The following is a 72,089-nucleotide window of genomic DNA, read 5'->3' on the forward strand; positions in this document are numbered from 1 at the left end:
CTTCTTATATATTCATCTTCCATCATCTTAGCATCTTGATATGCACACATCCAACTTTGTAACCTCATTCTCTTAGCATGACCATCACCTTCAAAAGTAGATTCTAATGTTTTCCAAATTTCACAAGATGTTTCAAGTGACTTTACCTAATTGTATTCATTCTTTGGAAGGGTTGATAGTAGAGATTCTCTTGCTCTCATGTTACACATGAAAAATCTCTTTCTTCTTCACTACAATCTTCTAGCTTTGTTTCTTCAACAATTTTCTTCTTTTCCTTTGTCAAGATCCAATATCCCAAACCCATGCACAATAGATGAGTCTTCATCTTCTCCTTCCATCTATCATAGTTGGCCCCATGAAATCTAGGACTATCTTTTTTGAAAAGATTTTTCATCGATCTCCCAAAGCTATTAAGATTATCCTTCAAGGACCAAGTGCTTTGATACAAATTATTAGAATATATAGTCCACTAATATAACTGGGGGAGGGGGTGAATCGGTTATACAACTATTAAAATCAATACCAACTTTAAACAATCTTAACCATATGAATAATGTAAATAGAAACCACAACAAGATACTCATACACAATAAAACCAGATATGTTAACTAGGGAAATTTGATCAAAGGGAAAACCCCGGTAGGGATGGTACCCACAAGATAATGTACTAATATAAATATTCATGTTAGAGAATGGACCCTATTAGGGATCTATGAATATATTTAGTACATATGAGTCCCTATTAGGAGACTTTGAATCCCTATTAGGAGTTGTGCCAATCCTATTAGGAGTTGTGGAAGGCAACTGGACCCACTACCCAAATAGCTTCAAGTGAAAGACCAATGAACTCGCTATCCAAATGATCTTTGTATTATTCCTTGTAGAATAATATAACTAAATTGTACTTCCTTTCTCTTTCTTTTCCCTATCAACCAGACTTCTGCTCGTGACCAAATCACAAACTGCACATCCAATAATCCCTTGGATAGCCTATACGCATTCAATCAACACTCTACTCCTTTTTGCACTTCGAAAATACAATGCACAATAGATATTTGATCCACTTAAAATCAAGGAAAATATCTTTCGTTTATACCATATCTTCATAATAATTCCTTGAGTTGGTCTTAGGGCTTTCCCATTTAATTATAATAAGATATATAATTAATTACAATTATAATAGTACTATCAGCTCACAATCTATACAAAAATTTATAGGTATGACTCTAGGTCTTACACACTTATAGATGTCATCACCTAATTTTCCTTTTTCACTATTTGACTATGCATCACCTCTTTATATCTTGGCTAAAAGATATAATGTAAACATCAAAAATTGCCAAACAGATGCTTTATTTTTGTGTTGCTCATAGTAAATCAAACACAACTACCATGCATCTTCAATTATAACTTCATCCTCTTAACCACATCATTAGGAAACTCTTAGGAACATATCCTTAACTACGCATCACTTAACTCTTACTCATTTACTATGCGACATAAGATTTTATACTATTATTCTTCCAGTCTCTAATAGAAACATTGCTATGTTGACATCAATGACAAACAAAGTCATGAATGCAACATATCAATACTGTCCAATGCTTAGGATACTTACCCAATATGGTATCATCAACATTCATACTAACAATTTTCCCTAATGTGCATTGTTAGTGTAAGTTATTATTTACACTTTACTTAAGTTTACTTAGGATAACTGCATTATTTATTAGTTGCCATCTAGGAGTTAGCATACTTTTACATATTGACTTGTTGACAACATAGGAGTTTGTTCCTACCTTTTCATACTTATCCTCTCATCTACATGGAGGATAATCCACCTTCTATAGACATATGTTGAGTTGTCATGCTTATCTCCTAACACTTTCTAGCTCATTCTAGAAGCTTCCTAGAGGCCTTTATAAACAAACTTTCCTAGTGTATTATCATATCATATTGTATAACAATTTACATTTTATCTGAAAATACATTTTTTTAATTTTTAGACCAAACCCTTGCCTATTCTTGTCTTTTTTTTCTTTGTGACAGGTTTTCTATGTGTAGGTGATTCGAGGGCTTGTGGATTTGATTTGCGTATTTGCTCAAATCCAACATGGTATCAGAGCTAGATATGTTGTAGCTTGTTTAGTATTTGGAGAAAAAGGAGAAAGAGTGTTTGACATAACAAATCTAACATTTTTTGGAATTTTTTCTTTATTTTTTGGAGGTGCACTGGCAGCGATTCAGGAAAAATAACTATAGAGGTGATTTTCAAATAGCGATATCTCCCTCATACGGAATCCTTTTTCCATGAATTTTTTTTGTTTTGGGGTAGGATTTTGTGATCTACACATTGGTGTAGGTTTTTTGAGATCTTTGTTCCTAAATTTTTCTACAAATTGCAAATCCCATTTTTTGCACCTTCAAAGGCTTCGTTCAGGCTCATATGGACACATATTTCAATGTTTTTTTTTTTTTTTTTTTTTCAAAGTGCATGATTTATTGTCTACTTTCTAGATCTATAATTAGTTCGGAGTAATATTGAGATCCTATTTTTGGTGTTGAAGTAGAGGCTTCAGTTTCCTCCCTCTCTGCATCTAGCATCCAAGTTTTTTTCTCACTTTTTTTTCTTTTAGTAGTTGTTTCTTTGGTATTTGAGGGATATCTTTATACTTTTTTTTCTTTTTTTATTTTTTTTTTTTGGGGGGGGGGGGGGAGGCATTTTCTTTTATATAATTTACTTCAAAATAGACCCTTCTGCTTCCATCTTCTTCTCTCAATGCCGAACCCTTTTGTGACCTAGCTCATGCAACACAACTATCACACTTGGAAAGCACAAATGACTAGGTTTCTCATGTCACAAGTCTTATGGTCATGTCTAGATGAGAACCAACCTATTCTACAACACCCTTTTGAGGTTCTTTAGCATAGAAACAAAATGGATGAAGCCATGGGATTAATTGCACTGAATATCTTAGATAGTCTCTTGTTTCACTTAGATGGTTTGACCACTCCTTGAGCTATTTGGACCAAGTTTTACAACTTGTTTGGCACAGTGAATGAATTTTGAGCACTAGAGCTTGATGCAGAGTTGACTTCTTTGAAATCTACTAGCTTCCCCACCATTGAAGACTTCTTGATGAAGTTCAAATCTCTGCATACAATTTTGCAAGGATGTGAGAAAAATAAAACAAATACTGAGTGTATTTTTTTGATACTCTTAAAGCTGCGAGGAAAATATCTAATTTTTTCTTCCACTTTCTACTCCACTATAGATGCCTTGGGTACCAAACATTAGATGCCTTCTTTTGATATATTCTATGATAGGTTAACTTGTGAGCAGTTCAAGCTCACTCAGATGGATTCACTTACAAGTTCACTGTCACAGGCATTACTTGCCAAGGATACAAAGGAGTAAAAGTCAAAGAAAATATCAGATTCCTCTTCTCATCACTCTACTAGTCCATCATCTTCTTCTAAGAAGAAGGAAAAAAAAGAAGACTGGGATTCCTACCTATTCCTATTGTTAGAAGTGGCCTCATGATGAGTCACATTGTTTTCAAAAGAGATTTGATGGTTATGAGAAACAGATTGCAGATTTGCAAGATCTTCTTCAAAAGAGCATTGTCTCCTCTCCATCCTCTTCTACTTTACAAGGGTCTACCTTTCAATCTTCTTCCACATCTACAGTAGATTTTGGATAGGGTCATACATTACAGGCATCCATTACATCCCTTTCTCAGGTCTCTCAGATACTAGATTCAGGTGCTTCTCACAATATGACATCTTCTCAAGGTGTCTTCTCCATTATTGAGGCTTCTCCCATTCCTTGTATTCTCATGGGGAATAACACTATCCCACCAGTCAAACGAGAAAGGTTTAGTTGGAATTCAAGATGTTGTATTCAATGATGTATTGTATGTTCCATCTCTGTCTACAAACCTTCTCTCAATTTCTTAGATTACATGCAGTGGATCAGGAAAGAAAGTTGAGTTCACTATAGATTTAGTCTTCATTTAGGATACTACAATAGAAGGCCTTATTACTATAGGGATAGTTGATCATATCACCTATCTTTAGGAAAAGGTACAAAGTTGTGTCACCTTTCAGGCTGACTTATCAAAATGACTGAATTTGAGTATTTCAATCTAAAATTCAATTTTTTTAAAACATATGACCTAGATAAATTCATTCTAGCTAAGTTATATATGTTCTCACACTTTTCCAATTGGAAATGTCTATTAAATGCATGTTTATACTAGTTTGTATCTAATTACTAAAGAAATAAAATTATTTCAGAAAAGTAGCATTTCAATAAATCTTACTATTTTTTATGATATTTTTAAGTAACATATAAACACTATTTTATAGAGCTCAATGTCAAGAATATTCTCATGTATATTTTATATTATTTTAATTAGATATAGTATATTGAGATTTAAAAATTCCACAACAACGTATTTTAACACTTGAAAAGGTGTCAGTTTTGAGAGAAAAAAAATTAAATCATATCAAAAAAATCCAAAAATTATATGAAATTCTAGAGCAGAGAGTCCTCTTCTATAATGTATAAATTTTCTCCTAGTTAAAATAGATTTGTTTTGAAAAATGTGGTGGGAGATGAAAACTATTGATTCTAGGTGAGTTGAAATTTCAATCCTTATAAAAGAAAAAATATAGTTCTAAAGCCAATTTTTATTTTTGATTGTTCTAGATATATATGTTATATATAACATAGTTTGAGATCAAAGGGAAATAAGTTTGTTTTCATATAGTTTTTGTGGTGGGAACTAGACCCCTAATTTTTCAACATTTTTCAACACCTAAAAAATTATCTATAAAGATTAGGAAAATATATCAATTGCCATTCCAAATAATTATTAAAAATTATAATCCTAAAATTCATCCATTTCTACACATTTCATTAGTTTAATTCATTTCCAAATTTAATATAATAATACATATTTTATGTCATTGAAGGTGAATAGTTATACTTTTGTTAGCCTTTTCCATTATAAAAGGGTGACATAGGTTTGTTCTTTTACCCCTCTTCACTTTCTCACACTTTGGTCCTCCATCTCCATTGTCAAAGCACAACTCTTCTCTTTCATGAAAACATCATGTGGTATAGTCAGGGTACTTGAATATTTGTATTGTTCCCAAGATCACTACTTTGACTCCCACACCACATCCAATTGAGGTATTTTCTCTTTAGTAGGATTCTTCTTCAGCTCTATCTAACCCTCCAGCTCCATTCATCGAGCCTTAGGTGCAACTGTTGTAGATTCTACTGAGGACATTCATCTCCTCTTTCATGATAGTATTAGCACACCTACACTAGAGATTCCCTTTTAGGATCCTCATTTTTTCTCCTTTGAGCATCAGTTAGGCCTTCCAATTTCACCTTTCATTCAGGGGTTTCCTTGTTCTCTTCCGCTCATGTCTACACGGGCTCCATTATTCTAGGGGGGTTGGTTGTACTTATGATTTTGAGAGAGTCTCTTGAACTATTTCTGGTCTATGTTTGGGATTACGAAAGTTTTCCTTGGGGGGTTTTGTTGAGGCCTTCCTTCCTTCATGTTTTTTTTAGCTTGTTTATACTTACCTCTTTTGGGGGGAGGGTTTTTCCCATGCAATTTTCCCACTTTCCCCATTTTTAGAGGTTGCATTTCTTTGCATTTGAACATGGGTACCTAACATGGCCTAGTTGTTGGGACCCATTCTGCATTCATCTTAGCTTTTGTGAGCTTAAGTGCATTCCCCTAAGTTGCACTTAAGAGAGGGTGTTAGTGTAAATTATTATTTACATTTTACTTAAGTTTACTTAGGATAAATGAATTATTTATTAGTTGTCATCTAGGAGTTAGCATACTTTTACATATTAACTTGTTGACAACATAGGAGTTTGTTCCTACCTTGTCATACTTATCCTCTTGTCTACATGGAGGATAATCCACATTTTGTGGACGTATGTTGAGTTGTCATGCTTATCTCCTAGCACTTTCTAGCTCATTCTAGAAGCTTCCTAGAGGCCTTTATAAATAGACTCTCCTAGTGTATTATCATATCATATTGTACATCAATTTACATTTTATCTAAGAATAAAAATTTCTTATTTTTAGACCAAACCCTTGCCTCTTCTTTTCTTTTTCTTCTCTATGATAGGTTTTCTACATGCAGGTGATTTGAAGGCTTGTGGATTTGATTTGTGTATTTGCTCAAATCCAACATGCATCTCTTCTTTCTTTTCCTCTTTTGCATTTAGATGATAAATTTGCATTTAGAATAAGAGTAAGGGTCAAAAAATTTCAAGACAAGCTACTATATTCATTCCATTGGATGTGATAGGTTGTCCCAATCAATTTTGCCTATATTGTTTGTGTCTACAAGCAATTTGGTTAGCCTTTACTTCTCTCAGGTTAAGAGTTTATTCTAATCAAGGCATATTCATTGCATATCATTGCAAGCCCTAAGGGAGTTGTACCTTGTAATTTAGAGGGCAGTGATAGAACACATACACTAACCCATTTTTGGTGACATCCTTTTGTTTCTCCAAAATATTGGACACTAAAAGAGTCAAGTTGTAAACCACAATTGGAGAAAAAATTGTTAACCAACAAACACTTTTATATATATATATATATATATTAAAAATAATTTTAAAAATAATCACTAGCTATACATGTCAACTATAAAATGTTATAAAATTAGAACAAAAAATGATCATTTACTTATATTTGCTTGGCAAGAACAAAACACTATATTTTTCAGTATTTAATTTTTTTTTATAAAAAAGACTTTAAAAATTAAAAAGTACAAAAATCCTTACTCATTTTTTTTGATAAAAAATAAAAAACATAACTTCATCCAATTTTACACATTTCATTGGTTGACATCATCTTCAAATTCTAAATGCAAATGTCACTTTTATGTCATTAAAGTTGAACAGTTTAAGTTCTAAGATGCTTTTTCTTTATAAAAGGTGACATAGCTATGTGTTTTTACTAGGCGACTAATCAAGAAAGTACTATACACTTTTCATAAGGCATAGGGTTCAAGGTTAACTCATCAAGTATTTCTAAGTTAACTCTTCAAGTATGTTTAGAGTTAACTTGTTAAGCCACCATAAGTCATGTAACATTCACTTAGGGTTAGGGTTTTCTAAAGAGAATATATAGTTTCTTGTAGTGGTATTGAGTTGTAAGAAAGATTGCAGATAGTAATAGGTTTAATTTACTAGATAATAATATTGGACTCTCTTTTTGGTGGACATATCCCAAGATTGGGTGAGGCACTTTAAATCTTTTTGTCTTATGTTTCATTTATTTATGCTTTATTGCTTTGTGCTATTGGTTGTATTTGCATGTAACTATTATTTTTTGCCTAAATAATCCTAACGCCACCAACACATCACATCACGATCTTATACTTCCCAAAGTATTATTATTTAAAATTATTAGTATAGATATCAATAAATCAATCAAAGGACTTGACTAAAATGCACAACAAGAAGCTAGTCAAGCTCCCTTCATTAACATAGTAAAGTTCTAATGCCACTTTTAGATATAAGAAGAAAACTTGGTTCTAAAGAGTAAAGAAAATAAAGATTAAGGTGTTGAAAATAATTATTCAATTGTATGTTGTCTTTGATGTTACACAAAATGTCAAGCCTTTATTAAGAAGTTGGTCATAGCTAAGCTCACTCAAGCATCGAAGGTAGTTTCCAATATTGACCAAGCTTAGTCGGTTAATGAAGCTAAGTCTGTATTGACTAAGTTCAGTCAATTATCAAAGGAAATTTAGCATGATGTATGTTCTAACCAAGTTGGGTCAATTAACATCAGAACTCCCATTCTAACTGATTTGGTCGATGAACAAAGGGATCCTCTATGTTGCTCTATTATCTAAGATACTTGTAAAATTTAAATCATATATTGTTAGTGATTATCAAGATTATACATATTTCAATACTACTTCAAAACTCTACTCTAGATTTTTTTTTAAATAATAATATGGGGTTGTAAGCCTTGCTTGAACTAGATTCTTTTGAATGGGAAGGTTGAATAAATTCAGCCACAATTACGGGGACCTCATCATAAACATGAAAGCAATAAGAATCTAGAGCCACCTCCAACTTCATGAGTGTTGCGGTTTCACAATTCATACCCCATTTTTGACTAAAAATTGGGGAACCCCATTTTGTTCTTTTTGTCATAGGGACTCATTATCTAGAACATGGTACCTTCTAAGGTATGTTAGAGAGAAGGATATCAGTATAGATTTTGTTCTTGAGAAACCTTGGAGTGATATTAGTATGGATTTTTTTCTTTTCTTACCTATGACAACAAGAGGGTATGATTCCATATTTGTTGTTGTGGATAGACTTTCTAAGATAAAACATTGTATACCATGTAAGAAGACATCTGATGCAAGATGTCGCAAATTTTTTCTTCAAAGAGATTGTTAGACTGCATGGGTTACCAAGAAGCATTACCTCTAACCAAGATAGAAATTTTGTTGGTTATTTCTAGAAGACTTTGTGGAAGAAAATGGATATTGAGCTAAAGTTTAGTTCCACATTCCATCCACAGACAAATGGGAAGACACAAGTTGTGAATAGAAGCTTGGATAATTTACTAAGATGTTTAGTTGAAGATAAACCAATTGGGATGCGGTATTGGCACAAGTTGATTTTGTATATAACAATTATGTGAATAGGAGTATTGGAGGACACCTTTTCATATTGTTTTGATTAAGTAAAAGTAGGTTTTAAAGGCCTCAAAACCTTTTTACAAAAATTCTAGCTAGAAACAAATAGAGAAATTAAGAGCAAACACAAAACAGACCTCCAAGAAGAACAAAGAAGAGGTCACAAAGAGATCTGCTGAAAAAGACAACAAAAAGATAGCAAAAAGATAGCAAATGAGATAGCAAAGAACTAGCTAAGTAGTCTTGATTAGGTCCAACACCTGGTCTACTAGAATCTGCATGTTTTTAGCCATTGCCTTCACCTCGTCCTTTTTGCCCATGTTCTCAATCTTCTTTGAGTGAGCCCTAGTGCGCTTGTTGGGACCCTGACTATCAATAGCCTAAGGGGAGTCCTAACGTTTCTCCATCTCTCATTTCTTTAATAGAGTACTCACATTCTTAACCATTTGTTTAATCAGTTTTTCCAAGTTGCTCATCTTGGCTTCCATCTTTGTGATCTTTCCCTGGTTGGCAGTAAAATCTTTGTACATTTTCATATTCCTTGCCTCCAATTGTGGGATCTTCTGCATTAGATTTTTAACATCTTCAACACTCCTGACCACTTCCATTAATATGTCAATGTGTTGTCCAAGAGTGTGTTCAGCGCAAGCAATTTTGCTGGCATGCCCAACTTCCTTCCTTAAGGCTTGCATATCCCTTCCAAGAATCTACATTTGATTTTTCATAACCCTAATTTCTTTCAGAATAATGCTAGGGTTACCATGCATACCTTTTATAGCCCCTAGTGTACCTTCATACTTCTCACCAAAATTAGGGTGGATCCCCTATTTCTGAGAATCCTCATCTCGCGACTCTCCTTTATACCCAAAATGCTTCTCTAGACATCTTGATGGATATCTTTTCCTTTCCAACCTATAGGCTAAGGTCTCATCATCCAAGGGGAAAGAAGCCCTCACAGCCAGACTGCCCTTAACACTCTTACCCTTATTCTCACTTTTCTTTTTATAATCCCTCACCAAATCCTCCATAAAATCACTCTCCTTCTCTGAATTAGATTGACCAACCACTCTTTTCATCTTCTTTTAACTACCCCTAGTGCCCTTGTTCAAATTATCCTCACCCCCTTCAACTTCATCTTGGGTTTTAGAGTCATAACCCTTCTTCAGGATGCTCCCTTCCATTTCATAATTAGCATCCTTCATGCGGCCTCCATTCCTCACTATCCTCTTAGATTTTAAAACATTCATGATGAGAACCATGAGATCCTCATGACAAACATGTTCACCATTTGGGTCTTTCTGAATAGCTTGAATAGAAATACTAAGAGACTACTTCAGATAGTACAGAAAATTGATCTTAACACTATGCCTAAAGTGGTTGGCCAGCATAAAATGATACTCGTAACATTTCCTAAATCTCCCATCCAAAGTTAAGTACTTCATAATCACAAATAAAAAAAAGTGCCATGGGTGAGAGACAAAGGCCAGATTGATATAAGACTTACCAATTTCAACCAAGCAACTCTTCTTATGCTCAGATTCCACAAATTCCTCAATAGCTCTATCTGAAAGTTTTTGCTCCTTGTAGAAATTGATACCATCAAACTCCAAGCCTGTGGCCTTAGCAATCACCTCCTTTGAAATCTCCATACATTGATTGCCCACCATACAGAGCCCTCCTTCCAGGTTTTGATAAACTATTGCACAATGGTTGGGTTATTGCCATTAAGCCTCTCCATATACCCAATAAAATTACCTCGCCTCAGAATATCCCACACCTCCTCCTTCTTCATCCACTCCATACAACTCACTAGTGCCACCCTTTTCCTCTTTCCTCCCATTCTCTTGTCACTAAGAACCCAAAGCTTCTTTGTCTACAACCCCCAAAAGAAAAGAGTCTCATAGAAAAAAAAGAGAAGAATGGCACAAAAGACTCAAAATCTATGTGAAACAAAGCACAAATCATTGGAAATGAAAGCCCAAAGCCGGCAGCCACTTAACTTCACATAATAACCCTGTACTGGCACTGTCATAATTTAAAAATCTTTTGCAGAGACCTCCATTTATCATGATGAAAAATTTGGCGACCATCTAGAGGTAAGGGATCATGAATTCCCAAAATGATAGTGTGATCATTTTTGCATGCTACATTCACTGCCCAATCAGCAGTACCATTAGCTTCTCTAAAATTATGGATAATGACACAAATATCAAAGGAATTTATAATATGAATAGCCTTATAAATAATATTACTAATTGTCCATGAAGGTATAGTTATTTTGTTAAGACAATTAATAATATTGAGTGAATCCCCTTCCACCCAAATATTATTCAATTTCATTTTCTTAGCATAAATAAGACCATGAAGAGTAGCAGAGGCCTCAGCAATGTGATTTGTTTGATTTCCAATTGGTATAGCCATACTACCCATATTATCTCCATTGGAATTTCTAATCACAATACCACAACCTACTTTGCCCAAGTTTCCTTTTGAGGCCCCATCAAAGTTTATCTTAAACCAATTGTTAGGAGGATAGTCCCATCTTGTGTGTTCTCTAGGATTAGGTCTATGAACACCCATACTCATACTTTTCAAATTCCAATTACAAAGAACATTAGCTTCCTAGTCATTACAAGGTTGTTGTTCAGATCCCATAGTTTTAATATTCTCTATCATAAGAATCTTTATCTTATGGAAGACCTGAGTCAGATTGGATTCCACATCTCTAAAGATCTTATCATTTTACTCCTTCCAAATACCCCATCCCACATACGAAAGAATGAAGTCCCACAATTTAACAATCAGAGTATTCTTTGAAGGAGCCTTCCAACTAGTAAAGAACAATTGAATAGTGGAAGGGAACACCCATTCAGCATTCAATAAATAACATATTTTATCCCAAATCTTCTTAGAAAAAGGACAATGCAAATTGATGTGATCAACTGATTCCCCATCATTCTTTTAGAGAACACATCTATTAATAATAATAATCCCTCTCTTTTTAAGATTATCCAAAGTGAGGACTTTATTTTGCAAAATGATCCAAAATAAAATATTGAGTGTCATACCCTTCATCCAAGCCTTAGCCCAACGCAGTTCTTGATAGTCATCAAAGGAATCAGCATAGGTTGATGCAATTGAAAAAACACCACTGGGATCATTTTTCCAAATCAACTCATCCTTATTTTGGTTTAAGAAGAATGTATTCAGGCACTTACTGAGTTGAACCAAATTGGAGTCCACTCTATTATGGTCCATCCTTTCATCCTCTTTCTAATAATCCACCACAAGAGTTCCAATCTGAGTCTTACAAAGCTCCATATACCTATTCCATTTTGGGTCAACACATAGGGGGTGATCCAAAATCCAAATGTCTTCCCAAAAAAGAACTCTCCTTCCATTACCAACCTTCCATTTAACCCCTTTTCTAATAATATGTTTAAGTTTTTGAACATTCTTCCAAATCATAGATCCCCCTTGATCAATACTACTATTAAGGATCAAGTGGTAAAAGTCAAAGTTAGCTATGTTGTATTTATTAGTCCAAATATTCTTCGATACCCCAACCTCTTTATGCCATCTCCATAAATTTTTTACCATTAATAAATTATTCATAGAAGTAACCCTTCATAAACCAAGCCCTCCCTTCTTTTGAGGCATACAAACATTTTCCCAAGCAATGAGAGGGAGTCTTTTTTTATTCTCCATACCCATCCAAAAGAAATTTTTCTAGATCTTTTCAATAGCAAGAGCATATTTTCTTGGAATTTTGAATAGACTCAAAGCATAAAGCGAGACACTTTGCAAAATAGATTTCAAAACAAAAACCTTACCTACTTGACTAAGAAGGGATCCTTTCTAGTCCACAAGTTTTCAATGGATTTTATCAATCAATGAGTTCCAGAAACTATTAGGAGGGGATAACCCCAAAGGTAAACCCAGATAAGAGTCGGGCAAAGAACCAATCTCACAGCCAATAATCATTTTTATCTTCAATTGTCTTTCAACACTGACATTCATAGAATAAATTAGGCTTTTATTCCAATTAATAATCTAACCAGTAGCATTACCATAGTCCACCAAAGCCTTCTTAATATTCCTAGCATTCTTCACCAAAGCTTCTCCCACAACAATAGAGTCATCAACAAATTGTTGGTGAGAACACACTAGAGCCGACGAGGAAGGATTAAGGCCCACAAAGTCCCCTTTAAAAACCATATTATCTACAAATATTCCCAAACATTCTGCTAAAATGATAAAAAGAATTGGAGAAATAAGGTCACCTTGTCTGAGGCCCCTGGAAGCCTTGAAAAAAGAGGAAGGGGAGCCATTCACAAGCACCGAGAAAGACACAAACAACACTAGCATAAAGATAAGATCCTAAAATCTCTTATTAAAGCCAAAAGCTTCTAGAACATGGAGAAGAAAGTGCCAATCCACTCTACCATAAGCTTTAGAGAGGTCAAGCTTAAGCAAAAAACCTTCCTTTTTAGACACCAAGAGAGAATGAATATTTTCATGCACTGTAATAATGGAATCCACAATCTGTCTTCTAGGAACAAACCCATTTTGTTGTCTAGAAATAATGAGAGGGAGAAGAGATAGAATCCTAAAGGGAAGAACCTTAGAAATGATCTTATAAAATGAATTACATAGACTAATAGGCCTGAATAAGTCCATCCTATCCACACCTAGCTTTTTAGGAATAAGAGCAAGGAAGGTACCATTTAGCTCTTTGAGGATGTTCCTGGACCCAAAAAAATCCTTCACACCATTACAAATATCTACTCCAATAATATGCCAATACTTATGAAAGAACAAGAACGGGAATCCATCAGGACTAGGGGCTTTGTCTCCTTCGAAGGAAAAAATAGCCTTAGAAATCTCATCTGACGACGGAATAGAGGAAAGAAACATATTTTGATCCTCAAAAACACAACAAGGGATGCACTCAAGGAACAATTCTTGCTTCTCCAAGTCCAGATTGGAGACTTGTAGCAGATTTTTAAAGAAATCCACTGCCTCCCTTTTGATAGTCTCTTCATTATCTATAGGACCCTCATCTGTATTGAATCTGCAAATTCTATTAGTCATCCTCTACTTGAGAGTAGTCACATGAATGTACTTAGTATTATGATCACCATCCTTCAAAAATACCTTTCTAGAGCATTGTCTCCTAAACATTTCCTCTTTAGAGATGATGTCATGAAGTTCAACCAATTTGCCACTTTCATCTTCCCTAGAAAAAGTCTCATAACCCTCAATCTGAATCCTATCTTGGATATCCTTAAGTTCCTCCAAAATCTTTTTTTTGTTCTCAAAAATGTTATCAAATGTATTTTTGTTCCATATCTTAATATTTTTCTTAACATTTTTCAGTTTTGCAACAACTCTAAACATTATTGTGCCTTCAACTTGAGTACCTCACCACTCCTTAATGAGAGACTCCAGGCTAGGATGGAGAGTTCACATTTTTTCAAAATTGAATGGGAAATTCTTATGAAAAATAATCTTTTCAGCAACCAAAAAAATTGGGTAATGATCTGATCCCACCCTCACTTGGGCACTAAGATTACATTTATACTTTAGGAGCTAGTCATTGCTAATGAGAGCATGATCCAACTTGACTTGTATTAGATCGTTACCAGACCTTCTATTAGTCCAAGTGTACTCAATCCCATGAAAATCAATATCATATAGAAGATGTTGGTCAATAAACTCCATTAAAACAATTCTATTGTCCAGATTAGTCTACCACCCCACCCCCCCCCCCCCCCCCCCCCCCATTTTTCATTTTCTTTTAGTGGTGTATTGAATTCCCCCATAACAATCCAATTCTCATCAGAAAAAAATTTCATTTGATTAGAGATTTCAGACCATAATGCCTTCCTACCCCATTTAGAGTTGGGAGCATAGACATTAGTGAGAACCTAGCTAAAGTCATCTTTAGAAATTTTGAATATAATATTCATCATATTTGTGTTTTGGGAGATAATCTCTCATTGAATCCATCTATTAATCCAAAAAATAACCATACCACCTGAAGCTCCCTTTGAATAATTTCCAATAATCCTTCTACCCTTGAAAATTGGAAGACATTCCACCTTATCCTTAAGCATCTTTTTTTCTTGAATAACCAAAATATCTGGCCTATTATCTCTTATCATATTCTTCAATATATCTTGTTTGTGGGGGTTATTTAACCCTAGAATATTTCACAAGATTATCTTCATAATTTATGGAAATTTTTTGCTTCAAGGATGGTTCTCTAACTACCATCAACAATGCTCCTGTTGGTCTCAGCTATTTGCTTCTGCAAATTGGAAGGTCTACCCACCAGGGAGGGGGAAGACCCAACATCCCCATTCTTAAGAGTAGCCCCAAGAGACTTAGAAGAGAGGCCAACTAACCTACTCTATAGGATCTCCCCTTTTTCCTTGGGACCTTTCTTCAAGTTCTTAGAAGGCCCATTCTGCCCCTCTTTTTTCTTGCCCTTATTTCTTCCCTTGACTTTTTTACCAATTGGAATCCAATCAACAACAAAGCCCTCCTCTTCCCACTGAGTTCCTCATCTTGAGAAACAAAAAGCAAGTCCTCAACTTCACCTCTAACAAAGTTTCCTTTATTAAAAGATTCCTTAGCAATAGGACCCAACGGCATAACAAACACCATTTGGGTCCAGTCTTCTGCAAGACCCATCTCATCCTTAGGAATAACATCCTTATCAGCTAGGATCTTCTTCAAGCTCTCTCTAGTAGAGATCTCTGGTATGTTCTAAGCATTAATCTCCAAGCCTCCCTCCATCACCTCTGATGAATCCAACCTAGACTGACCATCCTCCACATCACAAACTATACTATTTTTCTGCTTCTGAAGAGGAGGCCTCACCTTCTCAACCCCATCACCACCTACATCATTATTTAGGCCAGAAATCTATTCCTTCAAAGCAGAGCTATAACCTACAACCACCCCATCTATCTTTGCAATCTCTACATCATTTTGCTATTCCTTTGAAGAGGTAGTCTCGCCTAAAATCACCCCATCACCCTTCGTAGAACCAACAACCCTATTCATATCCTTCCACATCCACACTTTCTTATTCTTTTTGGGCTTATCTCTTAAGGAGGGACATTTTTTGGCCTAGTGCCTAGCTTTCTTGTAGTGAAAGTAGACAAAGGGGAAATATTCAAATTCAATACATTGGTTCCATATGCCCAATTTGGACTTTAACAAGATAGATTCAAGCATATACACCCCTTGTGTAACTTCGACACCAAATCTTGCATGGTTCATCCTTTTCCAAGAGGCAATCACTGGGTCTAAGGAAAGGAGCTCACCAAAGGTATTGGCTATGCCTTGAAAAACATCTTCCACCTAGAACTCGAGGGGGAGGCTTGGTAACCGAACCCATACAGGGGCTTGAATAGCAGAGCCATCCATAGCGTAAAGATTAGGAGACCATTTATGCAGGATCAAGGTATGCCTCCCCATCACCCAAGGAATACTGCAAAGGATATCCCATTTATTCTCATCACAAGAAAAGCAAAATGAGAGACACCCTTTAGGCATAGATGAAACATCAACTTGACCTTTCAAGTGTCATTTCTTATGCACAAAACTCCTCCCATCATCAATGTTGGGTCTAGCCCCAATAAACCTCCCAACCAGAGTTGAATCCATGCTCAAAATGTTTTTATCAATAATCTGGTTAGGGATTTCAATGAAAAACTTACCTTTATCCTTTGCTGAAGTATCTTTAACTAGTGAAAAGCTAGATTTGCGAGTGGGGCATACTCCAAACAAGCTCAACCATTTTTTAATCAGCTTGGGCCCTCCTTCTGAGTCCTCCAAAAACCCACCTCCTCCTGGATCCTCCAACATACCTCCATCCTTAGCATCTCCAGAAATAGAGGAATCACCAGCCAACAGTGATCACAATCCTGGCACAGATCACGTAGAATTCAAAATCACATTCCTGCCCAAACCCTTCACACTGCTCCCACTCCCGCTCACCATCTCTTTGTCAGATTGTTAATAGAATGCAACCTAGAGGTATATCAGATTTGAGGGATATCACTAGTGAAGAGAAGAGAAGTGTTGAAGGAGAAATATTTGCTCATCTTATGAAGTCTTTGCATGAGAAAGTGAAGTTGAGGTGGGAACAAACTAATCATAAGTATAAGAAGAATGTGGATAAGTCTAGAAGACATCATGTTTTTAAAGTTGGTGATGAGGCGATGGTTCATTTGAATAAAGGAAGATTTCCTATTGGTGCATATAGTAAGTTGAAAATGAAGAAATTTGGTCCTTGTAGAATCTTGCAGAAGGTTTACAATGGTAATGCATATGAAGTTGAGTTTTCTAATGGCATGGATATACCTCCTATATTTAATGTTTCTGATTTATATAAGTATCATGAGTCAAATGATGAAGTTGCAGTACCTGATGATTATCATAACAAGAAGATGGAAGAAAATGAACAAATATTAGATCATAAAATTGGAAAGAGGACAAGAAGAAAGAGTTAATAAGAGTATTTGGTAAAATGGAAGAACATACTAGTTGAAGATGCTACATGGATTTCTCAATCTAAGTTGGATTCAACTTGATTTTTCACACCTTCATGATTTAGGATAATCACTTCTTTCAACCCCAGTTGTTTGATGCAAGAGCATTTTGGGTTGTCTTGCTATCCCAATCATCTTTTTTCATTTTGTCACTTGTTTCCAAGCTACAATTGTTGCTGAGATTCAATATTGTTGAGCTCTAGTATCGACTAAGTTTCTTCATGTGTCAAGTTGGCTTAGTACTTTGTCGATGCTTGGTTTCTTCTTTGATTGAGATTGTCTGTGATTGGTTCTTAGTGAGAGACGACTTATTTATTTAATTTGTGTTGTGAATTTAATGTGAGGATCGATCATTGGAATGTGGGTAGACCATTATAGGGTCAACCTTCTCTAATGTGAAGATCTAGATTCTTTTGTAAGCCATTTTGGCAAGTATAAGTAGTGAATCTAGGTTTAGGTTTAAGGCATGAGATCAAGTAAGAGGATCATAGAAGTTAATAAGCTAGAGATTGGATATCTTATTGTGGTCCTATCATGTTGGATGCATTTTGATGTATTTTTTATCATTGTATTGGCCCTAACTTAGAAGGCCTTATAGTTGAGCATGTTTGATAGTATTTGATGAATTAATAAGGATGTTTGTTGTTTCTCTATTCTTGGTGTTGTTCTCTATGTTTTTTTTCCATTTTGTTAACTCAGCAAGGTGGTTAAATAGTTACGTGTGCCTCTGGTCCTAATTGTTTCTTACCTCCCCTTGCATCATCTATATAAGGGAGGAGATAAATAAGATTGATGACTAAATTGAGAAGATCAAATTAAGGAATAAGGTCATGTTGGCATTATATGACGACATCTAGGACATGCAAGTAAGGACTCAGGACCAAAATTTGGAAGCCAATAAGTATTATAGTGCAACTAGTTTGGAGAATTTTTTATGATGACTCTAGGACTCATCTATGCTCAATAGAAGCTTTCATACAAAAATTCTAGATAGATTTTGAAGTAGAATCCTATGAGGATGATGTGTAACACATGTTTAAAGCCGAAGAGACATTGAAGAAATTGGAATCCAAGATAGGCAATTTTGTCAAAGTAAGGAAAGAGGTCCATAATTTTCATAGAGAAGTGAGGAAAATATCAAGCCCTCAACTTAACGGATCCTTAGGCCACCACCATTAAGAAGATCAAGGCAACCCATCCAAATATCATTTTGGTAGAAGGTCAAGAAGACCTAGATGCTAGAAATTGAAGTTTTGGGACTTAGAGAAATCTTGCCAATTTTGACCCTGTGACACCACTGAGAGTTAACTACCAGTTCTAGTTTTTGAGCATTTCATGTATCAAAAATGCATTTTGGCAATAGTTTAACTAATAGAGACACATAGAGAAGCCAAAGTTTGCATTCTTAGAAGTCCTAGAGACTCCCATATCAACCAAAGTATTCTCTCATCTTATCTCTTTCTTCTTGGTTAGTTTTGGAGTCATTTAAAGGTCCATGCTCCATGTAATAAATAAAATAAAGAGAGTATGCCTACTTAGCACCTAGTTAGGAGTCAATTTGTACATAATTTGTTTAAAATTAGTGATTTTAGCACATCTTTTTCAAAGAAAAAACCCTACATCCAAAAATCGCATGAAGGATCAAGTTTCTTATAAATACAAAGATGTAATATGCATTCAAGGATGATATTTTTTTTGCAATAAAGTATATCATTGGTGCTCTCATTCTGTGTGTGGCATTTCTTGTTGGAATGTGCATTTCCTTTATGAATTTTAAGCTCATGAAAAATAATGGAGCCAATGGTTTTATTGTATGTTACTACTTGAACGATCAATTAGTTCTAGTGTTTGTCATATTTGATAACAAAATCCTTTGTTGTGACGAAATGGATAAAGGATCTCTTTCAATTCTTGCATAACGATTTTTCTTGTATACGTGCACTTTCCGTGGCTACATGATTTGATGAATTGTGAAACATCATTTGGTATTACTTTGTTCCTTTGATGATTACATCAATGGAGTTGAGGACATGTTGCTTCTAATTTCATTGGTTTTTTACTTGATCCCTTCAAAAATTCAATTCATAGATGTGTTGTTGCTATGACTTATATCCATTAGGAATTTCATTTTCAACACTTTCCTTTAATTCCTTGGTACCCTAACTCTATTATTTCCTTTTGAACATGTGGTTAGAATAGGAATTCATATAATTGTATTGTTAGAAACTTACATTCATCATAAATCTGAAAATACGAAAAACAAATCACTTGTAGTCACATTTTCTCAAACTTTTGCAAAATTTAAAGATACTGACAAATGCCTCCTTATGAACAAACACATTTATCTTCAATTGAGCTACCTAGTAGGTTGAAAAACAACCATCCAAAACCTTGGATTTGGTTAACTTGATCAACTTTTCAAGAGAGAAATTAGTAAGGATTTCTATTGTTGTCATCATGCAAAGTGACTCCTCAATAGTGATCACAACATCCAATGAGGGCCTAGCACAAGCATGGATCCCCCGACCAACATAAGTGTTGAAACTATTGGCAAACTTGTGAGTACACTAGATAGGAAAATGCACAAACCTTCTATCACAATAACCCAATGGACATTTGAATTTTTTACAATAATATCAACAATATTACAACTTAACAATGGGAATCTATTTATAGTTTTGTATGCCATTTATATTTTAAAATCCTTGTTTGATCTTAGTTTTTGATAGCATTGTTAGGATGTTGTCTAAGACACTGGATAATGTGTTGAATTTGACTCTTCGAGGAGGTTGTGATTCTTCTAATAATGTTTATCAGCTAACTGTGTGCTTTTTTGTCTTCTCACCTTGTGGCTTGCTATAGAGGGTCAACACTCTTATTTTGCTACTTTACTTATCAAAAAAATGTGAGCCCAATTTGAAACCATTTTAAGTCATTGATAACATTTAGATTTACATCTTAAATAATATAACTTCAAATTGATTTATTCGGAGAAAGGTTGCAAGTTCAAATCCTACTAGAGGTTAGGGTATGCATGCCTCATTCATAGCACAATTAGATGCCTCCCACTAAGAACTTGAACTAGTCCCATATTGTTCTTTCCATATGTAGACCAAAAACACATGACTACTATTTTAGACCATAGAAATATATTTCTTTTTAGTTTCCTAATTGTGAAGCATAGGGACAAGTCTAGAGTACATAGTGAAAAAGCAAAGAAGGAACAAATTTATCATGTAATTTGTTGTTATAAAAGTAATCAGGACGAAGTTTGAACTTTTAAAAGTTGGAATGATTAAGGTCTTCGTGTTGTTTATTACAAGACATTAGTGATAAGAGCAACATCCAATAAAAACTTGGGGTGCACAATCTCGAAACATTATTTTTTCCATTTTATAATCTCAAAACAAATATTGTTTCCATTTTATAATCTCGTAACATTATTTTTTCCATTTTATTATCCATCACAAGTGACAGGTGGTCGCAGGTTCGAGTCGCGACAGATTCTCCTACAGATGGAAATATGTTTATAGAAAACTCAAAAGAGCTTAATGCTGACTGGATAAGAAGAGGGCTCTGCTTTCCTCAATATTATATAAAGTTAAATAAAAAATACACATAAATCTTATAAAGCTAAGTAAAGAACACAAATATTATATAAATTTTTGAGTAGCCGTTTGATTATATCGATGAAGGTATTTGGAACTTTTCAGTCCAAAGTATTAAATAAAATAAAATCAGAAATGGGCGGCCTGATAATTTACTAACCCTCAGATTTTCCAAAAGCCGAGGTGCAATGAGATCGTGCCACGTTTCACGATTTTGATTCCCTAGTAAAGATAAAAGTTGTGAAGGCTCAAATCCCCGTAAAAGTCAGTAATTTATTTTAATATTTTTTATCAGAGTTTGACCTGGTGAAGTTATCGATTGGGCCAATTGAATGATTGCAATGTTCGTCGGGAAAGCTTCTGTTAATTGACGGAGGAATCGTATGATACAGATTGTGTGTATATATATTTAAATTTTGTGTTGCGTGAATACGCTGGGAGTATTTGGGTGAAATCCCGAATCGGGACAGGAAAAATTATGGGGTTTCAAATGGAGAAATGATGTTTTTGACGAACACTTGGCGTGGTAGGGAGCATGGTGACATGTGAGCTATGAAGTACGAAAGCCAATCAATGCAGTCTTGGTCGGAATTTGTCCCCATGGGAAAAGTTATACTGTAGAGGTCTGGATCGAGTATAATATGGTCGATTTGGTTTGAGTTTTTCATTTATGTTGTGAATTTATTGTAGTCTAGAGTTATCCAGACGGCAGCTGAGGATTTTGTTTGCAGAAGGTGTGATTTATGGCGAAGGAATTAGCGGATTTGGAATTCAACTGGCTGCAATTTGTTAACGGACATGAAATGCAGGCTCTGTTGAATGATAATTTGCTTGCCAGTAGCGGTTTGATGGATGATACTGGCTTTGTAGCTGGTGTGGCGCCGCAGATGATGAGTGTTGGATGCGCGGGGATTTTTGATCCGGTGGAGGGCGGGAATGTGAATTTTAGAGGCGATTGGCCGCAGATTTGTTCGAGTGGAGGGCTGATTGAAGGGAATTTGGCTGCGGTCGGACTTCCGAGGGGGGATTTGCCGGCGCTTCCTGCGGACCCCGGGCTTGTTGAGAGAGCGGCTAAATATTCGTGCTTTGCGCAGGAAAATTGTCGGAAAGGTGAAGAATCTGGCCCGAGTGCGACTGAAACGGTTACCAGCTGTAGCAGCAAGGAAAAGGCTCTCGATTCTGGCGTGTCGGGGAAAGATGAGAAGTGTTACCATCCGAAGAAACGGAAAGCCGTGCAGAAGGTAGGTTTTAGTTTACGGAGCTTTGATTTGACTAGAGTTTGAGTTCGATTTTGAGGTTTCCGCTCGCGTGAATCGAACTCGTGACCGAAGTGACATTTTGTGTTGAAGTGTGGATTTATTTTGTTGTGTTTTGTTTGTTTATTTGCGGAATCTGATGTGCAGGCGGTGAATTCTGAGCTGAAGAAAGCAAAGAGCGGTAAAGGCGTGGGCCCTGCGAAGGATGATGCCGTTGAAGATTCTAAATTTGAGAGGGAGCAGAGTAATGGCGATAAATGTGAGGAGAAGAAAACTGTTAAGGCTCCACCGCAGACTGAGATGGCTAATTACATCCACGTTAGGGCACGGCGAGGCCAAGCCACTGATAGCCACAGCTTGGCGGAGCGAGTAAGCTATTTGCCGTTGTTTCTGCCGCATAATTCTTAAGTTTTTTTGTGAATCAAAGCTTGATATGTTTATATTTCCGTTTATGGAGTTAAATGTATAAACTTCGTTATTGTGTTTATTGATAAAATTGATAAATTTTGTTATGTTTATTGTTCTCTTTCTGGAGATCTGTATAGATTTGTTATGTTTATTGTTCTGTTTCTGGAGTTAACTGTATAAATTTTGTTTTGCTTCTGGATGTAAACAAAATTTACGCATATTAATCCAAAAACAAAGTCTTTGCTTAAGATGTTGTTATACTTTGGTGAAACCCTTATAATTTTTGCTAAAACGGGCCAAACAATTGTTGTTTTGTGTTTGGCTTCAGTTGCGAAGAGAAAAGATAAGTGAACGAATGAAGCTTTTGCAGGATCTGGTTCCCGGATGTAGTAAGGTACGCTACATCTCAAGCGTCACGAAAATCTACGAGTTGTTGACTTAAATTTATTTTTTGATCATCATTCATTTCCATTAATATTTTCTCAGATCACGGGAAAGGCATCAATGCTGGACGAAATCATCAATCACGTTCAGTGTCTGCAGCGTCAAGTTGAGGTACAGTACTTTGAGCAGAAAAAAACAGCTCTATGAAAGCTGCACATAAATGTCGGCACCGTCTTAACATCATCTTCAATCTCCTCATTATTTTCATGTGATGCAGTTTCTTTCCATGAAGCTCGCAACGGTCAACCCGCGCTTCGACTTCGAAGTCGATCGTTTCTCCCCGATAGACGTAAGTAAATTAGCTGGATCTTTGCAAAAAGTATTCCGATTCTTCTAGACTTTTCTGACAGAGTACAGCTCAAGGCGAAAGCAACGGAAATTACTTAAATTTTCCATAATGATGTCCAGCCAGGAGCAAACTGTAAAGAATTTACCGTAATTTCCTTGGAATGAGACAAAATTCTCAGAATTTTCGAAGACATTGCACTGACTTTAATGTCTTTGAGCCGTTCTTCAAAATTTCGGTTGCTGTGCAATGAAACTTTGAGATGCAATCCTTTGACAATTTGCGCATGAAGCGACGATTTTTTAAAACTTTTAAGTGGAATTTGTGTGCAGATTATGACGTTTCGTCCCCGAAACCCTCCGAGCGGTGGAATTTCTACTGAGTTGACGACCTCACCTTACCTTCAATATCAACAGCCGAAGCCGAGTATACCTCAACACTCCATGCTCTGGAACAGCAGCACACAAAGACAAAATGTTTTGAATTCAGAGTTTCACCCGGCCATCATGCAGCTTCCATTCGAGTCTCAAGTGAATTCTGGTGAGATTTTCCTCCCTTTGCTACACTTCTCTAAAATTTCTTGTTAGAAAACTTGTTAGAAAAGTGCATAGTAAATATATAGCTATTTGCAAAGTCGAGACTAAATTGTAGCGACTGTAACTATAAATAACATAGTTATATCCAGTCAATTTTCAATTTTAATGGCATCGCTATCTGTACTGTACATTCTTATAATAATCTTGTGACATTGTGACTTCTATTTTGGAGTTTTCCTTGCTACCTTTCGTGTTTCAGTCTCTCAATTTGATGTTGCAACATGTCAACTTCCACCATCTTCTAGGGTTTCTAAAACAAATGCTCTCTTCTGACCTCGTTTTTACTGCTGCCTCTTAAACCGTGTCTATTACCATTTTGCTTATGAGTTGTGTCTTTGAAATTCACAAATTTCCCCTGAATTTCGAGGTAGAAGAAAGCAATGTACTCAGCATCAAACAGTTTCCAATCTTCTCTAGTCTTCATTTCAAAATCATATTTTGAATCACCAGTCTTCATTTCATTTAACTACTAAGAATTCAAAAGATTCCTTTAACAAAATCTGATGATTTATTAAAAATAATTTCTTTAACAAAATCTGATGATCCACGAAGGATCCGGAATATTTCTTATACAAAATATGATGATTTAATATGACTTCAAAAGATTTCTTTAACAAAATCTGATGATTTATTAAACATTAGGAAAACTTCTGTAACAAAATCTGATGATCTACTAAGAATTCAGAAGACTTATTTAACAAAATTTGATGATTTACTATGAATTCAGAAGACTTCTCTAACAAAATCTTGTCGTTTACTAAAAAATTCGAAGGTTTCCTTAACAAATCTGGTGATTTTACAGGTAATTTTCAAGTGAAGCGGGAAATGTAACAGCCATGGAATTCAGCTCGTCGATGTAATCAGCATTAGAATTTGCCATAATTTGGAGGCTTAAAAACAGGAGAAATGCTCCATCCCATCCCAGCTATAAAGAATCGAATTCTACCCAAACCCTCGGATGAAGAAGTTATCTCTTCCAAAGGAGATTGATTTGTATTTTCAAAGTATAAGTTACCACTGTATATATGTAATGCAAATAAGCTCTATTAATGGAGGCGGTTGTCATTGCCCTGAGCATTCTTGTAAGTTTCTCATTTATGTTCTGCTTAATTTGAGGGACATAATCTTCTCCTCACAAAAGAATTCCCCAATTTAATCCCATCTTTGTTCCTAGATTATAAATTTATGATTGTTTCTTCAATCCTTTTCGCATTAACTATCTTCAATCTAACAGCAGATTCCAAACTTTGGCATGTAATGCAGCTTAAATTAAAAATTTATGCTGCAAATTTAATAAATCTGATTCCTTTAATACTTTCATTTATTTACATTGTTTTCTATAATCATTTATCTTGATGATGGATTATCAAAGAAAAAAAAAACTACACAAACAAATGTAGAAACATTCTGAATATTCAACAAATTAACAGCAGATTCCAAACTCGGTCTACGATAAAGATCAAAGTAGAAATCTACGCTGAAATTTTCAAATAAAAATATTATCAACATTAATAACCGAATTAATGCTAGAGAGGGCAATGTTGTCTCCATATGTTGTTCGAATAAGATACAAGCAATTCCTGTTTCTGTTTTACTGTCCATGTGAATAGATTGTCGTTTGCGAGATGATAGGAAACAATAGACGACATTGTTAAAGATGCTGTCGTTGGGTACACAGTTTGGCTTACGAAATTGGAGAATGGTACATACATACTCTAGAACAAAATGCATCACGGGCTAGGCTTGACTACTCACCGGTCATTGCCCGTGATATTATGGGATCAACCGGGAGGAGGCACTGATTCAATTAGAGTAGTACTGACAGGAATGTTCTTCCTTTATCTCAGAAGCCTTACAGTCCATCACAGCGAGGAGTCGGATTGTTTTGGCTAGATACCGTTCAATAATTGAAAAAAATAAGTGCTTTCCCTTCTCAACATTGAAACCAAAAACCATGGTATCAACCTTGATGTTAGTTATCTTGTGTGGTTAAAAGGAAAGGAAAGGTTTTATAATAGTTTACAATATTTCTAAATATGATGATACCGAGATAGGACTACTTCATATTCTTTGTGGGAGAACTTAATTACACTACAAACGAAGCATACATACTCTACCTCTTGTAGGATTTGAACTTGTGATCTTTCAAGTTTGCAAGTCCTCCCTCGAAGAATGACCTCTTTTTTGATATGGTATGTAATATTGTAGAGAAACATTACCTCACCTTTAACTTCAATTAGGACCAGTTAAATAAGATGAATATGATTGTGTGATGAGTTGACTAATATATTATTATCATGGGTCTAAGACTTTCTAATCATTAGAATGATTAAATATTGTAGAAAAACATAACCTTATCTTTAAGTTCAATTTAGACCAAGTCAATACGATGCACAAGTATGAGTTAGCTTAATAAACAATAGTCATGGGCTCTGGGGTTTTCCATTATTAAAATGTTTAAATACACAAAGTAAATATACGCATTCTTGATCCAAAAGTAATAGCTTTCATAAGTTGTAAAACATACATAAGACACTTTAAATTATCATGTATAATTTTGTAACGAATTGAATTATGCAAATATGCTCTTGTGGGGGTAGGAAATTAAGCTCTACAAAAATAAGTTCTTTTGACAATTGAATTTCTTATTACATTCAAATAAATCAAATGTGTAACAATATCTTGGTCTACCCTTTATATAAAGTATTGTCATTGAATTGAAAAAATTCATATGATAGCCTTTTATACAAAATCTTGATCACAACAAATAAAGTATAAATTTGCTTCTACTTATTGTTTGGCTACTTAATTGGCACTTTGGGAGGAGATAGTGGGAAATTAATTTTTTAGTTGACAAGTATTGAAGCGATTTACTTGAATATTTTAAATGTGATGGGAAGTCAAAGAAAAAGAGCAAATAAATACGATCAAAAGAGGGATGAAAAAATGCAAGGACATATAAAATGTGCTTGACAAGTTGCTGAAGATGAAGAGGTACCTATTAATGTTGAAGATGAAGAGGTGCCTATTAATGTTGAAGAGAATACAAGTCAAGATCGGGAAGATGTTGGTGCTAGCAATCGAAATATTTTTTGGCATGGAACATTTGATGGAATTGAATGCATATTCTCTTTTTAATCGTATTTCATTAGAAGACATGATATGTGATAGCATAATCAAGTTACATCTTAGAAAATTGTGGGAAGAATATTTTGAGAATAAATCTTTGATAGGAAAAGCGCAATTATTTGTTATTTTATTTGAAAAAGAGAAATGAAACTAGTTTTGGAGTTATTGGGTGTCAACAATAAGAAAGCCTTAGGAGGTCAAGTAAAAGAAACAATATTTGAAAATGTGCTTGATGCTTTGAATTCTGTCAAGAGTAAACATCAAGGAGTTGATTCATTTGATGTACACAGAGTGTTGATGACTATGATTTCTAGCAAGAGGTTGGCACGTAAATGACAAGTCCAAGCAATTTCTAGTTTACTAAATCTTTCAAGAAGAACCATTCAAATGTATATTTGAAGGAGAAACATGTTAGATAAAAATATAGAAAATAATTGGGTCAGTATTTGTAGACTTCCTCTAAAAGACTGAATTTTTGAAGATGTAAGAACATGTGTCATTCAATATTGGACCAAACACTCTTGTGTTTCATCTAATAGAAGAAATTTTATACAAAAAAGAGATGAAGAGATGGGTATAAAGATTTCACATCCAAAACATTTTGTTAATACACCACAAAGTGAGTTGTTCGATGCATTCAAACAAGAATTTCCAGATGTGAAAATAGGTTAAAGAGTTTGAGATGTTGCGCAATTCCTTCGTATGCATAAATAAAGTTCGTGAAACTTTTTGTTTCAGAAATCATGTTGAGTTTCATCTATATTTGCAATCGTACACAAATTTCATGGCAGAAGTTAATAAAGATGTGGTTGTCCTTGGAAGTATGACACAATTTGTGAAGTTTATTCTATGTGATAAATTAGATGATGCAAACGATTTCAATGTCTAGTGTATAAAAGATGAATTCATTCATTCTGGACATTTACAAAAAAAAACATTTCAAACTGAGAATATTTATGTACAAAGTTAGTTGTGTGGAAGAGATTTGAATTTGAGACATACAAAACATAGATTGGATAGGAATCGAAAAAATTTGTATTGAAGGAGAGTGGATTGCCCTACCTTGAGTTTATGACTAGATTTCATTCCATGATTTATCCGCATATTCAACATTGTCATGGTGCATGATGGCAAACCAAATAGTTTTGTGAATCTAAAAAATATTTCCCACCAAGTTGCAATATTTGTACAAGTGACTTACAACACATGCACAATTTGATTTAAATGGGATAGAAAGTACTCCAAATGAGCCCATTATCATTGAGGAGGTGCATTTCTATATTAGTGATGATACTTGGTACAAGATAGTAGCTATGTGGCTCATTGTTTTGGAATGGTTTTTGATGATCTTACACAACGTGGGATAAATGCTTCAGAACATTAGATTTGGTCTAATAGTTGTGTGGGTAAGTTACATATGTACTAGATCTCTAGCTTTTCAAAGTTAATTTTGAAAATTGTGTGTCATTTAAATTCTGAATTTATCCATCATTTATACATGTATGTATGTACATATTATTCAACAAATTTGTAAATTGCAGGGAAATTTAAATCTACAAAAGAGTTTATCTGGTTAGAAATGCAACATAGTACTAGTCACAATGTTAAGTTCATCTATTTTCTTTTAAAGTGGACATGGAAAAGGAGAGCATGATGGAGGATGAGCATGTATAAAGCATGCTCTTTCACAACATGAACTTCAAGGTAGAAAGATATTAGTTTTCATTTTTTAATTTTTCATATAGGTCATTTGTGTTTTTTTGTAGGTACTACAATAGAGAATTCAAATAAAATTCTTGAATGGTGTCAACCTCATTTTGCTAGTCGGGACACAAAATACAACAAACATTATTTTTGGGAAATGGAAGGTAAAAAGTGTTGAATTTATTTAGATAATTTAAACTAAAAATTAAATTTATTTTTTATGAATCTTCTCTATTATTGATAGATAATTTAATATGATATTTTTATGTACATGTTTGACATATATTGATCTATCTAATCCATATAATTGGCAACCCATTGTTGGAATAAGCAATGTGCATCAATTAATGACTCCAACACAACATAAGCCTCCATTGATTCAAGTAAGAGATAAATAATGTCTTTGCGATGACCATGTTGAAAATAATCCAGCAAGTAAATGCAAGAACATTGCAAGAACATTACAAATGGATATGTTCCAGGATGGAATTTGAAATATATACTTAGATATTCTTATTTTGCACAAGATGGTGAAAACCTAGATATTCATGATCCTGTATATGATGTTGATTATGAATGTGTCTCCGATTTAGTTTTTATAGGTGTGTGTTATTATGCATGCACATGACTATATACTCTTATATATGTGCATTTGTACATGTATTGGACTTTTCTATTAAAATATAATATAATTTTAGACTTATATATAAGATGCATTATTACCTAATTGAACCTATTATACCCTATTAAGACCCATTAGGACCCATTGTGTAAGCTACAATGCACATAATGACCTAGTTGACTCACTAGATCTCCTTAAGCCAAGCATGTATCCTAATTACTTATAAGTGTACCTAAAAGGGCTCCTATGTAGAGAAATATAATATAAGGTACATTAATGCCTAATCAAACCTTTTAAGACATATTAAGACCCATTAGGAACCATTGCATAAGCTATAACACACTTAATGACCTAGTTGACTCACTAGATCTCCTTAAGCAAAAGATATATCCTAATTACAAATAAGTGTACCTAAAGGGGTCCCTATGTGGTGAAACCTAATCTAAGACACATTATTACCTAATTGAAACTATTATTCCCAATTAAGACCCATTAGGACCTATTGTATAAGCTATAACACACTTAAGGACCTAGTTGATTCACTAGGTTCCCTTAAGCCAAATATGTATCTTAATTCCCTATAAGTGTAAAAAAAGGGGTCTTGTTGTTCCCTAAATACACATCCCTGCTTTTTGTGAGAAACAAGTCGGGTCCCCTCTTTTCTCTTTCCAATCTTACCTTGCTTGTGGTAAGTCCTTTTGGTTTATTTATTTTTTTCAGTCTTCCAGCTTCTGCAATCCTTGTCCAAGGTACGGATCCATTCGGTGAGGAAAATGGATGTAAGCTTCTTGGCCCGGAGGAAGGATGCCAGTCTTCTCAAAAGGTTCCTCTTGGATCAAGTGGGAATTTTTTCTCGTGTATCTTTGATGATGGGGGAAAATTTCTATGGTGTTAAGGCTAGACATGTGGCAATGCTCATGTTGGAATTTGTTTAACACTCCCCTTAGGATTCATGACAAGGGCTTAACCACCTAATGTATACTATAAGTTGAGTGGTTGTATTAGGCATTTTCAGATTGGTCTTTTGGTGCAACAACAACCCCACTCTAACAAGTTGTTTTAGAGTTTGGTCATAGGTTTCGAATCTTCAAACCCTCAAGTGACGCTTAGGGGGAGATTGTTGGAAATCTCCCCTTAGGAGTCATGACAAGGGCTTAACTACCTCTTGTGTACTATAAGTTAACTAGTTGTATCAGACATTAATAGATCGATCTTTTTGGTGCAATGACAACCCCATTCTAACAACTCATTAATGAAAGACAAGTCAATTAACACACCCTTTAAACTACCATGAACAAGATGTTATTTAAGGAACCTAAAGGGGTTATTTTGCACTTTTATTGATACTCACAATCATCCTCTACAAGTCAAGTTATCACTTGGGCCCTCAACCTTCCTACAAGTGGTTTTTTTTGTGCAAGTTTGCGAAGTCGCCTTCAGTTCTAAAGTTAGCTCTAGTTTGTGTGCAAATTACAGTAGATTTTGGTGCCATAGTGTTCTTCATTTTTTTTGTCTCCCAAGTTGATATTCCCATTCGGCCCTTTTTGCATCTCTTTCCTATTTTGCAAGTTGTGTTCGCTTGGTTTCTTTTCTTTTGTGGATTTTACTTTCCAGTTTCCTCATTCTTTTTTGTTCTTCTTTTTCTTCTACCTTTTGGCATTGTGTTCTTTTGGGGGCCACCATGGTTTTTCTTTTAGTCTTCCCATGCCTATGTTCGCTCTTTCTTCAATTGTTTGTTGTGCATGTGGAATCACTTTGACTCCACCCTTGACGTGTTTTCAAACTAGTTTTGTAGCACGTTAGTGTGATGAACTTAATAGTATGAAATGTGGGTTCCAATAAAAGGAAACTAGGTTTCATGGTGGAAATTATATCATGCCGAGGGGAGGCATAATTAGTCTCTTGTTCAGTGTCTTTTGTCTAATGGTGTGAGTTCCTTGTTCATGGTTTTTTACGCACTTTCTCTACTAGGGGATGCTCTCTACCATCTGGGTACTCTTGAGTATCTCGTTTTGGTCTTGGTTTTGGTGTGAGGTAAGATCTCATTAGTCAAGGCTTTCCTTACATTGTCAAGGAAGTTTAAGGTGCACCTTCATGGGTTCCTAGGTGGTATTTTTTATAGCTCTAAAAGAAGAAATGTATGGACAAAATGTCATGATTACATGCACACACATTACCTCAACCATCATAGAATGAGTGGTGGTTTCCTGCAATTTTGACAACAACTCTATGATATTCTAGGTGGCATTAGATAGTGGTTTGTTGCTCCTCTTGCCAGCATGGGTGCAACATTCTTCCTAAGGTTGAGTGTCCTATGTCATTCACAATGTGTTTGCTAGTATTTTAAAATTTAAATGATTGTCACATCAAAAGTACTTAGCATTAAATAATCTCACGTATTGTGTCAGTGGATGTTAAATAGTGGTTTTGTCAATTGTATAAGGACAACTCACTATCATGGGCCACATCATCAAAACTTTGGTTCAGGTAGTGTGCGTCTTTGGTTTCTAGCATAAGATCAAAATAAGATTACTTTGGGGCCTTGAAAATTGTATATGTATTTGACATTTATGAAATTGCTAAATCTCAAGATTTGGGCATTCTTTGCCTTGTTACCAATGACATATATTTTTATGTTCCCAAGGTATGGCTTTTGGTTACCTTTACTTTTCATTTTTATTAGTTCTAATACTTTTTCAAGATTTCAGGTTTCTCTTCTTCTCCCCAAGTGACACATTTTCCCTTTAACAAGAATGGGAACAAAGAGAATCCTTGAAATCATGTAAATCTCAAAAGCTTGATAAGTGATAAGTTGTTTAAATAGATGGATCTGAATACTAATGAATGTCCAGTCTCAACAAGTACTAATGGGTAGTGACTTTAGAGGACCGAAAAAATTATTCAAGTATTATGGCTGGAAAAGGACCGATGCAAATTTTGGGAAAGGAAGACCACCTAATAAAAAGGGTGTCTTTGGACAAAGACAATAAGGAAATTTCCTAGTGGGTCTAAGTCATCCAAATCCCAACATCTCAACCATGGAAGGATCAACTATCAACACAGGAGGCAAGGTTTCCCAATAAGAAATGAGTTAGGAAGGGAAGATGCACTTGCATGATTAGCACTCTATGAAGGCAGATGTGAGATGTCTATCTTCTTACCTCGGAGAGGCCTCCCCTTCTATTTTTGGCCCCTTTGGTGTCATTATATGGGAGGTTGTGCAACAAATACTCCCCTACAAGAAATATTTTTAGCATGTGAAGTTCCTTTTGGATAGCTTCAATACCTACTCAGTGGTAGTTTCACTTGCTTCCCAAGGCACCACAAGTCTACAAAACAAAAGACCAGGTTTGAGAATTTCTTTTCCTCATGAATTGGTTGGGTGATTTTTCATTATGTGGTGGTCAATAGTTGGTGTTCCATTCTCAAAGGTTCTTTAACTTCAATCCTTTTGAGGCATGGATGGATATGTAGAGATTCCTCGTAGATCTTGTCTTCAATCACTGGTGTGTCTAACATACTTCTTAATGATGTGATAGATAGTTAATGATGGAAGATAAAGAATGCCATTTTGTCAACTGTGTGCTTCCCCGCACACCTAATGTATTTAAGGTTGTCAAAGGAGTGGAGTTCTCTTATCAATCTGTGGATGCCTTGAGAAGATAACTAACAGAAATGTGACAAAGAAAATATGTAAAGATTGGCGCTCACAGACCATATTTTCTTCAAGAGATCCCTTTCCTTATTCTCCACTTCTTTTGTCTTCCTTTCATGGCCGATTAAATGTAATTTCCTCTTCTGTGAGTTGTTTTTGCATGAAGATGGCATGACATTCAATAAAATTCATAAATAAAGGTAGTAGGTGAATTAGTTAAGGAAAGAAGTTAGTTTCCTACTAAAGATCGTAGGAACTAATCTATAAATAAAATGATTGCCAATTGTTCTAGGCTATCACCATTGTTATTAATGAAGTAGTATCATCCTTTTCTTTTGTATCTTGGCTTCCTTGGAGCTTTGTTCAACCTAGTGCTTGCTGGTATAAGTTGCTATTAGAGTAGATAGATCCTAGAGTGATTGTTATGGGATTCATTTATTTTTGAAAGTAGTGAGATTTTTCTATTTTGTTACTGTTATCTTCCTTGGCTTGGACAAAACTAAATGATCTTTTTTGCTTCTATACTAATTCATTTGCAACACTTAATAATGTTAGATTGATTGGTCAAGCATGTATTAAGTTATCCTACCATTCAAGCATGTATTATTGATAATAATGGTGAAAACGTAGACTATAGGTAGATTAAATTTATAAATCTATAGTGTTTTTACTTTTTATTAATTTCTTTTTGTACCCTCTTTGGTTTCATCCTATGATACCTACCCAACTTAGTTCGCAAGAGGGTATGTGCAGGATCATGGTGTGCCAAAAAGTGGCAATCTGAAAAATCTGTAGTTCTGAAATATCTCAAACCATTTCAAAATCTATTCCAACTTTTTTCCCACCCACCCAGATACTGAATGAAAAAAATAAATATATTTATAAGGTCTACTATATTTTTTGATACGAAACCTATATGGTCAACTTTAAAAACATCCTAAATATGTGCTTTTGGCCTGTTTTTATGTGATTTTTACTTCAAACATGTAGTTGATGACTTTTTTTCCACCAAAATTTGATGAAATGAAAAGGGTTTCTTAAGAATGTTATTATCTTTCCATAAATGTAAGGTTTTCCAAATTATGAGTTTAGTAAGTAATTATTACTTATTTTCTAATGGAGTTATGTATAAAATGCCGACTAACACACTACTTGAAAAACAACTATAACTTTCAAATGGCAGAACATTTTTTAAATCCAAAAGATGCATCACATTCTATGTTTCTTCTACTATAAGGGAAAAAAATGAAAAATTGAATTTTACAAAATTTTGAATTAGTTAAGGTGGTCAGACATGAGATTTTTTTATTCGAAAAATACTAAACTCAAAAATTAATTAATTATTATTTATTTAGAATACAAATACCCAAAAATATGTGTCACATCTAGGCATGAGTCTACTACTTATATTTAGAATATTATTTAAAAATATTATCATTTGATTTTGATTAAGGTGGTTAGACATACATCTATTTCTTATTTTTGTTTTGAATTTTTTGTAATATTGCATTAAAATTCAAACTTTTGACCAATCAATTCTTTTTTTTAAGATAAGTCCTAGTAGTTTAGAAACTAGATTCAATTTTCTAGATATTTATTTCTCTCAACTTTTTGATATAAATTTAATAACAAGTAGAAAATTGCACATCAAGTTGACATAACCCTAATTTTCTAATTTTTTTATTGCAACTTAAGAGTATAGTTTAGTTGACCATGATCCTACACATACCCAAGACTCTATTCTGAAATCCTATGCACATAGACACTCACTGAAGATTTTTCTCACATTATTATAAATACACTCACCACCCTTATCCAATTTTTTTGTTCCTTACATGGTGGAGACCTAACTTATAGAAGCTTGGGAGTAGGGAATTCCTCTTTATGTTCTTTTAGGCAATATTGGCTGAACATTTCATTCTAGTAATAATTTTTACTCTTTTGGTAGTTTGTGAAACAAAGTTCTATCAATAGATAGATTAGCGCTAGAAGGAGGCCACCCTTGAACCTCCAAGTCAGTTGTTTGTGTCATGTTAGTGAGTCTTGGTGTTGTTAAATCTTGTGTAGTGTAAAAACTTGCCTAGGCAAGTTCGAGTTTGCCAACTTTGTCCAATTTTGGATTTGGGTCCAAAGACCCTAACAGGTCTTCACCTAAATGATAGTTTGGTGAGTATCATAGCCCCTAGGATTTGCACTAACTTGGCTTGTTCTCTGAGACATTCCTCTGGTGCTTGTCATCATCGATTGTCCCTGTAGAGTTTGAAGAACTCAAACCCATAGTCCAAAAAAAAAAAAAGAATAAGAATAAGAAGGGTAAGGCCCCAACCTACAACCACTAATCAAAGTGTAACTGCATCCTAATTATTACTAGGGATAATGGTTATTCCATAGTAGTTATATTTTCTTGGGGGATAGTTAATACGCTTGGCAACTTTCCCTATGATGCATAACCTATCATTACATCCCAAGAAACTTTCCCAAAATACAAACATCTAGGTCCTCAAACAATGAAAGAGCATATCTAGGCATTCAAGGATGCTTTGGTTCATAACAATGTAGAACATGATGATGTTTCTTATCACATGTTCCCAATGACCCTTGGTCCCAATGAGTTGAACTAGTACCTTAACCTATTTTCTAATTCTATCATTGGATGTGTCTATATGGAAATAATTTTCTTTTGGAAATATAAGAGGACTAACTAATAGGGGAGGGGTGAATGAGTTACTACAAAAATAAATCCTAGATCCCTTAGATGTCAATACAAATCAAACTATGATTAAACTAAATTATGTTGTAACTCAACAAACACACATGCACTCGGTTAACACTTGCAGATGTAACTCAATAAACATTGAAATAACTCAGTAACTACTTAACATGAAAATCTTAAGATATTATCTATGATTAATCTTACTTTAACTTAGTTGCAAACACATAAAATAAATAGCTTGAACACAATTGACACCAAGATTTAACGTGGAAACCCAATTTGGGAAAAACCACCAATTGTAACTAGTTACTGATTTTCACTCTTCTAAAGTGAGCCCTGTTAGGAGAAAACTCTATTAAAGGTTACAAAATACATTATTAGGTGCAACCCTATTAGAAGATTTAATCACCCTATTAGGAGTGGCCTTGTTAGAGGTCTTCTTCAAATAGAAATGCCACCTTTTTAGAGGATTTACAAATAGCTATTAAGGAAACTTGGTTAAGGGATTTAGATCATTTCTAAAATGGTTAGAAAGTAACAATGAGATGACCTAATTTTTGATGCAACTAAATCGATGATTACAGATCTCAATTTTGGTTGTATACTTGATCCTTCTTGATCAAATGTATCTTTGCAACTCAATAAGGATATTCTAATTTATCCTTCTAATTCGCTTCCTCTAAGCATCATCAAATCTTATATTATTTTCCACACATTCAATCCTCAACTTGACCTTATATTTATATCTTACATAATGTCAAGTCATCTTGAATACAACTTAGAATAATTAACATTCATCTCCTTAGTTGTCTAGAACCAACAAACAAATCAATTGAACTCAATATGCCAAAAAAAAGAAAATCATTTGTTAGCCAACCCTGCTCGGTAGACACTAACCCACCAATAATTTTCTTGTGTTAAGCAAGTGAACTCAGTTAACATTGCATATTCACAAAGTTCCTTTGGTAACTAAGTGAGATTGGTTAACACTAGTTCCATCCAACATCTCCTTCATTAATTGAGTGAGGTCAGTTAACACTCAACTTCTGTAAACTTTTATTTGACGACCAAGTGAGCTTGGTAGACATTGTCCTCTTGAACTAGGAAAACTTTGGAATGCTTGGCAGATGTAGGAAACTATCTTCAATGCCCAAGTGAGCTCAGCATACACTAACTGGAAATGATATGACATTTTGTGTAACATCAAAGACAAGACACAATTAATCAATTATTTTCAACGTACACTTTCATCTCGGTATTCCAATATGAGAATGACCCTAGATTGTGTCATTGACAGTTCATTGGTATTTGAAAGGAACCAAATGAGCCTCTTCTAGTATTTAATAATCAATTCCATCGTGCTATAAAGAGGTGTTTGGATGCTTTTGCCACCACACTAGAGTTGGCTATAAGGACATATTTGGATGACATTCCCTATGATGTGTCTATGTTCATCATATGGATCATACCCCAAGCAGACCGGGATACCTTGGCTAATGTTTACACATTGGCCTTGGAAGTCTCCACCCGGCTTATAGACTTCCCTTTCAACACCCACAATATGCCATGCCAACCCTAGTCTTAAGTAGCTCCTCATCCGAGTAGTAATAACATGATTCACATGGTGGGGTTACTGACTTATCCTACCTCCCATTACACTTATGTGTTATAGGCCATTGTTACCTCAACTCTAAAATATCCCCATTGGACTCAACTGATGATACCTCTAGTACCTAGTATCTTAGCCCCACATGCTGCTCCATCATACGAAGTCCCTACCTTTTTATCCCTACACCCAAGTGAGAAAAACCTCGTTGCCCCCACCATTCCAATGGGTATATAGTTGGAGTCTTTCCAACCACAAAATCAAATCACATGTCTTCTAGCTTATATGGAAGCCTTCTAGAGGATTATCACTAGTATGTGTAATGACATGAGCCAGTTGAAAATAGATAAAATTGCAATAGTGAATAAAGAGTCCACTCCCCATAGTAGGGGAATATCTTTTTAGGGAAAAGAGGTTCTTTTAACTTTGGTCCTTAAGGTAACAACAATGGAAACTATAATCAATGGTTGGGTAACCGATAATGAAATAATGCACTAGATAATAGGGGTGTTCCCCCAAGTTAGCTAGATAACCAAGGGACTGTAGGACCTAGTGATTCTTCTCTCATGGTAGAATTTTATCCCTTGACCAGCTAGTGTTAGTTAAATGATATCAAAACACATTTAGAGGCCACTTGTGCCATCCTATAGAAGGTAATATAGATTTCCCACTTGGACTTATAGTCCCACCCCAATCAAACACCTCGATGTACTTTGGTGGAACCTTCCAACTCTACCTTCATTTGTTAAACTATCTTTTATGGGTAGGATGAGCAAGAAGATGATTAGCCTATGTTCCAAGGATTCTTCAACAACCCCATCCCAACCTACGAGGCCAATGCTTTTACCAATTCGTGACCTCCTTATAATATAGGAGAGAATTTAACAAAGGCTCTTTCACAGCATCAGTTCCACCCAAGACTACTTCCATACCACCAAACCCTCATGCCAATGAGAATCCACCTTTACCCACAAGACCAACCCAATAGCCACAAGGCTCTATAATGAAAGTATCAGGGTCCTCTATAGTCAAATTCAATATTCAGTGGGTGATAGAAGGTACTAACACCACCATATCCCTTATGGACATTCCATCAAGTTTTCCTAAGTAATGAAAGGCCCTCCTACAATAGCTCGATCTCCTTGAAACATGACCTACTATCACCAAGAGCATGACTTTCAACATAATAAATGTAGCCATCTTTGAAGGTGATACTGAGGACCCTCCCTTCCTGCTTAGTTTGAGAATTTATGATAATAATTTATACAATTATTTGGTATACTCTAGAGCTTTAGGTAATGTCATGCCCCTATCTATATGTAAGAATCTCATATTGTTACCTTCATGCCATCCAAAAGTGTTGTTGTGCAACTTGAAAAAAATTCTATGAAAATGATGGGCAAGCTAAAAGAATTTCAGATCTAGCTAGTTTAGGAACCTCAGGTGTCTAGCATCATCAACATCTAAGCAGTGGACATCCCTGAAACTTATGGGATGTTATTAAGTTGTAATTAGTCAAATGCCCTAAATGGGTATATTTCTACATACTTTTCCCAACTATGGCTTCCCTATAGGGTTGAAGCCAATCAAATCAAGGTTTATAGAGAACCATGGATGATGCAAGCTCTCACTAACTATGGTTAGGTGAGTGAGGTTTCCTATGCTTAATTAGAGCCTGGTTTATATCAGGCTATGGAGACTTTAGCTTTGGATTTTATTCAAGGAAGGACACTTGGCAATGTAGATCTAGTTATCACATAGAGAATTCATGGACTTATTACATGATTGAGACACAATGTCACTCTTCAAGGTGATTGTACATCAATGACAAGCCTTTTTTTCCAACTCATATGGTCAGGTCTATTATGAAGGGAATTTTGAGTTGAAGTATGAACCCAACATAAATTTAGACACCATCCATATTTCTAATATCCAATAGGGAACACAAAAAAAAAAATCCCATTTTGGATAGACCTCTAGTGATCATATTTGAAGGGCTAACGGTTGAGGGACACTTAGTAGTGTCACCTCTAGAGGAAATTCCCATTCCCATGTCTCCCATCATGGGGAAAATTTTAGAACCTCCTTCACCACTAGAAATACCCCCTGCCTCACCCTCTATGCCTCCACCTATAGAAATTGAACTATCGACCCTAAATTTTGATGGATTCCAAACCAAGGCTAGAGGTGGCACAAGGGTAGAATTGATTGACCTATGAGGAAAATATTTCCTTGAATCTTATCTACTACAATTTGAGTGCATAAATAACATGGCCAAGTATAGGGCTTTGGTACTAGAGCTCTAGGAGACTCAGAGTTAGTATACATGCCATGATAAATGGTTAATGGTTTACCACACCAAGGTTTGGGATTTACTCAAAGAATTTGACACCTTTGGAACTGACATCATCCAAAGAAAATGAAATAATTTCCCTAATGCCCTTGTAATATCTGTCAGCATCCTAGAGCCCATGGCTAGTTCTTTCCTCTAAAGGTTTTCTATGGAAATGATAGAGACCCCATATATCCCTAATAATGTTAAGAATTTTTAGTTCTTTGAAGATGAGCGAAACATATTGTCTTTCATGGTTAATAGTGGCATATTCAAATATCAGATTGTAGAAGAAGAAGCCCTCGATGATACGAGACAAGAAAGTGATCTAGGAGAGGTCCTTGGCCTCCCCACCAATACTATCCCAAAAGGGATGATAATGCTAGAAAACATCTTTGACTCAGATCCCTAGGTCAAGAATAGGTCAATCCTTCATCAAATGGGTGAAAATATGAAAAGGTTGACATTAGGTCTAACACCAAGGAGAAAAATGTATTGATTGGTTCCTCCTCCTCCCTTGAGGAGAAGGGGAAGATTCTCATGGTCCTCCAAGAATACATCAATGGTATTTCTTGGAGATATGAATATTTGAAAACCCATAAACCCTTCGATTGAATTCTTGAATTATCAAGAGGTTTAGAATTTGTTGTTAGGAAGAATAATCTTTCCCATTTGACACACCACCTAGGTAGCTAATTTGGTTCCAGTTTGAAAAAAGAGTGGAGAAATTTGATTATGTGTGGATTTTTAGAACTTTAATAAAGCATCGATGAAGGATAACCATCCCCCACCCTTATTAGATGAAGTCTTGTAGATTGTGAATGGAGCAAAAATGATGTCTTTCTTAGATAGGTACTCCTCTTACAATCAAATTATGGTAAATCATGAAGACCAATTGAAAAAAAACATTCACCACCAAGTGGGGAATGTTCACTTATAGATGCATGCCCTTTGGTATCATCAATGTCAATGCCACATTTCAAAAGGCAATGAATATGGCTTTTGAGGGACTAGTCAATAAATGCATAATTATCTACATGGATGATTTGACGATCTTTTCCTAGGATAGGAATGAAAACCATACCCACCTTTCTAAGATTTGTGAGAGATGCCTATAGTTTGGAATCTCCTTGAACCCCAAGAAATGCATATTTGGGGTCACTAAAGGAAAGTTATTAAGACATTTCATCTCTTAGAAGGGTACCTCCATTGACCCCAAGAGAGTAGAAGCTCTATTGAGTTTACAAATTTCTAGCAGAAAGAAAGAAATAAGGTCTTTATTAATAAAGATAAAATTTGTCTGACATTTCAAAATAGGATTTGTTGAATTGGTGAAACCTTTGAATAACATGATGAAAAAAGATGATAAGATTGAGTGCAACACAAAGGCAAAATGAGCCTTTGAACATATAAAAATAGAAATCATAAAGGTCCTTGTTCTTGAGAGCCATTATTATAGCCTTCCATTTTATATTTGTTCCTTTGCATCAACACATTTCACCTTTTTGATTTTAACCCAGAAGGTTGGACGGGAAGAGAAACCTATCACTTTCATGAACTCTCCCTTTAGGAATGTCGAAGTTTGATATTCTACCTCAAAAAGAAATCCTTTTCTCTTGTTAGGGAAGTCAAGAATTTTTATCGCTATATAGTCAAAAGTAAGGTGCATGTAATCATTTTGGACCAAGTAGTTAAAACTATGCTTATGCAGAGAGAACTCGGTGAGAGATGAGGAAAAGGGATGGCCATCCTCTAAGAGTATGATTTAGAGATACAACCCATGAAGTTGGTTTGTGGGAAAAAAATTTCAAAGGATATGACCTCAATTGATTCCTAATTAGACTGCTTAACTTATGACACCAAGTCTCTAACCCAAGTCCCATGGTATGCTAATTCAGTGTATCTCCTAGTGCATAAAATGTATCTGGAAGGACTCCCAGCCTATAAATGTCATGCACTTTGGTTGAAAATTTTACATTTCATGATTAAAGGTGGAACCCTTTTCTAAAGAAATTTTGAAGGCATATATCTCTAGTGCCTTGACCAAGACAAAGCAAGAAAAATAATACATTCATGGATGATTCGGAACCAAACATGGTTCAGTTGACAATATGACCCACCAGATCCTTTGGGTTAGGTATTATTGGCCCTGTATATTTTATGATGTCCATAATCATGTGATATAATGTCACACTTTCCAAACTGCTGCTTCTAGAGAGTAGAATTTCATATTCCTCTTCAACTTGTGTTTGAGGCCCTTTTTCCCAATGGACATTTGATTTCATCGGGGAGATTAACCCTAATTCTTTCATCAAACATCAATATGTCTTAACTATGATAGACTATTGTACTCGATGGTTTGAAGCTATCCCATGCAAGAAAAATATGATAGATGTAGTAATTTAGTTTGTGGAAGAAGATTTTGCTACAAGGTTTGGGATGCCTTTTTCTTTTGTGTGCAATAATGGCACAATGTTTGCCTCTACCCAAATTTTAGAGTAGGCATATGAAAGGAATGTTACCTTGAAGTACTTGAGTAATTATTATCTGTAAGGTAACATACTAGAAAAATCTACATCATGGAGGTTATTAAGCACCTGATAGAGAGAAATCTCTAGGACTAGCATAACAAACTCCAATTTTCTCTGTGGGTGGATCACATTTGAAATAAGACCACCCTAGTAACTTCTTTATTCTACTTGGTATATGGTCAGAATTTGGTGTTTCCCAGGAATTTGCAAATCCTAGTCTTGTAGTTCATGAGGGAGTTTAATGAGAAGGACAATATTATGGAGGTTCACCTCCTTAATCTCATATGCCTTGAGGAATAGAGGGATGCAACCTTCAAACACTTCACTAAACATCAAGTAGTTGTCAAAAGATTGTTTGACAAAAGATCCTAGTTTAAGGTCTTTCAAATTTTAGAACTAGTCCTCCTATGAGGCAAGACCCATGAGAAGAAAGAATAGCATATAAAATTCCAAAAATCCCAGTTTGGGCCTTATCAGATCACAAAGATCTATGGGGATAATACTTATAATCTTAGAACATTAACTAGAGAACCAATCATGTTGCCCATCAACAGACAATTTCTCAAACATTGATTTGAATAGAAGATGGTGCAGGGGTGTCTATTATTAGAGTGGGGTTATTGTTGCACCAAAATACCAATTTGTCAATGCTTAATACAACCAGTCAATTTATATTACACAAGAGGTGGTTAAGCCCTTATCACAAATCTCAAGGGGAGTGTTGAATAAATTTCTAACAATCCCCCCTCAGTGTAACTCAAGGGTTTGAGGATTTAACCCCATGACCAAGCTCTAATACCACTTGTTAGAGTGGGGTTGACATTACACCAAAAGATCAATCTTTCAATGCCCAATACAACTACTCAACTTATAGTACAAAGGAGGTGGTTAAGCCCTTGTCACAAATCCTAAGGGGAGTGCTAAACAAATTTCTAACTTCCATTTCCCCCTATTGATTGCAATATATGTATAGTTCCTTGTAAATGTTGTTTCTAGTATGACTCCTCACCCCTCCTTAGGGGTGCACCATGTACATTTTGGTTTGGTTCTTTTGAGTTTTTAAATCCCTCTAATCTATGTTTTTTTTGTTGATCCGTGTAAATAAGTTGGGTTGCATCTGGTTTTTTTGGTCTCTACAGCTTTTGCAGTCTTTCTTTTAAGTCTTTTGTCATTTCTAGGGATCAATCTTGTTGTTCCTCTGAGTAGTCATTGTATGCTTTGCATTATAGGAGATGAAACTAAAATTTGTCTATGATATTTGGTTATTCCACTACCCACATGATGAAATTCTAGTACCTTTTTATTACCAGCTTAAAACTATGAGTATTGACTCATGATAGGTTCGACCTTCATCAAACGTAGACAAACCTTCTTATGTCTACAACTTATTGGTCAACTAAGTTGACAAGAAAAGAGACGAGAAGAATCACTATAGGAATGGAACAAATAGATTGGCCCTACTCAAGATTGATGAAAATTTAAAGGCCAAGTGATATCATGGGAGATGGGTACCATTTTTGTCCTTACAATGAAGAAATAAAAAAGTATGCAAGGATGGGATGGTGAAAGAAGTACCCCCACAATGAACAAATTAAATTTTCCATCTAGAGAAAGGAGTACCATCTCCCATACCTTGAAAGAATATAATTAAAATTTGGAGGGAAAGATATTCATGTTTCTTGAAAAGGTTGCACAATATCCCATAAAGGCAAAAAAATGGATTCTTTAATGAGCTTGGTTTCTCAATTTTCTTCAAGAATTGAAATGATATACCCCCTTCAAACTACACACTTCACTACTGGACACATGTAAACTTTAAGAGTTATGGTGAGTTAGGATGTTCCAATCTGAAATTCATGCTTAAAGGGATCAACTTTGTAAGAATAAGGCATTGGTTATTACGAAGGCTAACATCTTAAATTCTCAAATAAAAGGAATTTTCCCAGTCAAGTCACCCTTTATTATGCCTTGCAATCATGTCCCTACTTTTTGTGAGAAAAAATTAAGGTCCTTTCTTTTCTCTTTCTAGTCTTACCTTGCTTGGGATAAGTCCCTTTGGTTTGTTTTGGTTTTTTGATCTTATAACTTCCATATTCCTTGTCCAAGATACAAATCCCTTTGGTGAGGAAAAGAGAAGGTTCTTAGCCCTACGGAAGAATCTTGATCTTCTCAAGAGTTTACTCTTGGATCAAGTGGGAACTTTTTCTCATGCATCTTCAACAATGTGGAGAAATTTTATGGTCTTAAGGTTGGACATTTGGCAATGCTCATTAATGAAAGGAAAGTACAAGTAACACACCCTTTGAACTACCATGATCAAGATGTTATTTAAGGCACCTAAAGGGGTTAGTTTTCACTTTTCTCAATAATCACAATCATGCTCTACAAATCATGCTATCACCTGGGCCATCACCCTATCTGGAAGTGGTTTTGGTTGTGTCAGTTTGCGAAGTCACCTTTAGTTCTAAAGTTAGCTTTGGTTCATGTGCAAATTAGGGTGGATTTTGGTGCCACATTATTCTTTATTTTTTTCACATCCTATGTTGGTATTCCCATTTGGTCCTTGTTGAGTCCCTTTCCTATTTTTCAGGCCATGTTCACCTTGTTGCTTTTTTTTTGTGGGTTTTTCTTTCCTATTTACTCGTTCCTTTGTGTTCTATGTTTTCTTCCACCCTTTGGTGTGGAGTTTTTTTAAAGGCACATGGTTTTGTTTTCTATATGTTTTCACACATTTTCTCTCTTTCTTTAGTTATTTATTGTGTGAGAAAAGTCGCTCCAACTCCACCTTCGATATGTCATTGGACTAGTTTTGTAGCTCGTTAGTGTAATAAACTTAACAATATGAAATGTGGGTTCCTGTAAAAGGAAACTAGGTTTCATGGTAAAAGGTCTATCTCATTAAAGGGAGGAATAATTAGTCTCTTGTTTAGTGTATTTTTCCTAATGGGCTGAATTTCTTGCTCTTGGTTTTCTAAGTGCTTTCTCTATTAGAGGATTGTCTCTATCATCTAGGTACTCTCCAGTATCTTGTTTTGTTCCTAGTTTTGGTGTAAGGTAGGATCTACATGGTCAAGTCTTTCCTTACTAGGCCAAGGAAGTTTAAGATTAAATGTATGGATAAACTATCACTATTATATGCACACACATGACCTCAACCATGGTAGAATGAGCAGTGGCTTTCTTGGAGTTGCATCATTGGCTCTATGACATTCTGGGTGGTAGTGGATAGTGGTTTATTGCTCCTCTCACCAGCCTAGGTGTAGCATTCTTCCTTGGGCTAAGTGTCCTACATCATTCATGATGTATTTATTGGTATTTCAAAATTTAAATTATTTCCAAATCAAAAGTACTTAGCATTAAATAACCCCATGTGTTGCACAAGCGGTGTTAAATAGTGGTCTTGTCAATAGTGTAAGGACAACTCAACATCACAAGCCACATCATCATAATTTTGGTCTAGGTAGAATGCTTAGGTTTTCAATGTAAGAACAAAATAAGATAACTTTGGGGCCTTGAAAATTGTCTATTTATTTGGCATTTATGAAATTGTAGGTTCTTAGGATTTAGAAATTCTTTGCCTTATTATCAGTGAGATACAGTTTTTATGTTCCCAAGGTATGGTTTTTGGTTAACTTTTCTTTTCTTTTTTTTATCAATTGTAATACTTGTTTGGGATTTGAGGTTTCACTTCTTCTCCCCTAGTAACACGTTTGTCATTTTATAAGGATGGGAAGGAAGAGGGACCCTAAAATCCCATAAATATCAAAATCTTGATAAGTGATAAGTTGTTTAGAAAGAAGGATTAGAATACTAATGAATGTTTGGTCTCCACATGTACTAATGGTAAGGGCTTTGGAGGACTGGAAAAATTGTTTAGGTATCATGGCTAGAAAAAGACCAATGTAAATTCTAGGAAAGGGAGACCACATGATAAAAAGGTTTCTCTGAACAAATATAGGAAGGTAATTTCCTAGTGGGTCTAGGTCATCCAGATCTTGAGATCCTAACCATGGAAGGATCAACTCTCAATACATGAGGCAAGGATTCCCAAGAATGGAAGCCCTAGAAGCAATGAGCAAGCAAAGGAAGAGGCATTTGCACGATGTGCACTGGATGAAGGCAGAACCAAGGTGCCTCTCTTCTTCACTCAATGAGGCCTCCCCTTCTATTTATGACCCCTTTGGTATCATGATATGGAAAAGTTCACAAGGAAGACTCTCCTGCAAGCAAGATTTTCAACATGCAGAGTTCCTTTTGGCCAAATTCAATACCTACTTAGTGGTAGTTTCACTTGCTTTCTAGGACACCACAACTCTACAAAATTAAAGATCGAGTCTGAGGATTTATTTTCCCCATGACTAGGTTGGGTGAGCTTTCATTATGTGGTGGTCAGAAGTCAGTGTTCTATACTCAAAGGTTTTGGAACTTCAATCCTTCGAAGGCATAGACAGGTGTGCAAATATTCCTCCTAGATCTTGCCTTCCACTGCTGGCATGTCCAACATACTTCCTAATGACATGGTAGAAAGTTAATAATTAGAGATAAAGAATACCCTTCCGTCAACTATCTGTTTTCCCACACACCTAATGTATTTAAGATTATCAAAGGAGTGGAATGTTCTTATCAATATGTGGATTCCACAAGTAGATAAATGACAAAGAGTGTAAAGATCAATGCTCATGAATTGGATTTTCATTGGGAAATCCCTTTTCTTATTCCTTGTTTCTTTCTGTCTTGCTTACATGGCTTTTTAAATGCAATTTCCTCTTTCATGAGTTTTCATTGCATGAAGATGGAAGGAGATTTAGTAAATATTTGAAATAAAGGTGGTAAATGAATTAGTTAGGGCAAGAACTTAGTTTCCTACCAAAGATCATAGAAATTAATCTATAAATAAGATGATTTCCAATTGTTCTAGGGTCAGTAAAATTGATGATGTTTTCTTATATTTCATTATAACACCATTGTTATTAATGAACAAGTATTTCCCTTTTCTTTAGCAATTTGGCTTCCTTGGAGATTTGTTTGGCCTAGTACTTGCCAGTAGTTTAAGTTGTTATTAGAGTAGATAGGTCCTGGAGTGATTTCAATGGGATTCATTTATCTTCAAAAGCAGTGAGATTTTTCTATTTTGTTAGTATTATCTTCCTTAGCTTGGATAAAACTAAATGATCTTGTTTACTTTGGTAATATTTCATTTTCAGTACTTAGTGTTATATAGATTGATCAAGCATGTATTTAAGTTATCCTACTATTCAAGCATGTATTGTTGATGATAATGGTGCAAAATTAGACTACGAGTAGATTAAATCTCTAAATTTGTAGGCTCTTTACTTTCGATTATTTTCTTTTTGCACCCCCTTTGATTTTGTCCTATGATACCTAACTAACTTAGTTCGCAAGACTCTATTCCAAAATCCTATGTACTTAGACACTCACCGGAGATTATGCTCGCCTTATTATAAATATAGTCACCACCCTCATCCAAATTTTCCCATTCCTTGCATGGTAAAGACCCAACTTATAGCAGCTTGGAGCAAGGAGTTCCACTCTGTATTCTTTTAGGTGGTATTGGCCGAACATTTCAATTTGGTGACAATTGTTACTCTATCGGTAGTGCGTGAAACAAAATTCTATCAATAGGTCCCTATGTGGTTAAACCTAAAATGATATGCATTATTACCTAATCAAACTTATTAAGACCCATTAGGACCTATTCTATAAAACAATTAATGACCTAATTGACTCACTAGGTTTCCTTAAGCCAAACATGTATCCTAATTACCTTTAAGTGTACCTAAAGGGGTTCTTATGGGGAAAAACCTAATATAAGATGCATTATTACCTAATCAAACCTATTAAGACCCATTAGGACCCATTGTGTAAGCTACAATGCACATAACGACCTAGCTAACTCACTAGGTCCCCTTAAGTCAAACATGTATCATAATTACCTATAAGTGTACCAAAAGGGGTCCCTATGTGGAAAAAGATAATATAAGATGAATTATTACCTAATCAAAACCATTAAGACCTACTTGACTCACTAGGTCCCCCTTAGAAAAACATGTATCCTTATTACCAACAACTATACCAAAAGGGGTCCCTACATAGAAAAACCTAATATAAGATGCATTATTATCTAATTGAACCTATTAAGACCTATTAAGACCCATTGTGTAAGCTACAATGCACATAATGACCTAGTTGACTCACTAGGTCTGCTTAAGCCAAACGTGTATCTTATTTACCTATAAGTGTACCAAATGGGGTCTCTATGTAGAAAAACCTAATATAAGATGCATTATTACCTAATCAAACCTATTAAGATCTATTAAGACCCATTAGGACCCATTTTTTAAGATATAACACACTTAATAACATTCAATGCAACCATATATGAGCATATGAGGAATCTCCAAAAAAATGGTGGCTCGCCATGGTTTTATCTTTGTGCTCTATTATTTTTTGAGGGCCAAGTCAGATGCTAGCCCTATTGCTAGTGTTATCAAGGATATTGAGGTTAACTCTTCTACTAGTGATACAAATAATAATATTGGTTCAAATTTTGAAGAGTATCCTAAAAAGGAAAAACACAAGTCCATGACAAAGAAGAAGCCAACTCCTATAAAACTAGTGTTTCAAGGGGATAAAGGAGACCATACTAAGGATAATGATGATAATGTTTAGTTAACATTCCAAAAATTGGGTCCTTCTTGGTTGGCCCTTCCTTGGCTTCCCTGAGCAAGGCAAATGGGGAGGATACTTGAATAGAAAACCCAAGGAAATGAGAAAAAGAAAAAGAACCTAATTTTCTCTAGGAAAATTGTGTTGAAGCCCCTTCAGTAATAAAGGTAATGATCATATCCCTTCTATTGGTTTACCCCCTATGGATGCTACTAAAAGCCAACATGATGAGACTTAGAATTATTGTAAGATACCTCCAATTTAGTATTTTACCACAAATGTTATTCATGATGTCATCATCTCTCCCTGAATTTAGGACATGAAGAAGAGTATAGGGATAAACCCAAATACATTTTAAGGGACATATGATTTTTAGAGTACTAGTATAGAAAGGAACCTCCCTTTGGGGTTCTTGAGATTTCTAAGGTGATTTCTCTTTATTCTTTCTATGTGAATCAATGAGATTTTTATGAGATAAAGATCCTTAATCTCAAATACGTATCTCTCTCATCCTAGTTCAAATAAATGCAATAGAAAATAGAAAGAATTGGTGAGTCCTAACATGCTAAATTTCTATGGAATATAGAGGAAAATAAGTTGTTTTTGAACTCTATAGAGGTGGAGGGCATGGCTAGGAGTAGGGTAGAAGAGAAGTTGGATGCCCTAAATGATAAGGTCGAGAAAATTGAGGTAGCTCTGAAATAGATTGTAGAGCACAATTTAAAGATTGTGAAATCTTCAACTAATTGGTTACAAGGTTGGAGAGCACATATATGGAGAATAACACCATAATAGTGGATGTTGAGAAAGAGGTTGCGGTCCAGGAGATATCCAACCCTAGAAAATATATGAGAGCAAACAAAAGGAAGATTGTGTTGCCCTCTTCCCTACCACCTAATATTGATGATCTTAAGAATTTTTTTCTCAAAATGACTGAAAAGGAAGAAGAGGTGGCCAACACTCTGATAAATATGGCTTAGGTCTATGTTTTCCTTTTTTTTTTAAATCTTTGTCTTCTATGTTCTTAGTTTGGGTTTGTTGGCTTTTTTATTTGTCTAGATGTTAGAATTTTATTTTTGCCATCATATTTTAGTGATTGGTGCTTAACACTTTATCTATGCAATCTTTTTATATAAAGGGTTTTAGGGTCCCTTTAAAACCTCTTTTTATCTAAATAAAAAAGAAAAAGAAATATTATAATTGGTGAGACTATTATATTATAATACACCAATTAATCATATATAAAGTCTAATGAAAAGGCTAATTCTATCTATCACTTACAAACTTCTAAAAATAAGTAGAAACAAGCCTCTATAATGTTGATTATTTTGTTCATCTAATTTACTATCCTTGATAGAGCTTCATGACAAGTGATTCTACCAAATATTAAAAAGAAGAAAGTCCTAAAATTCTCAATACAAACCATTAAATAATTCGACCAATAAAATATTATAATAAAATAATAAAATAACATTATGATAGACTAACTAATTACATATAAAGTCTAATGAAAAGGCCAAATCTTATTATTTAAGCAATTCTAAAAATGTGGGAAAAATTATTTAAAACTCATTATTTTATTTACCTAATTTAGCATATTTGATAATTTATAATAAAAAAATTATACCAAGCATTAGATGGGAAATAATTCCTATTAGGATTAACCATAGACAGAAATAACAATTACATGCAAATATAACCAATATTATAAAATAATAGATCATATAGAAGAGAACACAAGACACCAAGATTTAACATGGTTTTACCAATCCTTGGGCTACATCCACCAACAAAAGGTCCAATATTATTACTATCTAGCGCTTACAATCCACAATACCTTACAACTCAATACCACTACAAGAAGTACAATATCACCATACATTATGAAATCCCTTACCCTAAGCATTTTTATACAAGCTTTTTACCACTTATAAAATTAGGGCTAGAATAAGTCATTCAATAGAAAAATAACAGCCAACACTTTTACAATATAAGGTTATTATTTTTTTTAGGGGTGCTACCCCTAAAAACCTCTGCAGGGGTGTTGCCCCTTGATCCCATCTTGTACTAAGATAGGGAGTGCACTTGAAGTGCTGCCCCCAAACCCCCATAGAAATAATCTAGAGAGAAACTACATTGAATAAACCTCTAAGTCTAATTAGGCTCCACATCACAAAAATCTCCCACTTGGAGACTAATTATACTACACAACAATAACCTCCCACTTAGATACTGATCATAACACTACTAAACTTGTAGCTCCCAATGGAATATCAAACCACCCTAGACTCCGTTGTTGTTTTATTCTATTTAGTCTAGAAGAATGACTAAAGCTAAAGAAGAGTTCAACTTCTCCCTTGTTATTGTGTTGTTAAAGATAACTATTGGATTATCATCTACATGTATCTTCTCCAGCTTTAACTATCTATCATCCAAAATTGACTAAATAAAATTGTACCACAACTATATATGTTTTGTTTTTTAATGTAGAGAAGAATTCTTCACAAGATGAATGACACTTTGGCTATTTGTGAACAAATAACTATCCTTTTGTGGGTGTCCCATTTCTTCCATGAAGAACTGCATCCATATCTATTGAAAATAATTGGTTAATTATGTATTATCTTTGATGTTATGCAAAATTTCATATCATTGCCAGTCAGTATATGCTAAGATCACTCGAGCGATGAAGATAGTTTCCTATGTCTGCCAAGAATTCCAAAGTTTGTCAAGTTAAGAAGTCAATGACTACTAAGTTCACTCAGGTGACAAAGGGAAGATCGCAAAAGTTAAGTGTTAACCAAACTCAATCGGTTAATGAAGAAAAAGTTGGATGAGACCAGTATTAACTAAGCTCACTCTGTTAGCAAAGGAACTTTTTTGAATATACAGTGTTAACCGAGTTTTACTTGGTTAACACAAGAAAATCATTTCTAACTTAGTGTCTACCAAGTAGGTTTAGCTCACAAAGGATTTTCTTATTTTAGCATATTGAATTCAATTAATTTGTTTGTTGGTTCCAGCCAATTGAGGAGGTGAATATTAAGTATTCTAAGTTGTCTTCAAGCCAACTTGACAAAGTGTAAGATATCAATATAAGGTCAAGTTGAGAATCAAATGTGTCCAAGCAAAAGAAGATTTGAAGATGCTTAGAGGAAGTGAATTAGTGTAAGAATTTGGTATAGCTATGATACCATGAAGAATTAGCCTTAAGGAAAAAAATGGAAATATCAAGAAGCACAATATGGACCAAATGATGTATGATCATAATAACACTATGATAATGAATAACTAATTATCTTTGGATATCATATTATTCAATGATAGATAATTGATAATCAATTATTCATTCTCATATTGTTATTATGATCATACATCATTTGGTCCATATTGTGCTTTGTCTTGTGCTTCTTGATCTTGGCATTATTTTTCCCTAAGGCAAATTCTTCTTGGTATCATAGCTATACAAAATTCTTACATGGTATCAGAGCCATAGGAGCATTATTTCATAGCCATTGGAGACCATTCTTGTTTCACCTCTCTAAGGACCTCAAGTCAAATCTAGAGTATCACAATCATTGGGAGCATCTAGAGCCAAAGAAGACCACACCATTGCATTTAGAGCATTGATTCGGTGAATTTTGACTATAAATCTGCCTATGTTAGGTAATAGTCAAAATTAAGGCAAAATTATTTTGCAAATTAGCACCCAAAGGCATGATTTATAGAATTTGGTATGATCTATTAGATCTATGAATTTATTTTCCAGATCTATATTTATTTTCTCTACAATTTTTGTCTGCAATTTTTGGATTATTTTGTTCAAATTGTTTTTGGCCTATTAGGCCTGTAGAGAAATTTTTTTGCAGGAATTGGGTGGTCAAATTTTGGCTCCTATAGTCATAGAATATTCTCTACACGTACTAGAATATTCCTCATACATTGTGGCTTCAAATACTGGAAAATCTCCCCACATACCATCGACTAGATTACAACAAAATCGATGACAGCAAAAAACCTCTAGTGGCTTGCTCATTATCTCCAACTCCAACCATGGTAATTTATAGATTTTCCATACACCAAATGTAGGGTGCATGTGGGACTAAAGTCCCCCATGCCCCCCCCCACCGATATTCAAACTTTGGCATCCTTTGACCCATTCAAAGCTCTCGTCGATGGCTTTAAAAACCTTGCTAGCCACTGGGACCTCTTGCTGGTGATTTAAACTTCCTGGCACCTACACCTCCAGACATGTAAGCAGCACCAAGCATGACTGCGAACTAAGCCCACACCACGTAGACCTCCTACCACATTAGGGGAATAGTCAGATCCCAATCAGTTGCCAGCTATTAGACACATCAGTTGCTACCTATGATATGGTCAGCATCCATGCAGCCTATCCATATGTGACAAGTTATCCATCCATATGGTTGACATCACTGGTATGACCTACCATGCTATCTAGTGGGCCTATTTTTTGCTGACATAAGCATTTGACAAGCTTAAATTTGATGGTTTTCTGATCGTCATTAGCAGGCCAAATAGAACTGTTGCAATAGCCATTTGGACTTCAAATTTAACATCACACTTTTCTGATCAAACCCTCACCTTATTGAGTTTTGATTTGATAGTCTGACTTCGAGAGGCCATATCTTAGTCATCCAGACTCCAAATTAGGTGCAGTTTTTTTTTTTTTTTTTTTGGCTAGAATTTCTTGAATTTTTTAGTGGTACTATTATTTTCTAGTTTTGGTGCATGGATTTGTTAGAAATTTCAGTTTTTTGGTGACTATACCTATCTAATATTGCATTTTGCAACTTCAAATGCTCCATATAACCTCATCTGGACACATTTTCAAGTTCTTTTTTTTTTAAAGTGAATTTCTTTTGTCTAATTTCTAGATCTACAATCAAATTATAGGCTTGTGTGGATAGAAATACTACTTTTAGAAATAGGTCCTTTCTTTGTGTTGTATTGCTTTAAAATTGTTGTATTTTTGAGCTACATTGTAAAGTTCCAAATTTGAACTACAAGAGAAGGTTGTAAAAAGAAAAATAAGAAGTCGACTTTGTCCATTTTGACAAGTGACCTATTATAATCACATTGAAAATAAAGTGCCAAATCATAAATTACAGGAGGGGTTCATTCATTATTTTTGCATTTTGGAGGGGTTGACAAAGAGGAACTATCACAAATAGAGTGCTTTAGTGATTGATAATCTAAGAGAGCACAAGGAAGTATTTCCTTATTTATGTTCCAAAGAATTTCCCTCTTACACTAATCATACACCTATTAACATAGTTATCTCAGTCATTTTTTTTAGTATCAATGTTGATTGATTTTCTATCATTGGAAAGCTCATTGAACCTTATGACATTTGGATGACTCTTTGGAAAGCATATGGAGATCCTACAATCCCTCCATTTCTAGAGGACATTCTACCTCCAGTCGCTCCAGTTATGGTACCTTCAACTCCAAATGAGATCCTACATCCTGATGCTCATGTTGTTTCTACTAATCCAGTTCCAGCAACAGATGCTCTTGATTCAGTGTAGTAGGAAATACCATGTCTTCCTATTTCAACTTCATGGGATAACTTCCTTCCAAACATTGTAGGGCTATTTATGGAGTCTTACATTAAAGATATGGGAGACATCATCGATGACATAAATCTTCTCTTTTTTGAGGAGATTTCCTCTTCACTTGTTGCAAGGGAACACTTTGACCCTCAACCACTTGAGCTTTCTTTCAAGACTGACATATTTGTAGAAACTTCTTTACAATAGATGGAGAAGGACTCTTTTACTTCAAAGGAGACACATCAGTCTTTGGAGATTGTATTCCAATTTCCTCAGACATCATATTTTTTGAGGATTCTTCCTAACAGTTGGGGAGCATTCTCTACTACACCTATGACACCATTTGTTCCTACAAGGAGGAACACCATTCAACTTTCATGGTGCAGCTTCTTTAGTTGTTAAGGAGCTTCTTTCATGGGTGTGCATTCATCATTAAGGGAAGGCTACATTGCTTCTCTTCCTACATCTTCTTATCAGGATGCTTCATTGTCTTTGGAGGTTGATTCACTTTCATACATGGACATGTTACCTTATTTTCCACCTTCTTTTGGGAATCCACCAAATTGGTTCGACACTCATCAAGGACTTGTTGACATATGAGCAGACTTTAGAGGTTGCATCCACACCATACTACATATGGATCCCCCTTCCATCTTCCTATCCACAATGGGAAGCATACTTGCACCTATACTTGGTGTATCTTCTTCCTAAATGAAGAAATGTTGTTTTTTAGCATTGGATTTTCTTTTGTCTTCAAGCACTCATCATTATGAGATCCTTCACTAAGGGGGGGATTTCATGAAGGGATTCTCTATTATATATGCATGATGTATGTGATAATGGGCGGGTCTTGATTACTCCATCCATACATACATCTTTCTTTATTGTACTTATCTCTCTTTTTGGTGGAAAGTTTTTCCCATGAGGTTTTCCCTCTTTCTCCATTTTCAGAGAGATCGCATTTGTACTTGGGTACCTAACATGACCTAGTATCTAGGACCCATTAATGCATTTTCATTATAGCTTTTGTGAGCTTAAGTTTCCCCTAAGTTGCAATTAAGGGGGAGTGTTAGTGTAAATAATTATTATTTACACTTTACTTAGGTTTACTTATGATAAATGCATTATTTTATTATTTATTAGTTAGACAACTAGGAGTATGCATACTCATATGAGTTGTCATGTTGACAACACAAGAGTTAGCAACTCCAATTTTAGTACATGGTGTCTACAACACTAGAATTTGCATAATTAACTAAGTTGTAATGTAGACAACATAGTTGTTCACACTTTAATTAAGCTCATGGTGTCTACAACATAATTTTATGCGACACACCTATGTAAATTTTATCCTCTCATCATCACACAAACTTCTATGCTCAATGAAGGATAATCCACTCTTGGTGGAGATGTGCTTAGTTTTGAGGCTTATCATTTTGCTAACTATTTTAGAGGCTTTTATATAAAGGCACTTCTAGTGTACTCACACATCAATTATTGAATAATCTAATATCCAAAGATTCAAACATCAATTCATTTTGATATTGCTATTACGATCATACATCATTTGGTCCATATTGTGCTTTTTTCTTGAGCTTCTTGATCTTGGCGTCATTTTTTTCTAAGGAAAATTCTTATATGGTAGCAGAGCTATACCAAAGTCTTACATGGTATTAGAACTATACCAAATTCTTACAATTAGAAGGATAAGAAGAATATCCTTATTGAGTTGCAAAGATACATTCAATTAGAAAGAATCAAGTATACAAGCTAGAATTGAGATTTGTAATCTACAATTTTGTTGCATCAGAAATCAAGTCAACTCATTGTTACTTTGTAACCATTGTAGTAGTGATCAAAATCTCTTAATAGAATTGGCTTAACAACTATTTGTAAATCCTCTAACAAGGTAGCATTTTTATTAAAGTGTCTAAAAGACCTCTAACAAGGCCACTCCTAATAGGGTCACACCTAACAATGTGTTTGTAACCTTTATTAGGGTTGTCTCCTAATAGTGCTCACTTTAGAAGAGTGAAAATCAATAACTAGTTGCAATTGGTGGTTTTTCCCAAACTGGATTTCCACATTAAATCTTGGTGTCACTTGTGTTCATCCTATTTATTTTGTGTGTATGCAACTAAGTTAAGTAAGATTAATCACATATAATATCTTAATATTTTCATTTACCAATTTATTATTGCTATTTATGTGTTTACCAAGTTACAACATTTGCTAGTGTAAACTGATTGACTATGTGTTTATTGAGCATCAATAATTTCAATGAAGTTTATGTTATATATTGACATCTAAGGAATTTCAAATTTATTTTAGTGGTAACTAACTCACCCTTCCCCTCTCAGTTACTCCTCTTATATTTCTAACAATTGGTATTAGAGATGTTTGGTGCTTGCAGAGAAAGGTTTCAAGGACCTAAGCTAAAGATCAAGATGTCTTACAAGAGAGAGATTTTGAAGTTGAACCGAGATAACTTTGAAGCATGGAAAAAACTTATGAATTTGCATCTAGAAACCATCAGTGATTCAGGTATGAAATATTTAAACAATGCTTACAAAGCTCCTACTAGTACAATGACTATGGAGGAAATTGTTGAAAAGAAAAATCATAATATCATGATGATTGACATAGCATCATCTCTTAACTATGCTGAATTTGATGAGGTCAAAGGATGTGCTACTACTCATGCCATGTGGATCAAACTGAAGGATATCTATGGAGGTGATGATGATGTGAAAAGAACCAAGGTAGAAAGCTTGAGAGGTTAGTTTGATCAGATGAAGATGAGAGAAGATGAAAACATTATAAAATATGTTGAAAGAATCAAATCTAGTGTCAGTACCATCAAACCCTCTGTAGGAACAATTGAATATGTGACAATGGTAATAAAGGTACTCAAAACCCTTTTTCCTATTTATGCAATCAGAGTGTCTACTATTCAAGAAATGAGATGTGGTCCAAATAAAAAAATAAATTTGGATGTTGTAGTTAGAAGACTGACTACATTTGAAGTAGATACCTATGATAATTATACTCCTAGTTCTAGCAATCTTGAGTCCACATTTGAAGCTAATGTATCACTCAAGAAGAAAGCTAAAAGATCTAAAAGTGAAGAGGAAGACAATTATGACAGTGATCTTGAAGTCATTGAAGTATTACTTGCAAGAAGGTATCCCAAAGGCAAAGGAAAGTATAAAGGTAAAATCCCTTTAATATATTTCTCTTGCAAAGAAGTTGGACACATTGCTTCAAAGTTCCCAAATAGAGAAGACAAAGATGAAAAGAAGCACAACAAGTACAAAGGCAAGAAAGATTTCAAGAAGTTCAAGGACTACAAGGACAAAGGTAAGAAATCTTTTTTTATGGCTAAGGATTTAGATAGTAGTGAAGATGATGAAATGGTTTATATTGTTTTAAAAGATGAATCTAATGATGGAGATAAAATGGAACTTATCTCTCATATTAGCAAAACTGATAAATGGATTATTGATAGTGACTAATCACATCATATGACTGGTGACAAAACAAAGTTTGAACATATGGAACATTATGATGGTGGAAGTTTGATATTTGGAAACAATGAGCCATGTTACATAAAGGGAAAAGGTTGTATCTCACTTCCAGTGAATTTAGATGTGATAATGCTTATTGGATTAAAGGACTAAATCATAATCTACTGAGTGTGGGATAGTTGAATAACATTGGATTCAAGGTAGAATTCATGAATGGGAAGGCAAAGATGTTGGATGTAAAAGGAAATATGGTTATCTCTAGCAAAAAAAAAAGTAACCTATTCTACCTCGATCTCATTGAAAGTTCATGTTTTATTGCTCAAGTAGAAGAAAGTTGATTATGACATAAAAGGTTATGTCATGTGAAATTTCATAATCTAATCAAGATAATTAAGAAGAAAAGAGTAAGAGGTATTCCTAGTCTAAGAAAACCTATTATGGGTCTTTGCAAAAATTGTCAAATTGGTATGATGGGAAAAACAAGTTTCAAAGCAAGAACTATCATTCTGAAGAAGACTTGGAGCTAGTTCATACAAACTTATGTGGACCTATTGGAATAGAGAGCTATAGTGGAGATAAGTATTTTATTCTTTTTGCTTATGACTATTCTATAATGATGACCGTAATGAATCTGAAAGAAAAGTTTGAAGCATTTCAAAAATTTAAATGGTATCTGACAAGAGTAGAGAAAGAAGCTAGAAAGAAGTTGAAGTGTTTGAGATCAAAAAGAGGTGGTGAATTAATTTCAAAAGAGTTTAATGAATTTTTCATTTAAAGAAGAATTAAGAGACAAGTATTAGCCCCTAGTATACCTCAGTAGAATGGTGTAGCTAAAAGACGGAATAGATCCATTATGAACTATGCAAGAACTTTCATGATAGAAAAGAATGTTGAAATAAAATAATGGAAGGAAGGAATCAATATTGTAGTGCATACCTTGAACAGAGTATAGATGAAGAAACACTCAAATCAAACTCATTATGAACTATGGTATGGCTACAAACCTAATGTAAGTTACTTGAAAGTATTTGGTAGAAAATGTTATATCTTAAAGAAATCTAGGAAAGCTAAATTTGATGTCAAAGGTGATGAAGGCATATTCCTAGGATACTCCTATAGAAGTAAAGCATATAATGTTTGAATTTATCCACCCATGAGATCATAGAAAGTGCACATATGAGAATTGATGAGTTTGTAGAAAAGAGTGAAGAAGAGAGTAACAAAGAACTGTAGGATGAAAAAAGGTTTATTTACTATGAACTTGATACATTGCTAAATCTAATTAGAAGTTAGGAGGCATCACCTTCTGAGTCCCCAAAATCTCCAAAAGCTATCAAGTTACAACTAGTGCAACCCAAGCCACAATCTGAAGGACATAAATCACAATGAGGGATTACTGAGTTGCAACCAGAGAAAATCGAGTCTAAAGGATCTAATTCATAGAAAATGGGAACCAAGCTTGATATAGAAGATAATGGAAAGGCTAGTGGAACAATTTCTAAATCCAAAGTACATGTATTAGCAAGATCTATTAGAAGGCACCATGCACCTAATTAGATCATTGGAGATAAGTCAAATGGAACAATGATAAGAAATAAATTGAAAGGTACATGTTTGTTTGCTAAATTTGAACCTAGATCAGTGAAAGATGCTTTGGATAATGAAAGTTGGATTGAAGCTATGAATGAAGAGATAGTTTTTAGAAATAAAGCAAGGTTAGTATGTAAGTGTTATTCTCAAGAAGAAGGTATTAATTATGGTGAAACTTTTTCTCTTGTTGTTAGATTGAAAGGTGTCAAAAATTTACTTGCTTATAATACACATAAAGGATTTAAAGTTTATCAAATGCATGTAAAATTTGCATTCTTGAATGGAATTATTGAATAGGAAGTTTACATAGAACAACCTAAAGGTTTTGTGGATCCTTAAAAAAAGGATATGGCTTGTAAATTACACAAAGCATTATATGGTCTCAAGAAAGTTCCCAAAGCATGGTATGAAAGACTTCATAACTACTTGATAAATATTGGTTTTTAAAGAATAAATGATAACAACAACCTATATATCAAAGAAGGACCAGACAAGAGGATTGTGTTGGCTGAAATCTTTGTGGATGACACTTTATTTATAGGAAATGATGATTTATGCAAGGTATTTTCAAAAGAGATGAGTAAAGAAATTGAGATGTCCATGTTTGGAGAGATAAAATTCTTTGTTGGATTGTAGATTCAACAGAAGAAAGATGGTATCTATATTACTCAATCCAAATATATCAAAGAGATACTGAAGATGTTTGGAATGGAAGATTCAAGAACATTTGGAACACCTATGTCTACTAGACATAATATTTCTAAAAATGATGATTTAAAAGAGATAGATCAAACCACATATGGATCAGTGATTAGAAAATTGTAGTATGTAGTGCACAAAAGACTTGATATTGCATTAGTAGTTGGTATGGTGGCTAGATTCTCAAAAAATTCAAAAGAAAATTACATGATGGTAATCAAGAGAATCATGAGGTATCTGAAGGGTAATGAAGGCTATGGATTATGGTACAAGAAAAGAGGCAATTTGGATTTGAAAGCTTTCACAGATGCTAACTGGGCAAGAAGTATTGATGACTAATAGAGCACTGATGGTGGAGCATTCTTTCTTGGTAAAAGACTAGTGTCTTGAACAAGAAAAAAGAATAATTGCATTTCTCAGTCTACAATAGAGGTAGAATATGTGGTAGCAGTAGTTAATTTTTCCAATGTTGATTAGTTCAAGCAACAATTGGTATGTATGAAGGTGGAGATCAAGGATCCAATGGTTATCTTCTATGATAACACTAGTGTAATTAATATATCAAAGAATCTTGTGATGCATACAAAGACCAAGAACGTTGCTATAAAGTATCATTTTCAAAGAGAATTAGTGCAAGATAAAGAGGTAAGATTGGAATATGTGAACACTAAAGAACAAATTGTAGACACATTCACTAAACCATTATCTAAGGATGTCTTTTTGTATCTAAGAGGTAAGTTAGGGATCATTCCCTTATCTGAATCTCACTAAATGAAGTTTAGTGATGCATCAACTAGAACATGTTTACGATCAGTCAATTGATGTAGTATTGAAAAGGGTGCATTACATATGAATCAATACATAAGGTACAATGATATTCTCTGAATATTGTCTTTGGCATGAGATGTCAATGAGGGAGAGTTTTCTTTCATATAACAAAAATTTTATAAAAAGGGAGAGAACGAATTTCATGAAAATTTTGTTTAAAGATGTTTGAGAACTTGGGTTGATATCAAAGAAGGAGAGTTTTCTATCAGAAGAAAATGTTGAAGATAGTGTTTTGTTGACAGGAGGAGAAACTAAAGGAAGAGGGAGTTTACATTGATAGAGAGAATTCTCATGGATGAGAATCAGAATAAAACTAAGGGTATGTTTCTTACTTTATTCTTGCTATAAAAATTTCATAGTATGATGAAATGTTGTATTGTCCTCAATGCCAAAGAGGGAGATTATTGAAAATAATTGGTTAATTGTGTATTGTCTTTGATGCTACACAAAATGACATATTATTGCAAGTCAGTGTATGCCAAGATCACTTAGGCAATGAGGATAGTTTCTTGTGTATGTCGAGTATTATAGAGTTTGCCAAGTTCAAAAGTCAGTGACTACTAAGTTCACTTGGGCAACAAAGAGAAGATCACAGAAGTTGAGTGTTAACCGAGTTCACTCGGTTAATGAAGGAAAAGTTAGATAGAACTAGTGTTAATCAAGCTCACTCAGTTACCAAAGGAATTTTGTGAGTATGTAGTGTTAACTGAGTTCACTTAGGTAACACGGAAAAATTGTTTCTGAGTTAGTGTCTACTAAGTAGGGTTGGCTAACAAAAGATTTTTTATTTTGGCATATTGAGTTCAATTAATTTGTTTGTTGCTTCTAGCTGAGTAAGGAGATGAATATTTAGTATAAGTTGTATTCAAGCTAACTTGACAATGTGTAAGATATAAATATAAAATCAAGTTGAGAATTGAATGTGTGCAAGCAATAGAAGATTTGAAGATGCTTAGAAGAAGCAAATTAGAAGGATAAGAAAAATATCCTTGTTGAGTTGCAAAGATACATTTGATCAGAAAAGATCAAGTATACAAGCTAGAATTGAGATCTATAATAAACAATTTAGTTGCATCAAAAATCACATCATCTCATTGTTACTCTCTAACCATTGTAGCAATGATCTAAATCTCTTAACAAAGTTGGCTTAACAATTATTTGTAAATCCTCTAACAAGGTAGCATTTCTATTGAAGTGTTTAAATGACATCTAACAATGCCATTCCTAACAAAGTGATTAAATCCTCCAATAGGGTCACACCTAACAATGTTTTTTGTAACCTTTAACAGGGTTGGCTTCTAACAGGGCTCACTTTAAAAGAGTAAAAATTAGTAACTAGTTGCAATTGGTGGTCTTTCCCAAATTGTGTTTCTACATTAAATCTTGGTGTCACTTGTGTTCATGCTATTTATTATGTGTATGCAACTAAGTTAAGTAAGATTAATAAAAAATAATATCTTAAGATTTGCATTTGTCAAGTTACTATTGTTATTTTGGTGTTTGCCGAGTTATAACATTTGCTAGTGTAAATCGAGTGACTGTGTGTTTACCAAGCATCAGTAATTTCAGTGAAGTTTATGTTATGTATTGACATCTAAGGGATCTGGGATTTATTTTTGTGGTAACTAATTCACCCCTCCCCTCTCAATTACTCCTCTTATATTTCCAACAATATCATCTCCTTAGTTGCCTCTATAGCTACAACATGCTCTTCTTCTACAGTGGATAAAGAATTAACCTTCTATAACTAAGAAATCCAACTCACTACTGTCCCACCAATTGTAAATACATAACCTAAAATATATGTTTGGTATCAATATCCCCTACCAAATATGAGCCAACATAGCCTTGTAAATCAATAGTAGAGCCCCTAAAATGTAAACACTTATTGGATGTTCCCCTCAAATATCTAAGAATTCATTTAACTGCATTCCAATGCTCAAGCCCTGGATGACTCATATACCTGCTAACAACTCCCACTGCATGTGCAATATCTTGCCTAGTACATACCATAACGTACATTAAGCTTCCTACAACTGAAGCATAAGGTACCTTGGACATCTTATTCTCCTCTTCTTGTATCTTTGGACACATCTCCTTAGTCAATTTTAAATGACTAGGTAAAAGTGTACTGACAACTTTAGCATTCTCCATAAAGGAATGTTGCAACACCTTCTCAATATAATCAACCTAACATAAAGTTGTATGCACCCTAAAACGGTCGCCTAGGCTATGGGGTGCCATTATTCAATCTATCAATTTATTGAATCAATGGTTTGCACTATTTTGTTAAATCAATTCAAATCAATTTTCTAAAGTTGATCATTTTATCCTAAGTCTTATTTAATTAAAAGAAAATGCCCCTTTTAATTAAACAAAATAAGTCCCCATTTAATTAAAAGAAAACCTCTCTTTTAATTAAATTATTCATCCACATTTAATTAATTAAGAGAACACCCCTCTTTTTAATATAATTAAATATTTCCTATTTAATTAAAAGAACTTGCTCCCTTTTAATTAAATAAATCCCCACTTAAAGAGGAAATAAAATAATTAAAAATAAAAAATTCCTCTACACATAAATGCACATATTTCTAAGTGGGATTTCATTTAATTATTTTCCTTTTTTTTCATTGGTGGATCTTTATTTCACACGGATCATTCTTTCTCTACCCTTGATTAAATCTTTTTGCCTCTTAACCTTGATCATCCAATCTTCTTTATAAGGGAGAGCCCTCTCCTCATTTTACATACTCACACTCTAGGCTACTATTATGCTGCAAGTTTGGAGAGTAATTTTTGAAGGAGTTTGAATATTAAATCTTTTTGTGGAGAACTTCTATCTTCTTGTATTCTTCTCTCATGCACCCATGGCTCTTGCCAACATGATCCATCCTTGCATTTTCATAGATTAACCCCCTTGTGCAGATTTGTTTGGAAACAAAAGACCCTAAATCTGAAAGATTTGATCATATCTCCCAAACAGCTAGGCATTTTGTTCTAAATTTTTTTTTGCAAGGTGCCAACATATCATAAAAGCTTTAGTCCAATTTTTATATTTTTTTGAGGTAGTTTTGAATTTTTATAATTTTTTCTTTATTTTTAATGAAAAATCATTTTAAGGAGAAAATTAGTGATTTTTTTCAAAATTATGCATTTTTGGAAAGATCTTTAAATTTTAAATAGAGTTTTTTCTTTGTATTTTGACTTTAGAGATCATATTAGGGCTCAATTATTCAATTTGCAAAAACTAGTTTGTTTTGACAAAATGGCTCCCTAGGGAAAAAAATTAAAAGATATTTTAAAAATTCTAACATTTCTAGAAAGCTCCCTAATTTTTGATAGGGGTCACTTTTCTACATTTAGGTTTTTGGATCTGAATTGATATCATATAGGTCCAATCTTGATGACTAGGTCAAAAATTAATTTAAAAAAGGGCATTTAATGAATAGCTTGCATTTGATTTTTACAATAGATCAATGCATGATGTGAGCCTTCATTTGGGTTATTTTATGATTATTATCATTCTTAAAAATTAGATTTTCAGATCTAACCCTAGTTTTTTATAATTTGGATATATATATATATTGCACATCTTGTGTTTGTTTTTTTTTATTGTTGCTTTGTTCATTGTGAGCGAGCGTTCAAGCATAAATGAAAGGTACAATAGAGAAAAGACATATTGAAAAGATTAGCATGTATTTTTTGGATCTCTATAACATTTGGATTTGAAAGTAAAATGAACCATCTCATGTGTTTGACTTGAGTTCTTTTACATGCTTTCATAGATTCAGTACACTTCATTTGGTACTCTAAAATTAGATCTAGATTTTCTTTCAGGCATCTATGTTTCACATAGTAATTAGGCCCTATGAACACTATTTGGGATGTCTTGAGAGATTGAGCTTCATTTTCTTGCTTTACATTCAAAGCTCCTCTTGACGACGGATCTCCTTGTAGGTAGGGAAGGGTATTTGTTATTATTTCACTATTCCACTTGGATTTTTCCTCAACATCCATTAGTATTTTCTCTTTTGAGATTGGTGGTGTTTATTTTTGGATTTTTCAAAAGGTTGGTGAGGTGATTTCAAATTAGTGTGTCAAAGAATCTTGTTTTCTATGTTTGGGTAAGGTAAAAAGGCTAGAGGAGTATGCTTTGTTTCCTTTTGGGCACATCAAAAACTCGGAACCCTTGAATCCAAACCAAGTACCCATGTGGTACAACTTTGTGAGTCTTCCTTGATTAAAAAGGGTTAACCATGGTGGACATTTCCTTTATTGAGTCAACCATATGGATGGAACCTCAAGTAGTAATAGTCATTTTTTGATGTGGTAGTAGCAACCACTATATAAATACAGTCCTTGTGAGGAAAATTCTCACAGGTGTAGCCTTTTGTTGGGTTGTCAGTTCTCCTTAGTATCTCTGATTGATTAAATTCTTAGAATATGTCAAAACCCTAGTGCACCAGGATTGGATTTTGCCCACTCTAGATTGCAAAAGTTGTAGAGTTGAATATTACTAAGAACTATAGTGTTGCCAAATTTTCTTTTCTAGGATTATGTGCGTGATTGAAAAATATTTTGAGAATATACACAATAGTGGTTCTAGGGATTAGATTGATACTATGACACTATTCTTATTCATGTGCAAAGTTGCTTTGTCCCTTGCTCATTGTTTGAAGAAATTTACTTGAAATCCTTGTTTTTTGTCTTACGTGCCTAGTTCATGAATAAAAATCTATTGATACATCTAGTTTGACATATAAAATAAACAAAATCTAAGTTCCTAAGTCAAGACTTTATGATCAAACTACTTTGCTATCCTGTTATTTCTAGTCTCCCTAGGTTGATCTAGTTCATATTAAGCTACTTACCCCATTCTTAGAAACTTATTTTCACCTTGGGTTATTGTGCTTTGACCCCTTGAATTAGTGATCTTTGGTTTCACAAGTGACCTTTTTTTGGAGTCGATGAGTTAGAGACCATCCTTGTTGAGAAAGATATACCTCTAGATCCTTTGATATTATGCTTGGAGAGTCGTAGTAATCTCTTGTCCATCCAATTTCATAAAAAAATCAATTTTAATTATTTAAAATTTGGGTAAATCATCCTCTTGGTCCATATGTGCTAGGGTATTCACCCAAAGTTGTAAGCACATTTGTGGCAGTGTTGGTTTACGTCTATTACAATATTTTATCTTTGTTGGATACAATTTTTCAATTTTTTTTTGTCTTTGATGTCACACAAATGTCACATCAGTCATCAGATAGTGTCTATCGAGCTCAGAAGGTCAACTAGACAATAAACAGTGTCTACTGAGCTCAAAAGGTCAACAAAACAATAAACAGTGTCTACTGAGCTCAGAAGATTAGCAAGGCAATAGACAGTGTCTACCAAGCCCAAAAAGGTTAGTAAAGATAGCTTGCAGTGTCTATCAAGTAGATAGCTAATTACCGAGCCTTCAAGGTAATCAAAGAAATTTAGTTCTTACCGAGCTCACTCGATAATCAAAGAAAATATGATAGAAATAGTTCTTACCAAGTTCACTCGATCATCAAAGGTAATTTGGAAAAAGCAGTTCTTAGCGAGTAAACTCGACAGCCAAAAGATTTTAAGATTTTGTAATGTTAACCGAGTCAAAAAGGTTAACTCTAGAAATTCTTGGAAGCAGTATTTATCGAGCAGGGTCGGCTAGTAAAGAACATTTATTTGTTTAGGAATAATATCTGTAGCTGACTGATGAATGGTTTATTGGTAAATATAACATGTAAATGGGCCGACTTGACAACTTGAATGGTATAAGTAAGAAGTCAAGTTGTGAATTCAAAGCATGGTGTAGAGATATGAGAAGTTGATGTGATATAAAGACTGATTATTGTGGAAGCAAATTTGAAGAATGATCAGTGATCATTAAGGAGAAACAGAGTTATTGGATCAAGGAGGATCTAATGATGCTAAATAGAGACCTATATCCAGAAAATTTAGTTGCATCTTGTTTAGGTCAATTCATTGTTGCTTTCTAACCATTGCAGCAGTGATTTCAAATCTCTTAACAGAGTTAGTTTAACAGCCATTTGTAAATCATCTAACAAGGTGACAATTCAGTTGAATTGTTCTAAAGAACTCTAGCAAGGCCACTCCTAATAGGGTGATTAAATCCTCTAACAGTGTGTATTGTAACCTTTAACAGGGTTGGCTCCTAATAGGGCTCACTTCAGAAGAGTGAAAATTGGTGACTAGTTACTTGGTGGTTTTTCCCATATTGGATTTCCACATTAAATCTGGTGTCTCTTGTGTTCATTTTGTTTTCAATTACATGTATGAATGCTTAAAGAGAAGTAATAGCTTAATTTACTGAGTTGCAACATTTGTTTACCAAGTATCAGCAGTAACTAGTTCATTAAGAAATCTAAGGGATTTGTGGATTAATTTTTGTAAGTAACTGATTCACCCCCCCTCTAAGTTACTTTATCTTTAATTCCAACATATCTTATCATCTCTTTCTTGGACAAGTGAGTGCTTTTACTATCCTAGTTGGTACCAATGTTTCTTAGGGTTATCTTATCATATAGTACATTTTATTTCATGCTAGTTATAACAAGATATCAAGTAGATCAAGGAAAGCAACCTCAAGTTGTCTTTGAACAATTACCTTTAGTTCAAACTCATTGAAGATGTAAGGGAAAAGAACTTGTGTCTGTTCAATCACCTGAGAGTATTCGAGAAGCTTTGTTTGACCCTAGTGGTGATCTTATTGAGTTGAGTACACCCTTAGCATCACTTCATTTCGATATGGATATGAGTTTTACGAGAGCTCCACACAAGAAGAATCAAAGTAGTGAGTATTATGTTGACCTTTTGAGCGGTGATCCCACTCATGGAAGTAGACCAACCTCACCTCTTAATGAGGATAGGTATTTGGATGCACATCAAAGGGTTGAGAAAAATAAACATTGTGCCTATCAAGAAGAGGAATCCCAACATGATGATCAAATTAATGATACTTCTAGCGCTCATGTGAATGCAACATTTATTGGTAACCAGTTTAGATAGTCAAGACCACATATACCGCTCATGACACCTCTAGGTCATGCAAGTGATAGACTTAAAACACTTGAACGTAAGAGGAAAGCCCTTATAGAGGAACAAGCTAAGAAGGAAGAACAATGCAGATGCCTAGAGGAAGAAAGGAAAGTTATGATTGAGATTGAAAGAAAAGCCAATCAAGAAGCACAAGATCTTCTCATGGCTCAACAACTTGACAATGTACACATTGGTGGTGGAAACAACTCTCCTTCACTCACTCCTCCCAAGAGTCCAGGAAATGGAAAACATTGGAGAACACCTTCACCATCCCCTAGTCTGAAAGGAAGGAGAACTTCAAGGCATGACAATTATAGGAGACCAACACATCCTAGAGTTTCAAGACAACCTTCACAACAAGCTCATCATGGTTCATGATATGGAGGTGGTAGCTCAAATTTTGACCACCATTCTTATGATTTCATGGTTATGCAACAAGATCCACACTTTCAACAATACGTAGAATCATATATGGAACAAAATAAAGATGTGTGCTTTCAACATTTAGCCAACAAAGGTGCTAAGGTCCCTTACAACTTTGATATAGACAAAAAGATTCAAAAGCATGATCCTTCTATGGAAGAGGAATTTGAGCAAATGAAAAAGAAAATGGCACAAATGGAAGCACCCAAGAGTTCCTTTTCACTTGATTCAGTTTATCCTAATCCTTTTGATAAGAGTGTTGACATGAAGGAGTTTCCTAGGAAAATTGAGATCCCCCAATATGACAAGTATGATGGAAATGGGGATCCAAATGGTCATGTGTATCAATTTTACAACATGAGTTTTGAATTTCATTATGAAGACTCATACCTTATGAGATTGTTTCCAAGGAGTCTTAGGGGTCAGGCAATGGAATGGTTCACCAATATCACTCCCTCTGTTAAGATGTTACCTAAGTTAATTCAGCAATTTGTTCAACACTTTGCATCCAATCTTTCATGATTTGTCTCATTATTGGATTTATGTCACACAAAGAAAAATCAAGGAGAATTCTTTGTCACTTTCTTACAGAGATGGAGACAACAATGCTCTCATTATTCTAGGACTATCCCTAATAAAGAAAAGATTGAAATCCTCATTAGTAACATGGTTCCTAAGATGAAGTATGAAGTTAAGAAGATGGTCTTTGAGTATTTTGATGCCATGATTGAAGCTACATTTAGAATTGAGGATGTTTTGAAAGAGCAAGGTATTTTGACTAAGAATAGAAACAACAACAGTGGTCAAAATAGCAACAACAATAATAAGGATAAAGGAAAGAACACATATTGGAATAATAAAAAACCAAGTGGTTAATGATGGAGTTGTGGATTCCTCTAAGCCTAAAGATCAAGTTGTTTTCCATTTGGCTATTGCCAATCAACAAAGTAACAAGCCAAGATATCAAGAAAGGCCTAAAGGAGAGAAATGCAATTTTACACAATTGGGTGAGTCATCTGAAGAGATATTCATGAAGCTCCTTGCTTATAATCTTGTGTGCCCTTATGATGCTGCAAAGTTCCACATACTTGAAGTTAAGCCATGGTGGTGGGATGAGAAGGCCTATTGCAAGCTTCACAATGGCATTAGGCACAATATTGAAAATTGTAGGAGATTTAAGCATATTGTCCAAGATCTTATTGACAATGGAAAACTCGAAATAGTTGGATTAAATACCAATGTTGATCACACAACATTCAAAGAGCCTTTGCCCAAGTATGAGAAAGGGGAAGCTTCCCAACCTAAGAATGGCAAGGCTGCAATCAATTATACTTATGCAAATGTAAAAATATTGTCAATATGCTTGAGGTTGTAGAAGAAAGTGTCAACACGATGGAAGATAAAGATCCTAGTGGTTATGATTTAAATTTGAACTCTCCTATCCTTAGTGAAAATCTTGTATTGGTGCTAAGGGGTTCTCACTCTAGAAAGTCATCTCAAGGTCCCCTTTTCATTAAAGGACCCAATTCAAATTGGTCAAGTAAACCTAAGCAAGTGTCTTCCCAAAGTCTCAATGTTGTTACGTGAAGTCAAGGTCCTAGTTCAAACCAACCAAGTAAGCCAAAACAAGTGCAATACAAGAATGTTCCTTCAAAACTACTGATTAATCCTAAGTCAAATTATAATCTTGTTGATCAATTGCAAAAAACCCATGCTCAAATTTCAATCCTTGAGCTTTTAGAGTTGTCTCCAAGACACAAGCAAGTCCTTGAGGATGCTTTGTGAATGGTGCATGTCCCCAATAATTTAGGCATCGATCAATTCCTAAACATGGTTAATCATATTGCTAGCCCTCATTACCTTTCCCTATCAAAGGAACATGATAAATCTTTGAGCCATGTACATAATCTTGCCCTTCATAATGAGGTCATGATCCATAGGACGTGTGTTAATTAGGCGTGTGTTGATTGATGGGAGTGTTGGGCTTAATATTTTTTCTTTGAGTCTTTTAAAGACATTAGGTTATTCTAAACATGTTATTGATACTAGAAGAAAGATTACTACCAAAGCCTATGGTGAGGCAAAAAGAATTTCAAAGGGGTTGGCCTTCCTTCCTATTAGGATTGGCCCTATTGAAAAAGATGTTTTATTCCAAATAGTTGATGTTGGACCCCTTGCATACAACATTTTACTTGGTAGACCACAGATTCATGATACACAAGCAATGTCATCTACCTATCATTAGTGTGTTAAGTTTCCTTACAATGGAACAAAGATTTTCATTCCTGGGGATAACACTTTGTCTATTAACTTGATTTCAGCAAATACTCATGTTCCCCTCAATAGAGAAGTAGATGATTTTAATGTAGTTTTAGCTGATTGCAAAGATAAGTTTAAGTCCATATACCTTGGTATGGGGGGATATCAACTTAACTCCCTCACAAAATTACCAAATTCACCTAGGTCTTATGGTAAACCTTTACAAGAGATGAAACCTTCCTATTTAGCTATGACATTATTTGACACATTTGTACAATTGTTAGTACCTATTCAAGATGAGAAAGAAGATGTGGCTATTAGAGATTGGATTTATAGAGAAGATAAGTATATGCACAATGAGAATTTCACTCCTTCTCCTAATGCTTATGGAAGAGGGTATGCTCTTCTCAAAAAAATGGGCTATCCTAGACATGGTCCTAAAAAATTGGATGCTAGAGTTAAACCCCTTGATCATGGTCTTTCTGGATGCAAGTCTAAGAAGCTGATTGACCTAGGGTATGTTGATCATAGTAAGAATATTGCTCCTATCCTTGATAAGTTAGATAGTGAAGAAGAGACTAAATGTATATCTAATTTAGAAAATCAACAAGATATGTGTGATGATTGGGACCATTCTACTAATCTCCTTTGGGGAGATTTAAAAAGTCCAATATCTCATGAGATAGTTGCAAATTTAGAACATGAGAGTGTCACCCTTAATGACATTGAGGCATCCACATCCAGACATCTAAAGCCTTCATGGTGTAAGCATCCTAGTCAAGATTCAGAAATAGATTCACATGAGTATGAATGGGACTCTTTCTCAAAACCTTGCATAATTGATATGGATGTTGATGTTGTTCATACATATAGTTCTCAACCCAAGTTAGTCAATGAGTCATGTGTAGGACTAGAAGATTTGAACTCACATGTTGCCTTAGTGGATGATTCTTCACTTGTGAGGATGAATCCTAATTTGGATAGTTTGGGAAGTTACTTGATGGACTCTAAATCCTTAGTCACCAAAGATATCATTCATATTCACAACCTTGAACCCGTCATTGATTTACCCCTTGTTCATGCTGACCTAATTGATTGGTCCTAATGCAATCAAGAACCTAAGCTCTTAACATTTCAAAATGACTATGAAATAGCCTATTATTTGAATGCCATTGAACCTGTAGTCTCTTCTACTAGTGAACCAGCTACTAGTATGATAGAGCTAGATATCAAGTACCTTAGTCACAA

The 72,089-nt window shown here is 34.6% G+C and overlaps 1 protein-coding gene across 1 annotated transcript; it reads left to right on the top strand.

The window, feature by feature from the left end:
* The first annotated feature begins 21,315 nt into the window (after positions 1–21,315).
* LOC149562856 (transcription factor bHLH62-like) lies at positions 21,316–25,075 on the top strand. Its single transcript, XM_089826308.1, has 7 exons — positions 21,316–22,125; positions 22,288–22,509; positions 22,877–22,942; positions 23,035–23,103; positions 23,210–23,281; positions 23,611–23,818; positions 24,677–25,075. Exons 1-7 carry the CDS (start codon positions 21,628–21,630, stop codon positions 24,703–24,705), a joined length of 1,164 nt encoding a protein of 387 aa, XP_089682434.1. The 5' UTR covers positions 21,316–21,627; the 3' UTR covers positions 24,706–25,075.
* The last annotated feature ends 47,014 nt before the right edge of the window (positions 25,076–72,089 follow it).

Source organism: Cupressus sempervirens, chromosome 4 (assembly GCF_028749045.1).
Source record: "Cupressus sempervirens isolate cs-2001-9-10 chromosome 4, ASM2874904v1, whole genome shotgun sequence".
Taxonomy (NCBI): domain Eukaryota; kingdom Viridiplantae; phylum Streptophyta; class Pinopsida; order Cupressales; family Cupressaceae; genus Cupressus; species Cupressus sempervirens.

Excerpts from the sequence above, each read along its gene's own strand:
- LOC149562856 (XM_089826308.1), top strand. The coding sequence starts at position 21,628 with ATGGCGAAGGAATTAGCGGATTTGGAATTCAACTGGCTGCAATTTGTT. Across the intron at positions 23,104-23,209 it reads GTCTGCAGCGTCAAGTTGAG|TTTCTTTCCATGAAGCTCGC; the intron begins GTACAGTACTTT and ends CATGTGATGCAG. Across the intron at positions 23,282-23,610 it reads ATCGTTTCTCCCCGATAGAC|ATTATGACGTTTCGTCCCCG; the intron begins GTAAGTAAATTA and ends ATTTGTGTGCAG.